Raw genomic sequence first — 72,089 nt, 5'->3', positions numbered from 1 at the left:
TGTCTTGTCCTTAATTTATGTGGTTGAATAAAAGTGTACAGAATGTTCATTAATAAGAATTAACCAGCTACCAATTAATGATGTCGTGATGACCATAACAACGCATTCGGTGCATTCAGATTCAGGCTCAGTTCTTATGGAGAACACGTCCTGTCTCTCTCATTATTTCATATGGTCTGGTGTGAATCTTTTATCAAGCTAAAACAGCATCACTTTCTCCTGTAATGTACAAGAGAAAATATGAAGTGATACAGTTTTAAAAAAGTAATACTCAAAAGAAAAATTGTTAATTAGTTAATTGAGTCCATAATTGCAGTAAGTACTTTATTTTTTTTTTTTTTATTTACTCATCCTATCATCCATTTAGCCAGTGACTAAAATTCTGTACTCCAATGTACTTGCATTTTCTCCTAAAGAGGACATTAAGGGTGAACTCCCTCATCTTGCTAAATGTGATGGTGCCATTTAACAGAGAGGTTTGTTTTCAATTGAGCTTACTTAGGAGATATTACAGATTGTGGCACAGAGGAAAGATGTGTATGAGTACACAGTACATTGAGTGCAGCAATATCAGGAATAAAAGGCTTAAGTGCCCACACAGAGCACAAACAAATGAGAACACTGAATTGCTATCAGAGAGGAGGAGCAATATACAATGGGCCAAAACAGGGATCAGTCGAACCTCAGCCAAAGACGAGCTACACACACTTCTGCTATTAACAAGACTATTTGCAGAATATTTCGACGAATCGGTTGAAGATATGAGTGCTTTTACAAAACTCAATTTTTACCCATTTCTCTAACATGAATTCGATCTAGTCTCAGAACTTTGACTACCGAGCCTGCAGATTGTTACCGTCTCTTATCCAGACCTTTACTGTGCTGAAGCTTGTGATCCATCTTGTAGAGAGGAGTTATTGATGGGACTGCTTAAATTGGGGACAGTACAAATCAAATCACTGCACTCTGATATTGAATTCCAGGAACTAACTATTGCTGTTCAGCAGCTTTCATTTGGCTGTGCACCTGGTATTGATGGCATGCCGACCCAATCTTACAAATGTTTTTGTCAAACACTTGGAATGTATGAGATTTTTTAAATGGTCCTTTAGTGTTGCAAGACTACTTACTGGTTTCACAAGGGCAGTATTGCTTCTTCCATCTAAATAAAGTTTTTGAAGAACCGGAAGGACGATGACATTATTGTTTCTTGTACAGGATACAATTAAAATGCCATTCTATAAAGATATGAATTCGGGTTTATCTTGCTTTGTCTAATGAACAAGCATGTAGAATGTGGTGTGGTTTGTTGGGAGAGGATTTTAAGAGGATTCTGAACATCAGAATATCAGCAGGAGGACCATTATGTGGTCAGGTATATTACTTATATATAATATATTATTTGTTATGTAGCTTGAGGACTGATATGAATTATAAAGGTTGTAATTGTGTTTCACAAACTTTAGGTATATTTCATCCGGAGGAATGAAGGACAGTTTTAGTTCTTGGGCTGTAGGTTGAGGAACCATTGTTCGTGTTTACTCATTTTTATAAAAGTGTTTTGTTAAATAAATAAACATAAATGCAAAAGTAAATGTGTATTTTTTTTTTTTTAGCTGTAAATGTTATCCAGAAATACTTTACATTCACTGTATTTGGCAGACACCTTTATCCAGGTTTTGATCAGTTGAGGGTTAACGGCTTTGCTCAAGGACCCAGGGGTAGCGGCTTGGCAGTTGTTCCAAGCCATAGATCAACCTCCAGTACTGAGCTACTGTACCATTCACACGTTTAGACAAGATGCAGTTGAAGGCCCAACAGCGTCAGCATGCTTATGCTGAGATTTCATCTCATGCCATTGTGATTATTAGACCTACACATTAACCAAAATGCCAACTGCTTATTGAGATTCTGGAACTCCCATACACACTGCTGAATAATCAATACGACTTAATAGCCAATAACACCCCCCTATCAGGACAATATTTTAAACCTCATCCTCATCGAACAGACATTTACTTTGTGAAATCTGAATTAACACAACATGCATAAGGCATAATGTTTCCGTAACGTTTGTTTTGTAAAAAAAAGGCTTTGGATAGTTGAACTTTCTCAGCTTTCTCAGGGAATTTGCAATTTCACCGAAAGGTTTCAAAGTAACCACAGAAGCTAGAGAATGTTACATCATCTTTATATGCAGATGATGTAGAAGTGATTAATGGCTCCTCACAGTTATTAGTTTTGTTGATGGTATCCTCACCTGCGCTAAGTGTTAGTGATTTATCACAGAGCAGGGGTGAGGATTTTGATTTCCCAAATTAATAAGCAATTTACACTGAAAGAGAATACGAGTCAAGAAATTAGAAATGTTTCTCAGAATAACAGAATGTCATTCTAAACAGATGGGTGGACTTTGATTTAGCTTTTATCTATAAGTTTTGCTCCTTGTCATAAACATTTTTGAACCAAGGTCTATATGATAGTGTGGGTTTCTCCTGGGATGTACGTGTGACCCGTGTTTCTGATCTCACTCTACAGACGTCATTGATCTGGTTGACTGAATTAAGGCTTTCCAGCTTGGCACAGAGACTTTTACAGAAAGAAAAGCTGGAATGTGAGTAAAATAAGAATGGACTATGACAAGATGTTGGACTTCAGATCAGGAGAGTCTCTCGGGTACGGTAATAATGAGGAATCATTGTGCTTTAGGATTACACATTGTGCTTTAGAGCACACGATGAATTTACAGTATAATAGTTACATACTGCAATGATGAAGAAAGAGTTATTTTTTTTAATGAATTATGTATGAATTATGCTCCTTTATGTTAATCTATTAACTGTTTTTTTAAATTACTTTATTTGGTGTGTGTGTTTATCCCTTTTGACATCTCATCTGCCTCTCTATCAACACCTGAAGCCCCCACCTCACCCCACACACACACACACACACACCCATCTCCCTCGAAAAATACCCTCTCTCTCCTTCTACCGTATCAGCTGCAATTCAGCTCCATTCTGCTTTTTCACATTCTCTCTCCCTCTCCCAGCATCCTTTTACATATATATATATAGAAATGTATGTGCCACTGGTTGCCATGGTAACCGATTCAGCCCACAGTGCTAGTGTGTGAGTGTGTGTGCGAGAGGGGGAGTGAGAGAGAGGTAATTATTAAGAAAAAGACAGGGTTGAAAACACTCCTCAATCCCCTCTATTTAACTACCTCCTCCTGTGGCATGTCACAGATCTCCCTCCTCCTCAATGTCTCTCTCTCTCTCTCTCTCTTTTATTCACGTGCTTTTTTTCACTCTCCATCTGCATCTTCCAACTGCAGCTACTCTCTCGCATGTTTTTTCTGAGTTTGTGCTCCTTTTCTCTCAGCTTCCTGTGCCTCCTTCTCATCTCACTTTCCCTTCCTCTGCATCTATCTATGCGCCCGGATGATGACTCCAGTGCATGCTTAGGTTCTGCCCTCCTTCTCCCGATCCGCTTTAAAAAAAAAATCTCTTTCTGCAAACTTAAACATGTTGTAATTGCATGTTGAGAAGCTTCCTTTATTTCACACCCCCACAGTTCGCTTCATTTCATAACACCCCCTTCTTCTTTCTTTTCCTTCTCTCTCTCTCTCTCTCTCTCTCTCTCTCTCTCTGAGTGTACAGTGTGCTCCTAATCTACCCATCTCTGTCTCCAGATGGCATGTTTATCCCTCCTCTTTCCCAATCTCCATATTCTCCATCTCTTTTTAGTAGCATTCATATGACTTATTTTAATCTGTAAAAATACATTCAATTAAAACTCAATTGGTTTGTCCTGTTATACTGAAGTAGTGAAAGAATTCAACTGATAAATGTAAAATAAACATATACTGTACGACATAATGAGGAGTAATAGCATATAAGAATATAAAGATTGTAGTTAGACAGATTTATTTTGGGTGTTTTATAATTCATATAGATTTGTGTATATGTTATATAGCTAATATTAATTAGCCTTATATGAAATACATCTATTATTATCAATTTCATTGTGCTGAATTTTTATTAATAAATTATTGTCTAAATCTTTCCGAGGCATTTTTTAAGGCTGAAGCGGTTAAGGCTCTTGGTTGTTGGTCAGAGGACCAGGGTTCAAGCCCCAGCTGCCAATGTGGGGCCCTTGAGCAAGGCCCTTAACCCATACCGCTCCAGCGGTGCTGGATTATGGCTGACCCTGTGCTTGGACCCCAACCTCAAAAAGTTGAGATATGTGAGGAAAGAATTTCACTGTGCAGTAATAAAGGATTTTATTCTATTATAACAACAGGCAAATCCATGGAGCGTCAATTGTTGGTCACTAAAAAGAAGTCATTAATCATTCAACAGAAATATAAATTGAATGATGATTTCATAAAAAATTATGATTGACAGTTTTTTTTGCCCCCAAAAGACAACAGGTCTCTGTCAAGACTTCTATTGGTTCACAAAATTAAGTTTTGCGAATTATCAAGTCACCCATTTGGAGCTGATATGAAGCAAAAGTTTTTTCGCATTGCCTTTCTCATTTTGCAAACAGAGCATAAAAACGTAGCATTCAAGAAGATGTCAGCTCAAAAATCGGAAATGCTACAGCTAAACTGTAGAAAATATACATATATACACATATGGGCAATAAAAAGATAACGATATGTATCGCGATAGACACACGATCGATATCAATAGAAAATGCGTTCGATAAAACGTTCAATATTTTTTACTCTTTTTTTTGTGGAAAAAAAAGAAAATGTCATTTTTATTACCGTTCTTTTAAAGGTAGGGTCTCCGATGTTTGAGAAATGCTTCAGAGTTGGAACAAAAAAATTAAACAAACATCAAAACAAACGTGTAGCCAATGAGCAGAAAGGGGCGGGTCTTGTCAATATGGGCTGAGAGAGTGTTCAGTGCGCATGTGTGACAGCAGAAAGCGGTTTTAACATTGACATGGAGGATAAAAACAAAGAAAGATAATGAAGAAAGGCTTACGATGAGGCAAGAAGTAGGACGTGTTAATATAGGATCAGCTTTTCAGCGCTGGAGAGAACTGAAGGAGCAGGAAGTTCATATTCAGCCGCATGATCACAGATTGGAGTTTCCCGAGTCAATAACTCCTCAGCTTTATGCTGTTACTACACAAATAACACCTCTTTTCTATCGTAGTAATGTAGAGAGGCAGCTACAACTGTGTTTTGTGTAGTAACAGCGTTTAGCTCAGGGGTTATTGACGAGGAAGTTGTAAATAAAAGAGGAAAAGCTCGCCAGTATGGCAGTTTTTTGTATAAGTCAGACCGTAGTCACACCAATGTCATCTGCAAATTATGCAATAGTACTAAACTTGCACTATTCTCAGGTTTCTCTATGTTTATATTTAACACTTTTCACTATTTTATTACACTTTATTAAGCATTTCTTACATTTTCTTTCGTTTTGCACCTTAAATGTTAAGAGATAATTGTTAAGTGTTCATTGTGGCTTTAGACTTATGTTTACATTTTAATTATTTTATTTTTCATGGTTGTTGACATTTCTGTCTTAATAACTGAGGGGATTCTGTTCAGAGGAAGGTTAAGTTTAAAATAAAAATGTTTAAATGTAATATATTTTTCTCCTGGACCTTATTTTAAATGGGTCATAAAAAATATCAATAGTTATCGATATCGACCGATATAAAGCACTGATATCGTGATACAGTTTTCAGCCATATCGCCAGTGAATGTCAGTATGTCAGTGAATGTCAACATACTTTACCCTGATAGAAATAGAAAGAAAAGTGCTTACTGGAAAACCAGCAGTTTATACAGTACAATGTAATTATTCTCCCCTTCTCCCACATATACTGCATACTGTACTGTACATACAGACTATCCTCATTGACATGATACTCACATGCACACCTCTCACATGTCTCTAAGTGGATGATATTTTTAAATGTCACCAAGCAAGTAGTTTTCATTTACAATTCTCGTTAGGAAAAGCAATCAACAAGCGCATAGCATGTGTGGACACTTCGTGAAAGCTGCTGGAAACGTGTCCCAGGTGGAAACATCATGAAACCAGTTGAGAAAATGCCAGCCAGGTATTACAAAGCTGTAATCAAAGCTACTGTGAGGAACCTGGCAGAGAACAATGTTTGAGAGATAATTATGAATGTAGGCAAGAATGGCAAAAAAACAAGGGATTGTAAGGTTTGAAAATATGCTAACTGAACAAATTGGACCTCATTTATCAAGCTGGATATGTAGATTTTATTCATAAAAACAAGTTCATGAACAATTCTGTTCCTAAAAATCTACTCATCTAATCAATATAATGTTAGGAAAATGATCGTATCATGTAAGGAATCATTAAACGATGAATTAAAACGAATGAGGCGTGCAGTTCAATTAGGACAAAAGTGGTGTTACTGTAGAAAAGGAAGTAGAGTTAGTGTGTCTGTGGAAACTGATGTGCTGCAGTGGCTGAGCTACATTACTGGAAGATTTAGTATGTGCTACATTCAAGAGGCACTCGTTCATGGCCTTTTTCCTTGCCCTTTGTGAGCTTTGGCTTTTATGGAGTCTTGTGGCCACCATTTACAGTAAATAAGCTGCATGGAAATTCACAAGTTTCATTCAAGTGAAACATTTACAAAACACACACAATTTGTTTGGCCTCCAAAATATTTACACACAATTTTACTAAAATACTTTTTTATAAGTCCTGTTTATGCTACATGTTATCCTTTTAAAAATAAATGGATGGTAAAAGTCTTAAAATTTCAAAAGATTTTACTCAACTTAACGTGCGATTACTCATCGAAATGAATCTCAAATCCAAATCGAATTAATTAAAGCTTCGTATTCTTTATTAAAGTAGAAAATGATGAGCTTTTAAATTTACTAAAATGAACAAAATGCACAAGAAAGGTACACGAAATTAAACTACGTCTACTTTACATCACACCCTGATTTTAGTTACCGATAATTTAGTGCTTCTTTCACCAAAGAAAGTCTTAAAAGTTTTTTAAAAGTTACATCTTTAAATCCTAATCTCTCAAATGTTATATAGCACGTTCAATTCAAGATTCAACTTCTCCATTGTGCAGAATACAATGAAATGCATTTACCCCAAAGTTATATTTATATAAATAAATAAACAGATAGATAGATAGATAGATAGATAGATAGATAGATAGATAGATAGATAGATAGATAGATAGATAGATAGATAGATAGATAGATAGATAGGTGTACTGTATATACAATATGATTGAGTGCACAGTTACAAGGTAGAGAAACAGAAACAGCTCACTGCAAATGGCTTTATGTACAGTAATGATAAAATTATAGTATTCGGTATTTGGTCTCATTTTTGCTGTCACATTTGATAATGTTACATTTATTAGGAATTGAGTTTGACTTCTTGAAAACGCAGGATGCTAAAAAAAAAAAAAGTCAGCAGATTTTTAAAAATGTAGTCATCAGAAAACTACGATTTTTTTTTTTAATTTTGGTGTATAGTAAGTCTGAAGAATCAGCTGAATGAAAGCTTAATTAACAACAAATGTATACCGTGTTACTTCCCACAGCCAGAAATATCCACAGGGTTTTTTTTAGGAAGATGATAACTATCATCTCACATTAGACCTAAAACAAGCACCAACTTTCCCTGACTAGCATTTCCATGGCGGCCATCTTTGATGCGCCATCTTAATTTACCACTGCACACTGGGTGAGAAGGACCAGGTTTCTCCATGCTCATCAGCACCCTTCAGTAATTTGTTTCACGATTCCTGGGTGATTTCTGCATACGATTTTGCAGATCCCAAATTTAATACTTTATATGTATTTGTCCTGTAGTGTTTTGTATTGTCTGTTTGCTCTGTCTTTTATCTTACACTGTTTGCACACGATACACTTTAAGTCCTTAGCTCTGTGTGGTTTTGTGTAGCTTTACGGCATTTTTTGTAGCACCATGGTCCTGGAGAAATGTTGTCTCATTTCACCGTGTACAACACTATGACAATAAAAGCTTCTTGATTTGAAAAGCAAGGAAGGAGAACAAAAAACAAGACCAAATAAAAAAAAAACAACTAGCTACACAATCAATAAACGTATAACCTACAGTAATTACTGAAACTACAGGACGTGACTGAACAACAACAATATAACAATGGCGTCATTTAGAGGTGTAAGACTTTCATTCTAAGCTAAAGACAACACGACTCCGTGCCACAGAGAATGAATGAATGAGCAGTAATAGCCATCATGTAGCACAGTGGTAGACAAGATAAAGTATGAGTGATTATGTGACTTTCTCCACCAAACAAAACCAAATATTATGCTATATATGTTACAGTATGTTGTATCCTAAATATAGAAATTTTCTATTATATTCAAGGTCGAATTCAATATATGACTGTGTGTAATATTATTATAGGACTTTATTCTTTAATAAGACGTTTTTGTCCTGTATGAGGAGAGCTATAAAACTACTTATAGAATTATAGATTAGATATAAACTGAAAGATTATAGATTGTGATAAAAGAATGAAGTAACATCGCAATTATTACACAATGATATTTATGCCACGGTGATGCTGAACCCTAGGATCTGATTGGTTGGAAGGTAGCTCTAACTGTAAAGCTGGCTATAAAATCAAATCTCAGGTTTATATTGTGCTCATGTTCAGTATCAATCTCGAATTTTATGGCGGATTTGCTACATGATTTAAGTGTGAGATTCGTAATGGATTGGTAATTACACTTTCTAGTTGCTTGACAATTTTTTTTTGTGTTTTATTAACATCAAGCAGAAGAAAAACTTGAAACAAGAAGAGAAAATCGTTTACCGTTGTTATAATACAGCCGTGATAAGAACGTCGATGGTTATAAAGGAAGGATGATGTGTAGTTCATTTATAAATCAAAAACCTTTAATTGTTACTCAGCAAATGTCATTATAAAACTCTTTGGCATGCTTTTATAGAAAAATAAGCAACTTTGAGATGGTAAGAGTGATTCTGCTTTGCTGGTGGTCTCATCACTCACATTACCCTGGTGTTGATTATTATAACATTATTCCAGGTCATGTTTTATTTCGGACTTTGTTATTGGAATACGACGGATCGGTTGGTCCAGTGATGTCTCAGCATCGCGATTAAGACTCACGACTGAGACAACAGTGTTTTTCTTCCATATGGTTGTATTTATTTATTTATCTATCTATCTATCTATCTATCTATCTATCTATCTATCTATCTATCTATCTATCTATCTATCTATCTATCTATCTATCTATCTATCTATCTATCTATTTATTTATTTATTTATTTCACCTGGGTCCCATTCTTTTTCTCCAGAATGACAAAACAACTGTATTTGACTCCCACTCTATCAGTTGGTGGCATTTGCTAAAAGTCTTGCTGACATTTCCTTTCTTTCTGCACTCTTTTCTCTTTCTGTCGCTGCTTTTATTCATTCCCCTGCTTTCTCCAGGGTAATAACAATACCGGTTCCTTTAGTATGGCCTTTCTGTCTCTCTCTCTCTCTCTCTCTCTCTCTCTCTCTCTCTCTCTCTCTCTCTCTCTCTTTTCTCCTCCCTGTTTACCACTTGCACTTTGACTTTTTTCTTTTCTTCATTCTCTTTTGCTGTCGTTCATCAAAGTCTGTTGGTGCAAAAGGCAGCAGTGTACTGGTAATAGCAGAAGTGACAGGAATACTAATACTGAGCCGATGAACCCATCGCATTAGTACCTAACACGGCACATCTTCAGCTTTCGACTTCAAAGTGCTTAGTTCAATCTCCTTTGAGCCATGTTACTCATGATCTCTGCACCAGATAAAAGAGTCCTTGACACATTGGACACTGGGACAGTCTGGATCACTTTATCGCATGACACTCACCAACTGGTGCAATTGAGCAATCACCTTGAATAAAACACACAACATTATTCATGTCTAGAAAGAGACACCAAAGGAGAGAAGAGGTAGGGGGAACAAAAGAGATAAGACAGATGAAAAAATAGAGAGAGACCAAAAGAGCAAGAGAGATCCCCGAGAGTGATGTAGAAATCACAGTGACCCTGAGCAAGATAGAGCAGTGAGTGAAGATGAATGAATGAAAAAGAAGACAAATAGAAAAACAGAGAAACCCGCAGAGACAGTTGAAGTTTGAGGCTGAAGTTAAAAGAGGAGAAGAAGCCAAAAAGGCAACAAAAACAAATAGAATGCAAGAATGACCAAAAGACTGAGAGAGAAAAGAAGAATCAGCACAAAAAAGAAGACAGATAGAAGGAATAAGAGAGACGGAAAGAGGAAGGGGACGCAATCAGATAGAAGAGTATAAAAATGGTGGTCATTCTAAATCTGACCTCATGTCTCCTCTCTGAGAGGTCCATTACTCCAATGCATTTCAAGTAGACTTAATTAATCAAATCAAAGGATCTTTCTTTATTCATTCAGAGGGATTTGCACTTGCACCACATCTGTATTTTCACCACATGACTATTGAGTCTTATCCAGCAACTATGAAGCCGATGCAGTAATGCAATTATTCAGCTATTCATTTTGTACAAAAGAAGAAATCAGATGTTTGACAAACACAATTTGGACCTGTATTTAAATAAGTGTCACTGTGATAAGTGTGTTCTTACCCCACCTTTTCTAAAAACTCCAACGAGGCATTGGACAGAGCCCAAAAAAGTCATGAGACCAAAAGAGGGTGTAAAGTAACACAAATAGACAAAAGAAATTCCCACAGGGAAAACCAGAAAAAGATTTGCCAGATGATGTTTTCTTCACGTTACATGTATATTTTATCAGGAAATTATCAGCATGTGGTTGAGAGATAACAATAGAGAAAAAGACATGCTCGAGATGAGATGTTACCTTGGCAGCCATGATCATGGAGGAGCCTCCACGGATGCCCAGGATTGGGATGTGGGTCTGCGCTGAGATGAAGTCAAGGATCTGGGCGATGGCCTCATGGTCGGTGTCATCTCCAAACACAACACCCTGGAGCCAGTGGCGGGACATGAGCGCACATATGCGCGTGATGATGCTTTTTGGGTCAGTTTCATTCATGGTGACCAGGTCGAGCTTGGGTGCCAGCGGTACATGCAGGAAATCCTCCTTCTCCAGGCCTTCAGCCAGCACCACCTCACTCGAGTTGCCCACAAGCACCACGGCAATGCTAAGGCCCTGCGCCAACTTGGGCACTGATGCCACCGGATTTGGTGGTGAGTAATGGGGAGGCCCAATGATGTTGCCAGTGGCCACACCCCCAGCCATGCCTCCACCGCCCCGTCGTGACTCGCAAGCTGGGAGCAACGTCAGGAGGAGCACAAAAAACAGAAGAGAGAGTCTGGAAGGTGAAGGGAGGACCGAGGGCGTGGAGAGGGTACGGCGGAAGGAGGGAAAGAGGCTGAGGCTGACAAGCATGGCAGTGAAGTGAAGACGCAGTCCCTGGAGAAAAGAAAGACAGGGAGATTTTAGAAAAATGTGTCATATGCTTTTTCTTCTTTAGCTTTCACTACTAATTAATGACACGTTTTGGACAGGGTCCATGGAAACGTCAAATGCTTACAGAGAATTCTGTCATACATGCTGTCAAATTTAGTAACAAGTCAAATTTGGCACATTTCTATATTTAACATTTCCTTTACCATCTGTCCTAACAGTTAATCTTTTTAAAGTTTTATCTAACTTTCCACCATCAGACAGAATCTGGAGCATATCTCTATTAAAACTCCACCGAATCAGTCAGAAATAATACTGCCATAATGAAAGACTTGTTGTTTTCTCTTCAGATTTAGATCGCACGTAACATACGCCTTTCTTTGAAGGATTCATGAAACATGAACTTTCATAAAGAATTTGATAAAATTGTGTTCAACAGCTGGCCTTCGATTTGTTTTCCATTAGAACTGATTTGTGAGCAAATTGCTTGATCTTTCTTCAGTACAGAGAAATACTTGCCTGTTATAATCAAATAAATTACACATGCTGATGATACAAATTAGCCTAAAAATAATAAGAGTATAAATCCTGTAAAGATTTTTTGGATTTGTTTTATACACACACAGAGTTGAAGCATCTACAGATGTACCAGCTCAGGTTCATGAGGAATTCAGACATTACAAGAGAAGATGCCAACTCCATATGGTGTCAAATTGTCAAACTGTATCTGACTGTAGAAAGGACATTACTACTCATAATAACACTCTCCGGTGTTTATTAAAGTTTATAATCACACCCTCCGGTGTCCCCCAAATGAGAATGAGGTTCACTTGTGTCTGGTTCCTCTCAAGGTTTCTTCCTCTTCCATCTAAGGGAGGTTTTCTTCACCACAGTCACCTCAGTTACCTCAGGCTTGTTCATTAGTGATAAATACAAACAAATTTAAATATAAGTCTGATATTAATCTTTAACTGTAGTATCATATTAATCTTTGTATACAAAGTTTCTTATGTTCTGTAAAGCTGCTTTGAGACAGAGTCCGTCGTTAAAAGCGCTACACAGATGAAATAGAATTGAACTGATACAGTATGAACTGAACAAGTAAGCACAGGAACTCAAACAAATCAAGACAGATACCTTGACATAAGCCATCTCTGTAAGCTATTTTTTCTTTTTTAAGGCATTTTGCAAAAACTGCATTATAAAAGAATGATTTTTTACAAGCCATTAGAGTAAAACGCACCTCTAATGAGTCGAAGCAGGATGTCACACATTACCGTTCAAATTCCACAAACGTAATACTTCTACTTTACGGTTTGTCGAACCGCTTCTAAAGGGAGACGTCTGCATTGGTTACTGTTTTTATGGGTTGCTTTGCATTGCGTTGCGAGAAGAAATAAATCCTTTATGTGAAGTGAACCATGAGTTTCAGACTTTGTGCCAGCGTACAGTATTGACAAAAAAAATCAAAGCACACACCGTTAACATAAAAGCTCTAAAAGAAATTGATTGTGAAGCACAATGAGCTTCGTTTTTGAAAGGGCAGTGAGAATGTGACAGACAGATGATACAAGACATCGACAGACACAGAGAAAGGTTGATAGAGAAAGAGAAAGTGAGACAGCATGCGAACGTGTAGCACACACTGAATGTGTTTAGACAGAATGAGACACCAGTTGGTTGATCAGTTGACAGAATGACACACCAGGGGATTATATCACAATATCTTCATGATACGTTGCAGAATATTTCATTTGGACTGCAAAACAGCAGTGACACTTTTTTAAGAAACTGTTAAAAAAAAAAAGGTTTTCGCTTAAATGCACGCTGTATAGTTTCTAGTTTGTTGCTATGAAATGAATGTGGATCGTTTATTTGACCATTTTTCTGGTATGGGAAATTAGTACTTGCCCTAGCCGGAAAACTTTCCTTAAATCTAGTGTCATGTTCACGCTTTGGACACTTTGGCTTGACTCGGGACATTACTGGGGTTTTAAAAGCACTACTGATATTGAAAAGAAAAAAAAAATCCTTACACATGTTGTCTTTATCTCAGTCCCATAGAATATAGATAACATTACTGATTCATGTTTGTAGCTACTAGATCACATTTAACAATGGAAATGACATCGTGTTTTGTGATAATGTTATAAATTCTGAAATAAAATATACTATAATAAAGACCTCGGTCCCATGAAGCTAAAAAAACAAAACAATGTTTATTATTTTGAACTGATTTATTAAATACCAGTGAAGAACAACAATAGAAGCACAAGAAACAAAAGATTTTTGTTACTAGTGGGAGTCGTGTCTCGGAATTTTCATTGCAGTGTGTGTACAAATGTGTGTAAAATCTGTTTTTCGAGGATATTAATGAAAAATAAAGTAGGCGATTCATATTTTTTGCAATTTTTGCAATTTTTAGCATGCTATGAGGAACACACACAATGTCCGTCAGAAACACATTTCTTCTGTACTGTATATATCCTTCGTCTTATCCTGATGGTGAAGAATCCACACCATCTCTTTTTTCTCTCTTTATCTTTTTTCTGTTCCTTTCCAAATGCCTGAAGGAAACTTATTATTGTTTCCTGACATTCTCATTAGCAGCGACGCAGAAGCAAACATTTAGTCACCAACAAATGCACAAACAGGCGTGCAGCTTTTATTTTATAAATCAATACATAGAGAGAGGTTAAGGCTGGGGCAGTTAGCTGGTCATTGGTCTCAGCTGGTCAGGTTTTTGACCCTTTAATGGAGGTTGAAGTTGTTCAGGTTTGATGGATTATAAGTGATGGCATTAATTAGCTGCATTAATAATGATGTCAATAGAAGGTCCTCATATGGATAATGTGGCATGTGTGGGGGGGGCAGTATACCTCTCTTAATGGTTTTAAGGAGAAGCAAGTGAAGCGTCTGGTGTAAACACATCACATGCTACAGGGCCGATGAGGAGAAGAGGGGAGGGAGAAGATAAGTGGGGGGCAAAGAGGTGGGGTTGGGGTAGGAGGTGGGGGGTTTACTCCAAAAGAAAGGCAGATCTTACAGGATAATTATTGGAGGTTTGTCAGCGCTAATTGCAGGTACGTATGCTAATTGTAAATGTGTTCACTTCTGTGGAGACGAACGACTGGAGCGAGGGAAGTGGGGAAGAAGAGAGCGAGTGGGAGGAAAAGAACAGTGAGGAGATACAGAGAGAGAGAGAGAGAGAGAGAGAGAGAGAGAGAGAGAGAGAGAGAGAGAGAGAGAGAGAGAGAGAGAGAGAGAGAGAGAGAGAGAGAGAGAGAGAGAGAGAGAGAGAGAGAGAGAGAGAGAGAGACGTGAAGGCTCATGAAGAATGAAATTAGCACATGTTGTGCCCAAATGAGAGTTTAATTAATAACACAACGAAATGAGAAATAGTCAAAAGGCATAAAAAGATAGAAGTAATAATAAGGATTAGAGGGCTAAATAATAATAATAATAATAATAATAATAATAATAATAATAATAATAAATCAATTCATGACAAAAACACATGTAAAAAAATGACAGATGATTTTTTAGAGAAGAAAATTGTTTAAGAATGAAACAAAAATCAGAAAACGCAGAGATGCACCACTTGCTTTTGCCTTTCAGTTTAGCAGCAGTTTGTAACCATAGCAACCATTCAAATGAGCCTTCCTACACTCTCTCTAACACACACACACACACACACACACACACACACACACACACACACACACACACACACACACACACACACACAGCTCCATATTAATACAGCCATGCAGATTTAACAACCTTGTGTCTCCTAGTAACCAATACATATATGTAGAACAACTGAGAGAGACATCAAAAGCATCATGTGACAGCAATATAGAAAACCTGTGTGTCTGTGAAGTAAACACACACATGCACACACGCCCACACACACAAATCTAGGTTTAAAAGTCGTAGCGTAGATAAAACAAGATGTTCCTTGTTGCATACGGATGATACAGTACATCCGATGTACATTAAATGCATCAAAAAATCAAACAAACACAACATCAGAAAGTCCACTCTTGTGTTCAGAGTAGTCTGATGCTTCAAGTTATGTAAGTGCAGCATCCATTTATCTGTTCCTAAGACCGCTGACGTTCTCACTCAACACCTGCTGAGAGTTATCACTGCTTAAATGTCACTAACAGAGTGGAGAAAACTACCATAAATCACACACACACACACACACACACACACACACACACACACACACACACACACACACACACACACACACACACACACACACACACACACACACACACACACACACACACACACACACACACACACACACACACACACACACACTCTCCCTTGTGGTGGTGTCTTATATCTCATATAGCGTCCCTTCCTGTTCCACTTGATGACACACTCTCAATCATCAGGGATGCATTTGTGCAAAGCCCAAGGCCTAATTTCCCTGATTGGCTGAAGATGAGAGAACGGTTCCAGGACTAAGACCTAATTGGCTGGGGATGAGAGATGGTCTAAACCCTGAGGCTTCACTGGCTTCAGTGCAGAAAAGTTGGCCCTAAGGGGCGGGACTTGTTCTTTAGAGTTTGTTCACCACAAATAGTATTCATCTGACCAGCCGGAAAAACAGACTACAAGACCATACTGGCACATGGACACACACACACACACACACACACACACACACACACACACACACACACACACACACACACACACACACACACACACACACACACACACACACACACACACACACAAACACTATTGGACCAGGCCTGTGATGATGGAATGACATTTTGTCTCCTGTCATCAAACAAATTGCATAATTGTGTTGTTTAATAAATGATTCAAACCTTTTCAGTATGATTTATCATCAAGACAAACAAACACTTTATGTTTACTATTAAATTAAAAATTGCTGTGCTTTTAGTATTTTACGCTTAATCATTTTACTAGCACTAAACAGATCGACACTGTATTTATTCTGGTTTTTATAAAATGGCTGCTGACATCATACACTTTGTTTAAAATACTGTTAGAACTAAAAAGATCTACTGCTTCATCCACTAGAGTCTTTCTGGTGTAGAGCAGTTTAATGGACCAATGGGGAAAAGATTATTTATGCCTTCGGGAAGATTACGTTGATCTGACCTGTTGCCGTTCATCCTTTCTACACTCTGAAGCCCTGGCAGACGTTTAGGTGAAGCTAGCTGTTGTATGTTGTATGTGAAACTCTTTATATAGCCTCAGACATAACACACGCCTGAACATTACTGCACTTCAGCTATCTGACAAGTAAGTGGAACAACAGCCTGGGGTGCAGCAGAGACCTTTTTGGAGCACAGACCTATTTGGAGAAGAGATTTCAATCCGCTTTTACTTAAATGGGGTTTTAATTTGATTGCAACTAAAAAAAAACAGCACTGACTCAGTAAACTAAACAGCAGGTGCAGTTGTAAAGAAAATCAAGGCTTTTTTAGAATTTGTCTTCTTAAACCTTTAGAAAAACAATGTAATGATTCTTTCTTGTTTTATTCTGTTTCTCTTAAGGGATGTTAGAAGAATTATGTGACGCACTTGAAAGCTAAATGCAACAAGAAAGACTTGTTACTGAATCTCCAGTGATAGCAAAGAGAAACCCAGCATATATATATATATATGTATTTTGTAATCGGATCATGATGGTGGTTTAATTTGTTTGGTAAAATTGTGTTTCAGTTCAGTCATTAACTTTTTGGCCAAGATTAATGATGAGTAAAATTCCTAACACTAGAGTCCTAACACTAAAACTAACCTGAAACCAAATGATTGGTGAAATGAAGGCAAAATGAACAAGAGGCCAAAATCTCCTAAGAATAGATCATTGAGTTTGTGTCTGTTAGTTGGTAAAGGTTGACTACATATGCTGGGGTTGTGTTTGATTTGTATATCTGTAAATGTACGCATGCTTACTGCTGCCTTTTGTCTGTGTGTTCAATTATTTCCGGAGCAAACACAAACATTTCTTCAGTAAACCCCGATCTCTAGTCTGTTCTACCTGGCAAATCGATAAATTATGCATCAAACACTTTGTTTAAACGAAAAAAAACCCATCGCGAATTTTATCCGGTCTAAAAATTAATTCAGCTGCAGCTTGGGAGAAAAAGCACAACAAGCAATATTTCTATTTAATGAAAAATTAAATCAGATCAAATTCTTCTGATTGTAAGTGTTAAGTGATGACTTGTACTGTAACATGGGTGATGTAAAGAAATAAACGCATACACACTTAATCAAACATAAATGCACACACACACACACACACACACACACACACACACACACACACACACACACACACACACACACACACACACACACACACACACACACACACACACACAGAGCGTTTTGAAGTGAAGAGGACTGGGTTGGCATGGTAATCCAATCTGACTCTATGAAAATGCTGCTGCATGCATGTGTGCACGCGCGCGCACACACACACACACACACACACACACACACACACACACACACACCCAGTAAGGCAGAAGAATATTTAGGATCAATCACACATACATACGTAATTAGTCCACATAGATGCACATTATTATAATACAGGCTTACTCGTCAGGCTTGAGAAGTAGGTTTTTGGGTGAAGGACCTTTCCTTTCCCTTCCTTTCCCTTCTTTGGTGATGGCCTGCTTCTACCTCCACCAATCAAATGGGATCACACCCGCTCCTGCTTTCCCCAAAGGTCATGGGTAATTAATTAGCAAGCTGTTCTCCTAGTTAAGTCCAAATGAACATCAACACATGGATATCAAGAAATATTTGGTCTATTCCTAATCACACTCTCAAACACTCGCTCAGGTTTAACTGGAGTCTGGTCACTCAGGAGCAGCAGTAAGTCGTTTGGGACATTAATTATTGACTGATTGTAATATTGAGTTGGGATTTTTACAACAAGTGATTATGTTCCCAATCATCTTTACGCATCTTACTTATTGTTCTTTTGATCTGTGGCCACCAATGGAAGTGAATCGTTTTTAATTCTACAAATATTACCATGGGATATAACTATGACTAATTACAATAATAATTACATTCACTTTATTCAGAAGGGCTTTACTTTGAAATGTAAGGCTGTTTAAGCACCTCACTCGTGTGACTGGTTCCAACTCTGGAAACTAATCACTGTCTTCTTAACCAGTGAACCATAAATTCCCCAAAATAAAGCCCAATTTCCCCAGAACAACTAACAATTTTCTCATATCTTATACAACTGAGGGTTAAGGGCCTTGCTGAGGAGCCCAGCAGTGACAGCTTGGTGCATCTGACATTCAAACACGTAACCATCTGATCATAAGCCCTACACCTTAACCACTAGGTGTAACTAACCAATGCTCTAAATGAACAAATAGATAACACAAGCAAATTAAATGTTTTTGAGATTTTGTCCTGGTATACTAGTGCTATATAACCGAACAATGTCAGAACTCATGACGATATGTGCCAAACTCTGTGTCTCACGCAGTCAGAAACTCACTGACACAAAGCAATGGACACTTGGAAAATGAGAGTTAATGAAAAATCAGTGAAACAGAATCTCCAAAATAGTGGCAGAAATCAGATGTGCTTATATTGAATGTAACAGCCTAAACAAAACAGTATGTCATTAACTTACCAAAGGTGACTCATGGCAGGCCTGCAGATACTGCATGACTTATAGCTTCATTATTTAAACACTGTGTCATAATGCAGTGCAGGGTATGGCTTCTGAACATGTTTAGTGGTAATGTTTATATGGTGACAGGATCTACAACGCAACTTCTATTTTTTAAGAATATTTTAACCACATTGAGTTTTATTGTTAGTAAAGTGGTCCCTTTAAGTCCCGATTTTATTTATCAACATGTCCTCCAACATTACATGTTACTTTAAATGGATAAAATGTACATAATTCCTTAAATCTCTCTACTATGAGCTGTTATAAGAACATTATCTTTGGAGTAGAAACAGTAACCCTACTTTGTGTATTGCCCCATCGTACAGTACCATCTCATCATTCATCATTTTATTATAACTTACTGTGTTTCATTCTTTATATATGAATTAACAGATACATTTTTTGTCTTTTCGGACAAGGTGTCATCTTTCCCACTACAGCCTTGTGTAAGGTCCTAATCCAGAGACCGATAGTACATTAACAATTCAAAAGAATAATTTAAATCTGAAATAATCACTGAAACTATTACATTTCGGTGAACTAAAGCCGAATAAAGTCGATAGCCAGCCGCCAAAAGCCTGTGATAGATCTGTTGTTCTTGAACAAATGTCCGATAGCAATTAAAAAACATTACAACAAACCATGCTGAAACATATTTACTAGCATCGTGCACAATGGATTCAGAAGCCATTATAATAAAGCACTGTCAGAAAGACCCTGTGTGAGCTGGACCTCGTCCTTGTACCACAAGAAACGAAGCCAAATGTTCTTCTAATTGTTTTGAAGGTAGAGAGGTGCACACTAATGAAGGGATAAACCATAACACAGGTAAGTGCACTGTGTGAACACATCCATGTGCACGCTAAGTGATTTCACTACAAGCTTTTACTTGTCTATGTTATTAGATTCAGCTTGATTTGATAAGAAAATGCTCTTTTAAAACACACTAGCACAACCTGTACAGAAGCGCACAGACACACACACACACACACACACACACACACACACACACACACACACACACACACACACACACACACACACTCACACACAGTCTAACCTAAATCCCCTTAATAGGTTGGTCAATGTTGTTCTGTTCGCTTGGATGAGCCCAGTTGTTGTGGATAATGACCTTCGTGTCTATCAGTCCATCTCCCCTGCTGACACAGACACATACTCCATCGATCAAGAGAGAACAGGTTATCTCTGTCTCTCACAATCAGGGAAACTAACACACAGACACTTACATGCATCATCACACACCAAACAGTTTAAGCTAATGAGGTAAACACCAGCAATGTCTGCTGTTCAGTCAGCGTTAGAGCAGGACTCATAGGGCAATGACTGGGTGCTACGCATCAGAATAGGGGGCTTCTTAATGAAGACAGAAAGTCAATTTTAGGTACTTAGTACATTTAATGACACGATCATCAGAATGCTTAATAAATTTCATTTGATCGTCAAAACACAAGAAATCCATTTAGCATGCACGCGTACTGTATGTCATCGAGCATACATACAACAAGCCTGAAAATAAGAACGAGCCGAAACTTAAAGAGTTTAAACTGTGACGATGCTCCCGAGGTAAATGGGAAGATTATTCCTAAAGCCTCAGTGTTGCTATTTTAAGAGCATGAACACCGTTAAGCGTTAACACAGACTGAAGGACAAGAGCGAGCTAGAGAAAGTGAATGGACAGAATAAACTGCCAGTATAAAAAAGAATAAGCATCTGGGATAATTTAAAGCATATAATAAAACCTTAGACTGAATCCTGAAATGAAATGAAAAACCAGGAGGGAAGCTAGAACCTGAGTCATATCTTCTCTTTTCTTGGAAAACTGTCAATAGTCACACAGTGGCATTTTGGACTAATTGTAGGTGGGATGGAAATGACTAACTAGCACCGAGGTATAATAATATAATCCAGTTAATAAGCAAACAAAGAACATTGTGAAAACTAAATAACAAAAGTAACGTTCGATTTTAGATCTAAATCAAAAATCTCTAATTCCTTGAACAAATTTTATCAGAAAATGTACAAATATCAAACAAAAGCATTGCTTGTTTTGTTTTAATAGAAAGAAAACATGATTAACCATCCAGATATTAATGTTCTCAATATAGTCAATGAGAGTTTTTAATAAGGTTCTCAAAACATTTCAGGGTGAGTGTGCTTCAAAATAATAAGGCTTAATGGAAACATATTAGTAACATATTAAAGGAAATTGGCCTGAAATAAAATCTACATACAACAAAGGCAGAAATGTAGAAATGAAATAAACCGAGTAGTAAATTTGAAGATACAAAACACGTTTTTTTAATAGTTCTTTCTAAAAGATTATGTGGAAATTATCACAAGGAGGACGGCCGATGATTCGAATAAACGATCGTTTTATTCTTTCTGTTTTTACATCTCGGTGAACTAAAGCCGAATAAAGTCGATAGCCAGCCGCCAAAAGCCTGTGATAGATCTGTTGTTCTCGAACAAATGTCCGATAGCAATTAAAAAACATTACAACAAACCATGCTGAAACATATTTACTAGCATCGTGCACAATGGATTCAGAAGCCATTATAATAAAGCACTGTCAGAAAGACCCTGTGTGAGCTGGACCTCGTCCTTGTACCACAAGAAACGAAGCCAAATGTTTTGAAGGTAGAGAGGTGCACACTAATGAAGGGATAAACCATAACACAGGTAAGTGCACTGTGTGAACACATCCATGTGCACGCTAAGTGCTTTCACTACAAGCTTTTACTTGTCTACGTTATTAGATTCAGCTTGATTTAATAAGAATAAAATGCTCTTTTAAAACACACTAGCACAACCTGTACAATTGTTGAATTTTGGTTTAAATTATTTGTATATATATTTTACAAACAAAACAAAGCAGGTGTTATATTTCTTGATGAAGTGTAAACTGGAGCTTTATATTGACCCTATATGAGCCCTGAGTAATGCCACCAATGTGGACTGAAGTCAGAAGAGGGAAAAAAAATCGACAGGCTAGGAAATAATCAATTCAAGTGCCATACAACAAATGCCAATGCAAATCCTTAATTCAGCTTGATTGCATTGCAGAAAATGTCGGCATTAATCGAGTGCTGTGTCACTTGGTTTTTCTACGTTGCACAAAAATTCATCCTCATAACCGCAACAAAATGTCTGACAAATTTCACCAAAACAGTTAAGAACCAGAAACGGTTATGTCACGCAAGGTCTCTGTGGTGTCCCAGTGTTCAGTTGCCATGCCAACTGCACCTTCGTTGCCACGCCACCAGATTCTCAGAGTAATGCAGTGAAAGATTTGAAAGACATTTTCACTCTCTTTTCCTTAATCCCTCTGGTATTGTCAATCAAGGACGGTTGTGACTGGCAGTTTTTCTGACCCTTTAGAACAAGGGCAAAACAAATCCGTCACCTTACGTTAATAAGTAAAGACGAGTCCGAAGACAGAGACACACACGTTATCAAACGTTTAAGGCTGGCTGATGAGTCGTTACTCACCTCTCTCACTATACATGAGTTTTATTAGTACTGAAAAAAAGAAAACAAGGAAGAAAATCCAGCGTGTGTTTCGCTCATTTATTACATCCCTCTTTCTCTTTCATTTTCTTCTTGTTAACCTACTTTGTTAAAATATCTGGACAAGACTCTAGATTCATTACTCAAACCTGGAAAAAGGCAGCAAGACAAAGTGTAGTTTGGGGAGCATGAGGTTTGGGAGATTTCTATTCTTCTGCACACACACACACACACACACACACACACACACACACACACACACACACACACACACACACACACACACACATCAACGTATACAACAAACAATTACAGCAATGAAACAGTGAAAGTGGTGGTGGTGTTTTTAGAATTATTTTAAGTATTTAACACACACACAAATCACACACCACTATCAGCAACCTAAAAAAACTTCTGATGAAACTTTTGATGTTCCTCTTTTTTTAATACAAAATTCAGTTTGTTTGTCTCAAACACACACACACACACACACACACACACACACACACACACACACACACACACACACACACACATCTGTCAAACATTTGCAAAATTTGGTAAAGAAAGAAAGAAAGAAAGAAAGAAAGAAAGAAAGAAAGAAAGAAAGAAAGAAAGAAAGAAAGAATTCCTACCTTGAACATTGCCAGCCCAACTGCCATCCTCTCTGCTCAACTCTGGCATGATGGTTTGAGCTGGGTCTCCTCTCTTCCTCTCATAGCCTCAGATGGAGGGATGACAAATGGATAAAGCAGCACAAGGGTGACCACAGAAAGGAAGGAAGGAAGGATTGGTGTAAAAGGAAAATGGTTCTGGATGGACCCTAGATTGATCTGTAGATCCAGATTATTTGAGTCCAATGACCAAAGAAAAAAGCTGCTCTGTCTAACTCACAAATCAGATCAGTAAATGATAAATAAAATATTTAACTACAAATGTTTGTCTTGTTTAGTAAAAATGGACATACAAAAATGCATTTAAATGCTCTGGATAGCACTCCTGAGGCTTATGTCTCTGGTGGCATCATCTTCTTAAAAACAAAAACAAAAAAGAAAGAAAAAAAAATGACGGGTCAACACTCTAGTGAGCCGATAAATGAAAGTTTGCGAGCAGCTGACGGTGAATTCTGTCCTTTTGGTTTCTTTCTTTGTATCTTAGAATGATACTCTTTTTGAAGAAGAACAGATATGTATTTAGATCTTCACCGGAGAAGGTCTCTGGCTGTCGGTCAGATCTCTCTGAAGATCCCCACCTGCATCCTCCACTGCTTCTTATTGCATCACTACAAGAAAGAATGAAGAAAAGAAAGAAAGAAAAAAAAAGAGTCATTTGTCATCTCTGGTGTACATTAAGGGTTCGTGCTCTGAGCTGTGAATGTGAGCGAAGCTTTAACACAAAATGGTTAATTTTTCTTCTGACACCCATTTTAGGTTGTTCTGCTGGGATGAACACATTTGCCACTTTCGCACTGAGTCATAAAACAAGTCAGACGACTCGACTGAACGCAGTGTTAATGATGTGACGTTGCACGATATATGCAATAACTACAATAAACAGCAGGTTAGAAAGCTTCAATCTGCAATAGTCTGTTTTATACCACAGCTCTGGTAAATTCTTTATTAGGAACGTGAGGATTCGTGAGCTGTAACATGGTTATAATTCAAATCCCAGGTTTATATTAACACACTCTGTTCTATGATGTTGTTTCTATAGTAACGACTCAGTCACAGGGACTGTGTATGGTGGATGATGCACATGATTTAAATCTAATGATAAATAGATTAAAACGTAAAAATTTGTTGTCGTTATTTAAAAAAAAGAGAGTGAGAAAGAGAGAGAGAGAGAGAGAGAGAGAGAGAGAGAGAGAGAGAGAGAGAGAGAGAGAGAGAGAGAAAGAAAGAAAGCCGTATAACCCTTGAAATGGGGAAGCTGTCCATCGTTTAACATTTATAGATCGAGGTTTTCTGTGTCCACACTTTGTAAAGGTCAGTAAGAGTCTTCACAACAGAGGCCTTTGCTTGCGCTGGCTGCTAACATGACAAGCTGCATGTTTTTTCTTAAGTTAAAAAAAAAAGAAATGAAAAGAAGAGAAAAGAAAAGAAATAAAAGGCTGGTTAGGGAAAATGTTCACTTATAGTGCATCACTATATGCATTTTGTTTTTTAATACATTTTTAAAAAGGTAAGGATTGAGATACTGCTGTGGTATAAGAGCAATAAAACACGTAAGGACGTGCTGTTTCTGGAAAATAATCGTCTTTGGGGTGCAAAGAACAATTCCGCTTCGTATCAGATTGTCTCACGCCACCCTGTTGATGATTATTTCCCTATAACAACACACACCATTGTGTTTTATTCTATACACACACCAACTCACTGCTTCACTTGGCTTCACTTTAAGTTCATACAGTAGGTGACACTAGCAGCCTACATTGTTTTCTTGCACGTAATCTTTTAGTCAAGCTGAAGCTGAAGTAGGCCAGATGTTTTGAATGAATGATATGTAGACAAAATGGGATGCATTTTCATTTTTGGATGCTTTAGTTGGATTCTGTAGGATGGTAGATGAACAAAATTTGAGCTGGCTTGTCTTGGCTAGGGGTATTTAAAAATAGCATGGTGATAAATTATATTCCTTAATAACTTCTCTCCACATTCAAAGCATTCCTTAAAACTTTGACAAATTCTCTGCACATGCTGAGAGATGTCCATATCCATGCCCACATGCAGTGTAATCTGTGTGCATCCAAGTATTTTTTTTTGCATCCTCACAGAGTAGTGCTAAGGAAAATATTCACTGCTACGAAGCCACCCTCAAGAATATTAAAAACAATTGTTGGGTTGTTGACCATACAACTGGGTGGGTGAAATTGATGCAACAGGCTACTGACGGCCAGTTTTATATTTTAAACGATTAACTTTAACTTTCCTATTAAATTGAAGGATTAGATGATTCTTTTTTTTTTAGCCTGTAAGGACCCAGATGTTTCACCTGACCAATATCCACAAAGGCCACAAGTGGAGACAAAATAAAAGAGTATGTAGCACCATGTCTTCCTGTGTTACTCACCATTGCAACCTTTTCTGAAGTGTCTCACTGATATCTGGGTGATGGACAAATGGGACAGAGAAAACACAAGAGAATCTCCACTGACATGTCCATAGAGCCAAATCATGGGTTTTCCAACGATGTCCTTGAAATTCAAGAAAAATGTGAAGTACTGTAGGAAGAAGGAGCTGCAATGTGACTATATAAGAATCTTGGGTAAATTTGGGTAAATTCAACTGGCTTGTAATGCTTGAACATGCCCAAAATGGCAAAAAACTACCTATAAACCAGAAAATAGACAGAAATGTGGGAGTACAAGCAAGAAATGGATGAAAGGGAGGGATCTTTACAATTTTATTATGCTCTCCATTTGGAATAATTCACGTTTTTTTTTTTTGCATTAAATTTAAGATATAATTTGTTTGACGCCGTTCTAAAGACTTCCATTTATTTTCTATTAAAAGGTTTCTATATATTTTCCCTCCCTGTTTTAATCAATTTCAAGAAATTAGTAGTATGTTTTACAGTCTTGTGCTGAGATGTTACTAATCAACTTATTAATGTTCACAATAAAGTTTTGAAAGGATATAAGTTCTTGGAAATCTCCAACTGAGTGAATTTGTGAATGAGTCAGAAATCTGCCTTTAATTCTCTAATGGGTTTGTTCCTGTGCCATCTGGGAGTGTGGCGCTTTGGCTTGTCAGCTGATTTCTGATGGTTGAGGGGTTGGGGAAGGGGAAGGGGGGTTCAGTTGTGAGCGAAAGTACGAAGGAGATGGTGAGAAAGAGCAAGGGTGAGAAAGAGAGATAGAAAATGACGAGGCCAGAGAAGTGCGAGCTCGTCCCTCAGGTGGTAGACTGGCCCGAGATGTAGGAGTGAGAGAAAATAAAGACGAAGAAGTGACACATGAAAATTAAACACTCGATAAATAGAGATCTATAATGTGGTAGGTTAAATCCGGGAAGGAAAAAGGCCGTGAAAGAGGAGGAAGGTGTAAAATAAAAACCAGTGGGCAAGAAGAACTTTAAATCATTTCAAAAAAGGGGGGGTGAGATAGCAGTTAAGGAAATCTTAAATAAGTCTGGTGTTGACATGTAAATGCTGAGGATATTTCCTACTGTGGCTCGTTCAGTTGTTAATGTATTCAGTATTTTGAAAATAGTGTTGTCTACTTTATGAAGCAGAGAACCGCAACAAGCAGAGAAAAACCAAAAAACACCTTAAACATCTAAATCACTGACTGTTAACTGTCGGTTAGTGCTAATGGAAAGTGGGATTAGCGCATATCATATGATTTCACACACCATGACATCCCTATTTCAAATATTCCGATGGGATTACGCAACATAAACATGGAAACTGGTTCAAACCATAAACATTCCCAAGTCTAAGTGTGCACTTTATTCATTGTGAGTGATGATAAAATAAATATATCAACGCAGATTTTTGTGTCTCTGAGTAAATGACTGCACAGTAAATAAGAAGTCGAGCCTTGTTTTGTCTTCTAAAAGGTCTGCTGAATTAATGAATAAACTGCTTCACATTGCACCAACATCAAACGCTTTTACTTCATGGGTGTGGTGTTATCCATTCAGGTCCAACACATATACTTAAGATGCGTACTGAAAATGGTAGAAATTAACATGTGGTGACTTTTTTTTTATGTCTGCATGTGTAGTTCAGGAGGGACAGAATGGCAAGGGACTGGAGAGCCTTGACTTAACAGATGACAGAAAAAACGGTGGGAGTTTGGAGATGGGCAAGCAAACAGGATGGAAGGATGGCATGAGACAAGCGCAGAGATACTGGTCGCCTTCGTCTGTTTGTTTAGTGTGTGCATGTGCAAGTGTATGTACGTGTGTGTGTCAATGTGTGTTTCATGTACACGTAAAATAGAGGACACACAGGTACACACACAGACAAACAGGTCAGACAGACACTAAACAAGTTCGTTAAACCTACCTAGAGGAACTTTAAAGCATCCGGAAAAAAAGGAGTGATGTGAAAGGACAGGTAGTGGAGGACCAAGGGAAGGAAAAACGGAAAAGAGGGGAAAAAGAAGGGATGGTACAACTAAAAGAAGAGGAATGTGGTAGACTGTAGTTGCTCTTTTTTTAAGAATTCTGTCCAACTTTCATTCATTGAATGCCAGAGTTTTTTTGTTGGAGGGGGCAGGATGGATGGAAAGAGGGATGGTCCGACCGGAGATGGGAAGGAGGGACTGATGGAGAAGTGAAGTCGGAGCAAAGTCAGAACCAAGGACCACAGGAAAGCGAATGAAAGGGAAGAACGGAAAAAAGCCCCTCTCCCCTTCTTTCCCTGCTCCAGTGTGTGTCATAAGTAGACAAAATTGTACACCATGTAGATGGAGAAATAAATCAGGAGGCATATGATAGAGAGCGCAAACAGTTGAAAAGAAGATGTGCCTCCAAGAACCACAATGAGAAAAAAGAAAAAAACAAAACGAAAGAAAAAAACGAATATCCCAGCGGCTTCCGTCTTTCCCTCCTGTCCTCTCTTTCTCTCTCTCCTTTAACTGAGGGGTAGATCGCAAGAGGTGATGTCTGTCTCTCAGTTCCTTCCTCCTGTCCTCCTTGTTGCAATTCCTTCTTGCTCTCTTTTTTTGTGCTTTTCTTGCTCTCCCACTCTCTGATGACTTGTTGAATCGGAATCTTGACGGAATCCTTCGCTTAAAATATGAATTAGCCCTTTTCCATGGACAGTGATTGGAGCGCACAGGGGAAACTCGATGCAGAGGTGCTAGCGGTTGCACTGTCTGCCTATGAATGCCACAATGCGAGTTCTCTCTCTCTCTCTCTCTTTCTCTCTCTCTCTCTCCATTTACTGGTACAACAGTGAAGGAGTGGGAGAGAGTGAGGTGGGAAGAGAGAGCCCTCTACAGGATTATAATTCAACTGATTGGGAATTGTGCTGTTGGATGTATTATTTTGGGGTTGTTTGCTCAGGCCCGTGTTTCTCAATGGTTCTTTGGATTATTAAGAGTTCTCTCTAGGGTCTACATGGAACTATCTCTGAATTGCTTGATTGTAGCTTAGTTTTCCCAATGAAGCACAGTTGAATTAAAGTTTTCAATGACTTGATAATTATACCCACATTTTAGCTTTAAACTGATGGATGCCTCTACATTCTCTTTCTCAGAAAAAACATATTAGTTCTACTTTATCCAAATAAATAGATAGATAGATAGATAGATAGATAGATAGATAGATAGATAGATAGATAGATAGATAGATAGATAGATAAAATTTCTAAAAGGGGGCCATCGTGGCTTAGTGGTTAGCACGTTCGCCTCACACCTCCAGGGTTGGGGGTTCGCATGTTCTCCCTGTGCCTCAGGGGTTTCCTCCGGGTACTCCAGGTTTCCTCCCCCGGTCCAAAGACATGCATGGTAGGTTGATTGGCATCTCTGGAAAATTGTCCGTAGTGTGTGATTGTGTGAGTGAATGAGAGTGTGTGTGCCCTGCGATGGGTTGGCACTCCGTCCAGGGTGTATCCTGCCTTGATGCCCGTTGAAGCCTGAGATAGGCACAGGCTCCCCGTGACCCGAGAAGTTCAGATAAGCGGTAGAAGATGAATGAATGAATGAAAATTTCTAAAAAAATTTCTGTTATTGTATTCACTGCTCTCCTCAGCCTGTCTTGTCAGGCCCACTCTCAATCTTTTGATTTCTGACCTGATCTTGTCCTTTACTATCTTCTTTTGAACCTTTGGCTCTATCTGTCTTCCTCTTGTCTCTGGTTGGACATTTTGTCTCTTCCACTTATCTGCTCCTACTGTCAGAAAGGCAAAGAGACTGGAAATGGGATGTCGTGGATAAGAAGAGATGAAGGATAAGGTCTTTTTCAGTCTGGGAGATACACAAGGTTGACAAAAGACATGACCATTAGCTATATCCTTCTCACAGGGTCAAGATAAGCAGTTGTTACACTGTGCGTTAAATATAAAGATTATGCAGAGTCAAAGTGCACTTCTGTACTCCTACATAGTATAACTCATGCTGATTCATGTTGTATCGGCTCTGACTACAACCAGAGGCAAAGCAAGAAGACAAGCAAACTAAGCGATTACCTATGGCATATAATCAAAACTTTCCAAAATCCATTCCTTGTGGACAGAGTTCACTACCATTTGGTGATTTCCCTGCTCTAACCTTCTAGAGTCTGGTAATTAACTGCTTAGTTCAATCAGGTGTGAGCAGTGAAATCACCAAGCTGTGCTGAACTTTAACCTGTAAGCACTGATGCAGTCACATTGAAATACACCTTTGTGACTAACATCCTCCTTAGCGGAAACCCATCATGCTTTTTTAGCCATGTGTGTGAACATTGGAATTAAGCTAGCAGCTTATTAGTTTGCTAATGTAAGAGCGATTGTTTTAAATAATGAGCCAAACGGGTGCCACACAGAACCTGAAACACAGGAAAGTTCAGAAGAAAGACATTACAGGCCTGTGTGAGATCCAGGTGCAACATCTGGCAACATCTGAATCATTGCCAGGGAGCAGGTCACCTTCTCAAAATCCCAACTCTAAGCAATGCCACTCTTCCATTGAGCAAAGTCATAGTGTAGCTAACACTTTATGTTCAGCCCAGGAAACCAACCAACGTCCAAAAAAAAATCACACATTAATACTAATCAGTGTGGTAATTATATGACCCAAGAAACTGACTCAGATTATCTTAATTAATCTCATTCCATGCAATGTAAGAAGAATGCCTATGGATGGATCATTATCACATGACGAATTGTTATATAATAAGAACATCTACTGAAAAGGTTGGTTTGTAGGATTCGTTAGCACACAGTAGGAATATTGTGCTAATGAATAATGGGAATGGTGGAGCTTGGTGGAGCTTCAGTGAACAGCCATGACATGAAAAGGTGTAGACAAAACACAATTCCTGTTACTAGTAATCAGATTGAGGAACGTGAACGTCATCATTTAAGGGTTTACTGACACCATGTGGTAGAATGTGAGTATTACACAGTGCAATTCAATGCAAAATACGCCCCCCCCCCCCAAAAAACAAACAAACAAACAAAAAAAAACAGATCTTTGTGGACACCTAATGGCCAAAAGCATTTATGCAAAAAAAAAAAAAAAAAAATCAGATGATGAGCATGTTGAGTATGAACATGTCCACAATGAACTAATGCCTCCTGCTTTAGTTTCCTTTTTCATAAGAATATAGAGTCATTAAGTGATTTAACTTTTTATTCATGATGCCCATGTAATTGATAAGCACATCTGCTTCAGTAAAAAAAAAATGGACATAGCTGATGACAAGTTGACAATTAGTTTAATAATTCTGGAATTGAAATTTTTTTTAAAATTAACTTTTCACCAGGATCAATGGGAACACTGACGTGATGAATTGGACATTTTTTATTTATTTATATTCTGATATTCTGGGGGGGGGGGGTTTCTCTAGAAACTATGAGCATTGTCTAACTTCCACTAAATTACCCTGACATTGAAGGCTTACCTGAGACCCTTACAAAGAGGAGAGGTTTCATTCATCATTTAATGACCATTTAAATGCAATATAACAATAATTCTGACAATATATAATTACCACTCTATCATAACTACAGCAGTATATAAGAAACTATAGAAAATACCCTGGCTGCCATCCTTCAGTTTATATCAAGTGGCCTTGACTTTGTGCATTATTCTGCTTTCTATATAGGCTATATTGACTAAATAAAAATTTGCAAGTTGTCACATATCTTTTTAGCATTAAACTCCCAAAAAAATTGTGCAGCAGATGAGAAGCAACTCAAACTAAACCCCTTTCTCATGTGGTTGTTGTTTTGATGCCAGCGCACAAAGTTTGTTTTGTGCACCAGTGTTTTTCATCCATTCTTGAGGCACAAACACTGAAATCACAAAATTACATCTTTCTTTAAACAGAAAGCCTACTTCTTAAAAATTGCAATCTATAAATCGATCTTGATTGTGCAAGCTGTTCTTTCATAGCAAAGTGCATATTTACTGCTCCTTTGTCTTATGCCACATTTTTATTTTTGGCATATTGTAAATTCACATGGTCTAATTTTTGGCCAGGAGTTTTCTTAAGAGCATGTGTAGATTTAGTCTAAATCAGAGCTCATTAATAGCTCTGTATGTAACCGATTGCTAGTTTGGACAAGTACTGTGCATAGGTTAAACAACACTTTGCATTCGCTGCCCTTGTTTTTGTATAACGCTCTCGGAAATACAAATGTCTATCTGCCCTCTTCCACATACGTTAGGCTCTCAGAAGCCCACAAGTGGCTGATGTGACTGTGCTCGACTGTGTGAGTATTTGGACTTCTTTGCAATACAAGGAAGCATGTATGTAATGGAGTAACATGATTTACCTTGCAAAACTGAAACCAAGATTAAATTACAATGATGAGGAATCCTGATAATCTAAAGCTTGCTGCATCTCAATTAAGTTGTAAAACATTTCATCTAGGTCTTAAATCGTGTAAACCATTCAGTGATACATAAATCCTCACTGCTACAGAGAAAACTTATGCTTTTTTTGATCGGTGAATTTCTCTAAGACCCGTGTTGGTTTATTCTATCAATGGAAAGATTTCAAACATACGGTCTAGCGACCCCGGTCTAGTCTCACACATACTGGATATACATTTTCTTTAATACTTTCACATATTAATCCTTCGAATTAAAATGATAAAATCAAACTCGGGTAACAGGAGGGTTTGTTGTATTTTTAAACATTTTAAACACCTTTATTTGAAGGTTGTTCTTTAGGCGTCTGGTTACCAGACAGAACATTACAAAAGCATTAATGCCACCATTGTCTTTCCATGTTGCTTGATACCATGCTGTTTTATGGAGCATATGTGCAATGGGTTGAAAGTATTTTTTATTAAAAAAAAAAAACATTCTTTAAAAAAAAAAAGAAGAAGAAGAAATGAAAAATTTGGAACGGACCAAACACAATGTATAAATATCTGACCTATTGTTTAACACTTAACTGTACAGTCATTTTACAAATGGAAAATACCGTTTGTGGCACGATTCAGACCAGTGCCGTTTCCCCCATTTTCCTTAAAATAGCGTCAAATTATTGACTAGTGTGCATGTCTCTTTCTTCAGGGTATTGTGTATCTTTTTCACCATCCTACCCAATTTTGTGGACATTTCCTAACTAAACAAGTAGTCTGATGCATTATTAGCAGTTCAGTTTCTCCCACAGTTTGGATATTTCTGCAGAGTGCTCTGCTTTTTTCCTTTGCTAACTAACAGAATTCATTACATCAACTTAGGTCTGTGGGTTTATGACATCGGTACACTGTGGCTCGCAGAACGGCCCAAAGCGGCCGTACACGTCTTTAGCCCTGACTGCGAAGTAATACGTTGATCCAGACACAAACTGGGTGAGTGTGCATGCCATGGGTAGTGGCAGTGCCTTCACTTCACCAATCTTCTTCCACAGCGAGTGTGCGGCCGACTGTGTGGATGATCCTGCTGATGCACTCTGCTGGTCCTGGTGGTAAGCATAGAGGTGGTAGCTGTCCACAGGAGCACAGTTTCGCTCAGTCTCAGATACGCACCATGACAGCACAATGCCATTCTGACTCTGCACACGTGCAAGCTTTAGCTGAGGCTGTTGAGGAGGAGATGTGTGCACCGCATCTGGGGGCAGACGTGCTGGTGCGGCTGGGGCTATTGGCAACGGAGGAAGAGAAGTCGAGGAGCTTGTGCGTGATTTAGTAGGGGAGTCCTGAAAGAATGAGAAACATTACATTAATGGTAAATGATCATTTTGATAAATGACTGATCCCTTTTCCTTTCACCCATGTTCTCAATAGCCACATCTGTAATTGCCAGTCATTTCAAACACGGCTCGCTAGTACAGATGTGGCCCTTAACCCTCCGGGGTCTGACCATTTTGGGACACTGGCAGAGGTTCTGCCATGCTCTTACATTTGGTCTTTTTTCAGTTACTTCAAAACATATTAATGGCTAAGATCACACAACACCGTATTCAGCACAAACTGGGCTACAATATTATGTAAGTATAATGTATGTACATGTTTGTATTTTTAGGTAAATGATTTTTATGCGTGGTTAGTTAGATGTTTATGCGTATTAGTAATAGTGTACAATAAAGTACAAAAGACTTAAGATTTTATTTATAACTGTACAAATACCAATGTTAAAAAAAAAATAAACATGAACAATACAACAGAGTCAAGAAACTTTATTGTATGGAATGATTCTAAATGTCAGTTGTAAATGTACAGTTTGGTGTGCATCTAAAAATACTTTACAATATAAAAAAAAAAAGATAAATTTGTAAGCCATCACACACTGAATCTTTGAAATTAAATGTCGTCATGCCATTGTTTAAAACAGTTCCTATTTAACTGAACACACAAGGGAACATTACATGTTTTGCATTTCCAAGGTGTGTCCTGTCTTTTACCATGCACTCTCTTGCAGCGCACACATTTCTGGCGACCAACAGTGGCAACATTGCTTACATCTGAGGTCAGCCGAGCTACTGGAACTGGCACATGGGTACTCCTGGTCGGTTTTGGTTCTGCTTTATGCCTTATGCCACAGAGCTCTACAACGAGCTGTTCCATGAACTGTTTATGGGTCATGTTACCATATAGCTCCTTGTGCATAATGAAGGCATTGGTGGCAGCAATGTCCAAGAAGTGTAAAAAGATCTTTCTGTACCACTTCATTGTCTTGTGCTGTGCAGTGTAGTACTGCATCAGCTGATCAGAAAGGTCAACACCCCCCATGTGTTGATTGTAGGCAGTCACAGGTGCAGGACATGGAAATGTTTTTGTGCTCCATGTGTCTTGTGATTTTACCCTCCTCTGCACTGTCTCTCCTGTATAAGCAGGGTGTACTGTTGAACAGACAGATACCTCTCGTGTGTCCATCCACTTCACAAACAGTAGAGGTCCAATCCTAATCCATCTGATTGAGCCCCTGGAAGATTGCTTGGAGAGTGAATTTGCTGCATCCCGTGGGCATTCCTTCCTAAAGTCTCTGTAAGTCCCACAAGCACCAAACTTCATGGCAAACAAGTCTGTCAGGAGCTTTGGGCTTGTGTAAAAATTGTCCATGTACACATGGTACCCAGAGCCTAAAGTTTTACAGTCCAAAAGAGACATCACGGCATCATATGAAAGTCCATGGCCTGTGGGAAAGTTATTTTTCCCGGTGTACACTGAAAAGTTCACAGTATATCCATTGGAAGAATCTGCAAGCACAAACAACTTGAAGTCCCCCTTGGTTGGTTTAGCTTTCATGTACTGTGTCACAGCCACGTTTCTTTTAGGATGATAGAGGTTTAAACAAGCTTGACGGATAGTGTCCATAAGAGGTTTGACCCTGAAAAGACGGTCATGTTCGGCTGTGCCCCTTTTCCTGTCATTTACCTTGTCTTCTTCTGGGTGACTCATGTGCACATTCCATGAAATAGTGCGGTATCTATCTCTTGACATTACTTTGGCAGGAAAAGGCACCGAGAAAACATTGTCCTGTCTCCAGTAGTCCCTGATGGAGATCAACTTTACCATGGCCATATAAAATACAAGTCCGATGTAGCGGTACATCTCAGTGGTGCTGACATCTTTCCATTTGTACTTGCAACCCTTTGCTGTTGCCCTGGCAGCCTGAGCATTGGTGTTATGGCTAAGAGTTGACACTGCATTCTCATGAAAAAACATTTTGAAGAGACTCAGGGGTGTGTGTGCATCTGCAGGACTCAGCTGTGGTCCAGGTTCCCGTGCAGGAAAGAAACTCAAAGTGTGTGGAACCACATCAATATCAGTCTCTGTTTTCCATGACATGTTGGTCTTGAGTCTCTTTGCAACAGGTGTATTATCACTGTCAGTGTTAAATCTGTAAATAAATTAATAAATGGTTAGGGTTAGAAAATTTTAATTAAAAATAAAATATAAAATAAAAATATAGCTGCAAGCAGCGATGGCGGGCCCTCGCAAATTTTTCTTTATCGCTATACGGTGCCTCCCAGAAAACAATGCACAGTGGGCAAGTGCATGAAGTGGCTAAATATCAGTGGACTATTTTATGTTGTTACTGAACCATCTGGGGACTGTAGGTAAATGAATCCCCACATTTTAGACAAACGGGGGTGCTAATGAGCCACTTGAGACACACCTTTGTCTGACCTTTGTCCACACTTAACAGCCGACAAACGTGATGTGTCAAATTTCAAGATAATCTAAGCACGCCAAAAGCCTTAAATATGCCTGAAATAAAAGTAAACTTTGACATGATGCCATGGCAACGGTGCTTGAGATATCACAAATCCGTTCGCAATTTCGCATTAGATTCACTCGCATGAATCCTCTAGAAGGAGTATTTAAAAGTTCATTGCATGCAATTGTGAAAAAAAAAATCCAGCTTTGTGACTGACACTTCCTGGGGCCTGTTGGTGGTGCTATGTCCGAGATTCGCAATAGGCACTTCGATGCGATCGGAATCCTTGGCCAAACATACACACCACGTGTACTCACAATAAGACATTTTTTTGCCTTAGATAGAAGACACTTCCTGTATCTCTGAATTCGCCATAACTTAGTCGCCTTGCCATGGCAGCACCGTTCGAGATATCAAAAATCACCACGTTTGATGTCAATCGCATGAATTCACTAGGATTCAATTCAAGTTTATTTGTATAGCGCTTTTTACAATAGACATCGTCTCAAAGCACCTTTACAGAACATAAACATAGGAGTATTTAAAAGTTCACCGCATGCACCCACTTATAAAACAATCCAAAATGGCTGCCTTCCTGTTGGACGGAGCTCATAGTTTAGAGCGCAAAAGTTGTTCGGGTCTATGAGAACTATATGCGTACCAACTCTCGTACATGTGCGTACATAATTGCCTGATCTTTGCACAAATGTTTGTTTTTGCATTACAGGGGGTGCTACAGAGCCCCTCTGCCACGCCCGTATTCCAGCCTTTGCCCGAGCCTAGCGTCGCCCGACTCTGACATGTGTGCCAAATTTCAAGAGTTTTCAAGCATGTTAAGGGACCCCAATGTTAATGGCCAATGTGTGCAAAAATAGGGCTTCGCACCATTCGGTGCTCGGGCCCTAAATATAATGTATTCTCCACAGTCACAAACTTATAAAGCAATAACTAAGGCAGTTAAGCATAGCTGAGAAGATAATTGGGTACAGAGATGCGCTGTATATGTTTGTTAACGGGCCATTACCGGACATATTTATGGCTACACATTAACAGCTCATCGACACCACATCGATACATTTACACCCGAACAGTCACGCAAACAAGACTAGTTGAGGCATAAACACTAGTCAAAATATATTCTAAATAGTGATATTACTATATAAACATATTGTATATTCACATTACATTAATCAGCATGCAGCTTAATAAGAACTAACATTTAAAGGTAAATAAATAAAAGTCACGAGACGTTTCTATAAAGTCGCTCTTAATATCTGCTTGCAAATAGTCTGTATACAGTACAGTATATATAATTTTACATCACACAAGATTTCAACAAATGTAAATAAAACTTACTCTTCAGAAATTATATCCTCAGCTGGATCAAGTCGCTCAAAATACAAACGTTCGTCGTCGGAGTCCTGCTCTTCATCTGAGGAAACTGTGAACTCTTCCTCGCTGTCCTGGAGCATATGTAAAGCTTCCTCAGCTTTAAAGAGTTTCATCTTCCGAGCGTGTCGATAAGTGAATGAATCTGTTAAAACTTTGCGCTTCTTATACAGTAGCACTGTTTGCTGGTGTTGATCTTGTTTGCATAGCCCGGCCAGGTAATATTCAAATAAATGGTTCGCACGCGGTAGGTGGGATCACATTAGTGCTAATGAGGTCGAGCCAGGAAAACTGTACTTCTCTTTGCTTACATACAGATTACACAAAAAGACAATATTTGCTTTCGATTTTAATTACCACATTTAAAAGTAGACAATTCAGGCTTCCATTAGAAATATGTATCATGTTCGTGTGATAAGTATTGGCGGAGTTATCAGTTCATGTTTGTAGCGTGTTTCAGGAAGATGGTCAAGGACACGGATGTCTGAATGCACACCCTGGTTATTTTCTTTATTTGCCAAAAGCACAGCGTTTTGTTGTTATTGTGAAGGCACTCAAAAGTAGACACTTCACAGATTCGAATGATATATTACATTTATGTGTATGACTATGAATGACTGAGTATTTTAAGTGGACTTCACGTTGAAGAGGAAAAAATGTGCCAAAGGCGCACCGGCGCGCCTTTGGACCCCAGAGGGTTAAGAATGATTTAAGCATTTGTCATGTGAATCATCCTGAAAGCTTGCTTGTAAGAATTTCAATCCATTTGTTGTGCTTCAGACAATATCCACAGGGTGGCACATGGAACACACTGTAACGCAATACACAGTAGCTAAATCACATCAGATGCTTTTTTGTGACTACAGTATTTTCTGCACCATAAGGCGCACCGTATTATAAGGCGCATGCTAAAACATACGGTCTACAAAAAAAAGGTAACAGAAGCAAAACAGTGAGTTTAGTTGAACTTTATTCTACTATTTAACAATACACACACTATTTTTTAATCAATCTTCTCCCACAAATCCATCAAAGTCCTCATCTACTGTGACTTCTTAACTTGGCGCAGTACATTTTCTTGCTTCCTCCACTTTCGAACCACAGATACATTGATGTTGAATTCTTTTGTATTGTGCCTCGTAAGCATCTGGTTTTTATTGGCGGATGGCAAACCAACTTGAGGTACATTTACCGCCACCTACTGGACTGGAGTGTGGAGCGCATAATGGTTAGGAAGAAACAAATGTTTTGCAACATACCGGTAGTATACCTCCCGGAGGCGTGGCAGAGGTAAGCGTAAGTACTGTACGTATTACGTAATGTTCTCTGATTGGTTTATCGCTGCCAGCGTACGTAGTGTATGCATTACGTCCCTTTGTCAGTGGGTCAGTCTAGCGGAGCGCTTACCAAAGTTGCACAACATTTTTACAGATTTTGGAACTCTGTGCACACACAATGCACACCGGGTTATTAGGCGCACGGCCGATTTTTGAGAAAATTTAAGGCTTTTAGGTGCGCCTTATAGTGTGGAAAATACTGTAATCATTGAACAAGATCTACACTGACCTAGCTACAGTATGTTGTTCCTTGTGCCACCTGGTGGATATTGTCTGAAGCACAACAAATGGATTAATATTCTAAAAAGCAAGCCTGCAGGATGATGTGCACATTTTTTGCAACTCGGTACAAATAATACCACAAAGCATCAAATAATTCAAGTGTTTTCCATAAAAATTGTACAAAAGGTTTTAGTAACATCCACTTACCACTGGGGTACGATGTTGTGCTGCAGAGCGACCAACTGACAAAAAAAAAAGAAACAAACAGGTTTAACTACAGACCTCACAATAGGGCCATAATATTTACAAAGCTAAAAGCCAGAATGAAATATGCACAAATTACAAGAAAAAAAAGTTCAGACAAATCAAACAGAAATTGGACCGAGTAAAATCTGAGTAAAAATGACTTTAGGCCAAAATAAACAACGCAATTAAAGTAGAGAAAGAGAGAAACTCACCAACAGTGGTGGAGTTCACTAGTGATGGGGGAGGCCCAGGGGGTCGCTGGGTATTAGTGGGATTGGCAGGAGTTGTAGCCTTCTGCACACCAGTAACTATAGCATAGTCGATGAGAAAAAAGGGCATGTAGGACCATATGGATAAGTGAGCATGAGAAAGGATAAGAGCAAAAAGTGCTAAATATTCATGGTGGTAATCTACCTTGAACATCATCATCATCCTCAGTAAGGTCGATCACTGAGCCCTTGGGACGAGCAGTCTGCGGAGAAGCAGGAAGTAATAAATATTTACTTGAAATTACAATGAAAAAGTATAAAATGGATAAAGCTGGTTTCTCTACCAAAGGAAAATCAGAAACCGTTATTATAGCTGTGCTACACACATCACAGAAAATTCATGTTTTACATTTTTAATGGATTTAACATAAAAAATGGCAAATCATACCATAATGGTCTTAATGCTCATAATGTCTGGTTTTACAAAATTCTTAGTGTTACCCTGTATATGTACAACATGAGGTTTAAACACAATAAGGTATCAGACTACTACACTTACCTGAGCAGGTGATTTGACTGAAGCAGAATGAATGGCTTGATTATCTGAATAGAAGAGAGCAACATGGAGTAAAATAAGGACAATGTGACACGTGTAAGGAAAATATACATTTTGTTCAGACAAAATGAGAGATTTCTGGTTAAAGAACACACCTGTTTTAGACGCCATTTCGGATGCTGATGGTGGACCAGCTGAGGCTGCTGCTGAGCCTGTTGCAGCAGGCCCTGTGGTAGCTGGAGATGATGAAGCAGTGGCCATTCCAACCACAGTGGCACACTGTGCTGGGGCCCGAGCCGTCGTCACAGAGATGCCAGCATTAGGTGAATTTGCTGTGACTGCGCTACCCTGGTACACTGGTCTACTTGGTGGCATTTGTGTCACTGCCGAAGACGCTGATGAAGCCAAGGACGTGGGAGCAGTCGAGGAGGAAGTCGTAACACTTCCTGCCGTTTTCTGCAAGATAAAAGTGGTGGCCGTTGTGGTCTTGGCCTTGCTAAGGCTGGTAACTGTGGCCAAGGAGGACACAGGGATCAGGCCAACTCCTCCAGCTATGGCCCCACCCTGGCCATTAGCCATAGCCAGTGGGAGCTGAATCAGCAAAGGCTGTATAGACATTGGTTGGCCAGCTGATGTGGCTGTGCTAGTCGTCATGGCACCTGTGTTTGGGCGGGACTGCAGCAGTAGAGTGCCTGCCTGGGCCTGGACACTCAGAGAAGAGCTGGAGGAGGAGGGTGTGGAGTTTGTTGTTGTGGTTATGAGCTGGAGGATGGGTGCAGGGGCAGCCAGTGCTGAGGAGGTGGGTGTACTTGGAGTGGAGTGAGGTTTGGGCTGTGTCGGGGTAGCTAAAGGACATGAGAAAAGTTTTAAGTTTTGTTTAATAAATTAAACCTAGCTTGAACAACATCTGACACGATAAAGGAGTTCTTTTTATGAATTCAAATACACTCACCACTAGAACTGGATGATACTGCAGAAGGATTAGGCTTAGGGTCCAGCATGGTCCTTACAGTGCTGTAATAAAACATGTAGGAATTAAATAGACGAAAATAACATGAAATGTATACAAGTTGAATTTGGGTATAAATACACCCTGTTAAATTGGAAGTCATAGTTATATGTTGGATATAAATGACATTCACTTTCCTCTGTTGCACTTATGCAGTAGCCATTACAGCAATGGCCATAAATTAGAAAATAAACTGCTGGACCTCAATTGCCTACTAGTTGACATTTCTGAAGACACCAGGAATTTGTCAGCGGTCATTAACTAGCAAAAACAAAAATGCTCACCGTTGTGTTGTTGGGGTGGTCATGGGTGTGGGAGTAGGCTTAGCAGCAGTGTTAGCAGCAGTCTATTAAAGGGGAGAAAAAAAACTTACTTTTCAAAGCAAGCTGTTCATGTCATCGGTTTCTAACTGTGTATAATGTTTTCAGAATGAAAAATACAGAACAGTAGTGATCAACTGTTGAGCTTGCAATCTTTCTGCTCACCACTTGAGCTTTTTTGGAATTCTCTGATGCCTGGTTAGCAGCTCCGAACTTCTTGGTAAGTCGTGCAATCTTACTCTAAAACAAAAACAAAAAAAGAGTTTGTTACTGATAATGTTTCAATCTCCTTTATAATCGCTCAGTTATTTTAACAAATCACCTCATAACTAGCCACCAGTTTACATGCAAAATCTGTAAATTAGTTTTCATATTTTTCCTATTACAGAAATGAGTTTCCTGCTGGATGCTTCAGTGCTGCTCAACTAAAGATTTTTGCTTTGATCAAATAGCCAAATTCAAAACCTATACTACTTTGTAGGGAGATCTCATACCTTTGGAAGTTTATAGCAAGTGTCACTGAAATGAGAACATATAGCCTGGTCCTCTAGGAGCCTCACCTGTAGGGTATGTTGAACTGTTTTCTGCTGTTTGGTGGCAACATCAATCTTCTCCATTCGGTCCTTCAGTTCTTGTAGACTGTGGTCAAACACAGTTAGCTGCAGAACACGCAAGCGTTCCTCCACCAACTGCTGCACCACCTTGAGAGAAGGAGAAAACGGAAAATGTTGGAGTTTAAACATATGGCTGACTTGACCACTTAAAAAAAAAAGTACACTTTTCTAAATGCTGGCTCATGAAGCTAAACCTGTACATTTAAGGAACCGAACAAACCTTTTCCAGTTTCAGACGGCTCCCTGCATTGGCTGTGATCTTCAGCTCCAGTTGAGCCTCCAGCTGCACTCCCTCTACTCTTGCTCTCTTTCCATCTCGCTCCTCCTTGATCTCCTCATCTTTCCATTCATCTTTCACCTCAACTGGCGACAAGGATCTCTTTTTCCCGGAAGTAGTGCTGGTTCCTGTTTATAAAAGATGGCAGAGCAGTGCATTTGGCTGAAGCAAGATATAAATGCACTCTTATTATGTATAGATATGCATTATGATACTGTTTTTCAAATAAGCATGCAGTGCAACAATACAGAAGCATGGAAGCTTTTCAGTACAGCTGTATAAGCACAGCTGGTCAGCTTTGACAGTAGTTTTGGCATAAATTTCTACCTGCAGCTAAAACAGCAAGGGACTTTTCCCCCCTGTTCTCAACACAAGCAAATTCACAGAGAATCAAATGTTCATCACCACATATCATCTCTCTCGACATTTCCCTGGAATTACAATTGAAGCCCTGCCTCAGTAGGATACCCCAGTGGTACTCGTGAACACGTATTGATTTTAAAACTCAAATTTCAAAAGAAAGTCTCCCTCAAACTCTCAGTATCTAAGTCAAAATGCCAGCAATGACAACTTCTCCTGACTGGATGAAATTTGAACTTCAGATTTACTGAGCCTAGCACAACATTTGCTTCAGCTAATCCACTAAACAGTGCTCTGACCTCAACTTGAAGCCCTGTCTATACTGAGCTTTCAACTCGATCCCAAATCTTGGTAGCAAAATAAGCAACCACAACTTGCAGGTGTGAAATAAACAACTCCTACTTAAGCAAAAGGGTTTTGCGTCAGAGCATCCTACATGCAAGTTTGAGTCTTTTAAGTGTTCAGCTGAGCAATTTAACAACCAGAGATGATATTTCCTGATGGTTGATTGATGGTGTATCACAGAACAGTGTGGCTGCACATGCAAAAGCATCTTCTCCTGCCTAAAAGCTGCTGCATACAATTGCCAAAAAACAAAAACAAAAAAATAAATAAATACTTCCAAAGTATTTAGCCTTGCAGGCTGAACTATCTGCAGTTTACATCGATTTGTCGTTCCTAAGTGATGGCATTATTTCAGCAGCACCTGGAGGTACTCCAAATCTAAAAATGATTACTTCTATATTGGCATCACGAATAGGCACTAATTACCTGTGCCATCTGCCACATTACACCCTCTCTCTCCCTCTTTCTTCTCCTCTTTCTCAGGTTCCACATCCATCTTCTCCTGGTTTCTGTCTTTTGCCTCATCTTGCTCTCCCTGACCCTCATCTTCCTCACTGAGGCAGAGAAAGCCCTCTTTCACTTCCGGGTCACACTCCAGGCTGGCGGCTGGAGAGCCTGAAGGAGACGAGGAGGAGATGCTCTTACTGCTTTTCTCCTCCGCTGAACCGTTGTCAAGGGATGTGCTGTCTGTATCCATGGGCAGCTCACCGTTCAACACTTGACCTGTGGATGTCTTGTTCTGCTCGGTCTTCTTGTCAGACACTGACGAAGAACTGCTGCGTGTAGATTTGGTGGTCTAGAATAAAACAAGGTGAGAAAGTGTGACTGAACTATCAGAATACTCTGTAAAACGAGTCCTGAGATGCAGGATTCAGAAAGAGCTGATAGTGTTTACATTAGCAAAATCTTAAGTTGTGTAATGACCAAGAAAATAAGCTCCATTTTCTTATGAAAAAATAAAATAAAAATTGTATTTATGGAGTTTTGCAGGATTCCCTGGGCTTCACTCACTTCTGTTTTGTCAGCTTTGTCTTCTTCTGCCTTCTTATCATCCCTTCTGTCTTTCTCTCCCTTTTTCTCTTCACCTTTGCCCTTCTCCGAGCCTCTCTTCAGAGAAGGTGAAGGGTTTCGATTTTCACTATCAGCTGGAGAAGGCGATCGAGAGAGTGTGCGTGATGGTACAGGGGAAGAACCTGCCAAGGGTGAGGTAGGAGACTTTGTCCCAGTCTCCTTGTCCTTCTCTTTCCCCTTCTGTCCATCCTCCCCGTGCGTTCCATTCACCAGTGGTGTCTGGGGCTGTGACGAGGAGTTTGGATGTGCAGTCACCAAGGTGTTGTGCAGCACCTCCAGCTGCTGACGGTCACTCATCTTCATGGTTTTTCGAGCACGGAAAATCTTCTTTTGAGGCTCTTCTGGAACAGCAACTTCCATTTTCTCACCTGGTTAAACTAGAGAGAGTCAGGCAATTAGTTCAAATTGAGAAAAACGTTAGATATTTAGTCTAGTCATGTCCTGAACGGCCGCATCATTTATGGGCAGAGACAATTATCTTTAAAAACACTAGGTGGCAGTCTATACCCTAGATGACACTAAGTCTGGATACCACTTAGGTCCTTTAACACAATAAATCTATAGCTGCCTTTGTCCTAATGCCACTGATCAGCAGTTCAACATTAAATCATCTTTTAAAAGCAATTTAACAACAAATTTTAAAAAAGCAAAAACCTACACAGAATTCTACACCTAAACAAGTCTGCTTACACTGCCATCTTCAGTAAATCTCCTCAGAGATCAAACTAGTCTGAAGACAACACTTAGATTTAGCCTAAACCCTAAACGAAAACTAATCCACTTCCTCTATCAAATTAGGATAACTCATACACTTCCTCTTCGGAGGCAGAGCAAAATGCTTCTGTTAGGAAAAACGGGAGGGGTGAAAACCCAGCACTGTGTCTCCTCCCCCTTCAACCTCACTGGTCAGAGGCACAGCCAATGAGGACAACAGGATACAGAGTCTGCTAGCGACAACGGTGGCTGATTAGGTAATGCTCTGATCTTTTATCAAGTTTGATTTCGTGCTCCTATTTAAGATAGTGTTTAAATTTGTCTGTCCAAAGTGATCCAAGTTGAACCAGGTGATCCAAAGCCACAGAGTAAGTTCAAACAGGGTTTCAGCACGTCTCTTTCGGAATTTGGTCAAAAGTATGTGTATAAACTAAATTTCCTCACTTTAAATGAAACGCCACAAAGCAGAAGGAAGCTCAGAGAGCAGAGCTCGTCTCACCTTATCGCTGTGCTCCTCTGTACGTCCCTGTTCATGGAAGGATTTGCCCACACAATTTTACAGGAACCTGAAGGAAAAAAAAAAATCCACATTAGCAACAGTGACCTTACCGGTGTACAACAGTTTAACGATATTACACAAGATATTTTTTAATCAGGTACCAGGACTGGCTACTTCTGACGTACGTCTCTAGTCCCCAGCCCTCGTGATCCAAGACAGGCTTAACATCGAGAGCTCAGTCATGGCACTAATATTCCTGACTGTAATCACCATAATGTTGTGAGTGTTGTACGTACAGTGGACCTACAGCTAACTAGCATTAAGATACAGAATATCTTCTGCTCCATTTAAGCTTAGACGCCATAATAAATGTATAAATCATGAGGTATAACCATTTTAATACATGGTGACCAGAACTGAATTACAAAATCCTTTGTCACAGGAGATTCACAATTATTGAGGTCTGAATTTTTGCACAAGTAGGGATTTGATCAATTAAAATGGCTTTTTATGTCTGAGCATGACAATTTTTTTCTTTAAAAGACTAGCTGTTTCTGTATCAGCCATTTTAAATCCTGTCAGTGCTGCTTACTTCTATTAGTTCTTAACACGCACAGGGAGCTAAAATCACGAGAACCCTATGAGCGCATCATTACTGTAGCTCATGCAGTTTTTCCACTGTCTGCATGCTTGGACTAGCCGTTGCATTGCTGCTGCAGTTCTGCTATTGCGCATATTCTACTCCCTAAATATAGAAACAATTCCTCATAAGCCACATGCACAGCACATCTCACTTCCAGACAAACTGTTCAGATTTCACCAACATGATGAAATCGCTAGTGACCATGACAACAGGTATGAACGTTTTCCCACATATACCATTTAAGCAGAGTGGCTGTCAGACTAATTATTTCCCCACCCATTTACAGACATGGGATTTCTGGAATGAACAGCCTGAACTACAAATATTGGTACACAATTGTCATGATAGGCATTTGCTATTTTGTGCAAGCAGAACCATACATTTGCATAGAGGGCTTTCTGAACGATACTGAACGTTGTAACCCAAGGTAGATCAGTTACCACAAGCAAGAGGGGTTAATCTGCAAATTCGCACAAATTTTGAATACCAAATAACACATTTTCTTAAATCACTGATCTAAAAATCACAGAGAAATAGTCCCTGAATCTCCCATTTATTCTGAGGCGCACAAGGCACCAAAAAAAAAGGGAACAGGGTTTGTTACAAAAGAGGAATTAAAACTAAGTGTACTAGATCTGCCCCTTAATCTGAACCCCAAAATTTGTATGGAGAAAAATAAAAACAAAGGCTGCTAGCTTTTAGCATAGTCCCCATTACAAGGTTGTTCATTGTGCTTAATGTTTGCACTCCACCTCTCTACGAGTACAGCTAGACTCGCTCTGCTGTACAGGCTCAAAATGGCTGCCAGAGCATTGCTCTCCACACCCTTTTTCTTTGTTCATTACTTGCTTATTTTATGATAATCAGGTAAATTGTGTATTCTGAGTAAGAATGACTTACTGGTCAGAGTTAAAATACTTAAAGACAAAGGAAAAGAAAATGTTATTTTTGTTCAAGGAGTTAGCTGAAGTCTAAAAAAAAGGCACATTATTCATCTTTTGCTTCCACCAGCAGAATAACCAAATAGCTAGCAAAATCCATCACTTAACCTAACCTGACTATCTGTCATTAGTTAAATAAATAAAGCCAAATTTTTACAAGCAAGTACAAGCAAACCCTCTGGCAAGAGACCTGACAATTAATGAGGAGGAAAACCATTTGGATGGACAAAAAAATTTTTTAAATTTACTTATGAATACATATGATTCCATAAGCCTCTTTTTCAGTAGCATACCACACCCAAGCTAGTAACACTATAGAATGTATGTGTACAAGTTAATCATGTGATCCTCAGACAATGGTGAGAGACACTTGTGCGAGAAATCACAGGACGAAACTTGAACTTGGCTAACGTCTTGCACCTATAAAAGAAAACACCACAAACACTGCTGCTAGTGTCTCTGGCTCGGAGCAGGATGTATAGTTAAGAAAAGCACTAGATAGTATAAGGTGTAGTGTTTGTTTATAGATCAGGAAGCTTGGACTCTCAAATTTGTTGTTTCCCCCCTTCAGGTATAATTAAAATTGGGTGGCCAAGGTCATAGACTTAAACGGTCAGAAATACAGATGTAAATTTCTAACTGACTCCATTCTTCAAAGTTCACATTAGACTGAAGAATTTTTATTTTTTAAAATAAGACAGCATAATTTTACAATAAAAATAAAAAGCTTACAAAGCTACAGCCCCTCCCCCCAATGCTACAACAGTGCACAAACAGCAGCTGCAGAAGGTTCCAGTAACATGCAGACTGTACCATTTTGCCAATTAAGAGAGGTGATGAAAGACAACTCAAATACATAGCAAGAGGGAGCACAGAAACATTGTCCGGTCATTCTTTAACCAGCTATAAGCCTGTAAAAATTTGACACTAACAATGAACCATTGATTAAAAACAAAACAGATTAAATAATAATGAAAAAAATTTGCCCTGTTTAATAGCTAGCCAGTATAAGCACAAATAGTGTGACCAAACCAGTGATCCAATTTCTCTTAGACATGAAGTCAGACACAAAAGGAGTACCAAAGCACATTCTTCTGCATGACAGGGAAAGTATTAAGTTCCCAGCAAACACTACAGCATTTAGAAACATCAAGTAAACAAAATTACATTCGAATACCTACAAGAAATTATTAAATTCTTTTTTTAATTGCAAGACCAATTAGTCTCTGTGTAAAGGTTTTGTAAAATATCATATATAGCAAGAAATACTCAAAGATCTCATAGTTTAAAGGTGGAAATCGATCCCCTCCCCCACCACTGCGCAAACAGAGTGGAAAATTACAGCCGGGTGTGGATCATACCACTTTGACAAAGAAAAGGGTGTTCTTCCTAAACACCAGTGGAAAGCAGGTTAATCACAAAGCACAATTTAGCTAGTATGTAGCTATGTAGTCGACGTGCCGTTTATGCGTAGGTTGTCACTGCAGTCGTGTGTGCGTGTGTGTGCGCACGCGCGCATGTGTGCATGCTGGCAAAGTTTAACGTGGTACAGCACAAACTCCCACTGGTGAGCACAAGGGTATCTGAGGTTTTCAAGCCCTCGTGTGAAAAGCAAGTTATGCTAACAGTACTGGGTATCTAAAAATATCCCAATAAATCACAAAAGGACATTAATAATACAGAACCACAATCAAAACTGTCACAGCAATTTAATTAAAATAGAAATTATACAGAAGCTAGTTAGGACATTATCAAAAAAAAAAAACAATAACCTCTTACTTTGTAGTTATGATTAATGTATGTATAAACACAAGCTAACTTTTGCCAGAACTGAATCTCTCCACACTCACACACACACACGGGAGGGAACCTAAAACAAACACAACACTATACGTTACTAGGTAGAGCATATTGTGTTCAGGAGTCCATTAGGACCACTTGTAGACATATCACAGCTATAGCACATACTCGACTGCACTAGATAAAGAATACTGCTTATGAAAATTAAAACTTTGTACTATGAATAAACAAAGCTTGAGTCTTTATAAATGCCAAAGCCATCATGGTGAAAATGTATCCCCTCCCCCACTGCAACTAGAAGAGAGTGGAAAAGTACAGCTACAAATGGAATGTGCCACTTTCACAAAGACGAGGGGAGTGCAACTGCATGGCACGGTTTCAACACAAGAGGGAGCATTGACAGATGTAGACTACGTTTACATTATTTAGCAGACACTCTTACCCAGAGTGACAAAATTTGAGCAATTGAGGGTTAAGGGCCTTGCTCAGGGGCCCTGCAGAGGCAACTTGGTGGACCTGGGATTCGAACCAATGACTTTCCGATCAGTAGTCGGACACCTTAACCACCGAGCTACCACATCCCTTCAGACAGACACAGACTACAGGATCATAGCTTCTAATTAAGAAATTAAAATCATAAACAGCCCTCAAAAAAAGCCTCCAAACATGCTGTGTGGAAATAAATAAAGGGGCGGAGCATGTCTAAACAAGCAAACGCCATATTACTGGGTGGAGTCAGGTTTTGAACACAGTGTTGAGGGAACAACAGTTGCACCAAAAATACCACACAAGTTACATCACTGCAGGGAAAATGACTCGTTTTACAAAAGCGTTCTATGGAGACAAGATCATATATTCTAAAGTACAAAGCAAACAAGGCTTGGTACAAATGAACTAAAATGTAAATGATCATGTAATGTAGAAAAGAAAGGAAATAAATAAATAAAAACCCACATGGTGAAATGGATCCCCTTCCCCCACTGCTCCACATGAGAGTGAAAAATTACAGCTAGCCACAGATCATACCATTTACAACAGTGAACAGGGGTGTTCTGCTCTCCCTCAACACAAGAGGGAGCATGAGGGGAATATGCATTCCAGTTTATAGTTAAATTATTAACTCAAAAGATGTCTTTATTATACATGTTAGCTGTCTGTTTATCCCGTGTGCGGTATTGTAGCACAGCACAAGAGAACTCTCTTCTCCCTTCATGTGGATGACTTTGTGGACTTCGTGTGGATTTCCTGGGAGCAACTGTGACTGACCAGCCAAAACAAGCTGATTTCGCAATCAAAATATTTAAAAAATAATAATAATAATAATAAAAGAAAAAGCTAGATGAAAGTCTGAAACATTTGTTAATCACTCTTTAGCTGTGCACAGTGTAGTCAGTAAAAGGCTCAGAACTGATCGCTCCTAATACATGCGGACGTGAGTATTAGTTAAGAAAGGGAGCTAAACACAATGTCGCTGTGAGGACCAGACTGACAATTGCGCCGTCACTACATGTAGCAGTGTTTATGTAAATATACTATACCAGGTAAAACAGTAAGTATTTGTTCTAAAACACCAGGCAAACAAAAGATGACAAATGTCTCTAAACAGAAATTGTAAACAGTGATCCATGACAAGGTGGTGAGAAGCAGAACTCGATCCCCTCCCCCAATGCTGTACACAGTGGAAAATTACAGCCAAGCACAGCTTGTACCACTTTCACAATGCAGAGGGGTGTTCTGCTGCACAGTTCTGCATCAACACAAGAGGGAGCATGACAATTCCCTTTCCAGATTAAATTTATTATATGTAATAAGTATTCAATCGCCAAAACAAACTTTCCAGCTCCGATCACACCTGTTCTTATGAGAGTTGAAACCGCAGGCAGCTAACTTAAAATATATATTTTTTAAAATCCATCATTTTCGTTTCTGAAAACACTATTCTGAATATATTTCGTAACATGTTTGAGGCAAATGATTCATCTTGTGACTTCAATCTGAGCGTGCATTAGCTAATAACAAGCCAACGTGTTAAACCATGCCGTTATGCAAATCACACCATGCTAGTAGAAAAACGTAAAACGTTCTCAGTGCAATTATGGAACCAAAATTTCCCCACAATAAAAATATACCTTTATATTCAATTTCCACTTGCGCAAAAAAGTTAGTCAAGAAAAACAAAATTCGAAAGATACACCTGTTAATTGTCAATCACTAGATTACGCTAATCAGCTGTAGAGCAAGCACTAGTTACCAGTGAGATAACACATCGGCCCTGAAGAGCTCTCTCTCTCTCTCTCTCTCTCTCTCTCTCTCTCTCTCTCTCACACACACACTCTCACACACACACACGGGGACTAAACAAGCAACCAACACCGCATGCTTCTGGGTGTAGCACATTGTGTTCGGTTGTTGCCATGAATACAACACCATGTTGTAGGAATATCAACACCACATAGCTACAAGTCTGTGAATCATTTTAAATTAGATCAAATTAAAACAAATTAGACTGCTCCCTATACAAAAAAAGCCAACACCCTTGAATATGCATATTCAAGAGTACAAAAGAAAAATAATGAATCTTGTAAAAGATATTTAAGCAAAATAGTCAAAAACTACATGTTAAAAACTTAAAATGAATCCCCTCCCCCACATTTGCACAAAGAGAATGGAAAATTACAGCTATTCACATTCAGATCATACCATTTTCACAATGAGGGGTGTTTAGCTTTTCAGCTCAGTTTCCACACAAGAGGGAACACGGCAGAAATATATCCCATTATAGTCTAAAATGTATCATTTTTGTTTTCAGAAGGAAAAAAAAAAGTTAATCAACTTTGCCAAGCTGGTACAGTAAATCAACACTCCCTACTAAACCTTGAATCACCATCTTAAAGGCACTTTTAAACAGTCTGTGCCAAAAGGACTAAGGACACATTTCTATTTATATACACAACCCCAGATTTAGTGATTTTTAAAGACAAAAGTAGAGCAAATTCCTGCCACAAGCTTTTCCTATGGTGCCACAGGTGAAGCCAGACAGATGAAAGAAAGAGAGCCATATGCTTACAGGTATGCTAAAATTCAGACGCTATAAATGACCAACCAAAACAGAAACCATGATTCTGTTGATTTCATTGTAGAAAACAGGACTTTAATTCTCTCTCTGAAGTTATGGACAAAGGATCTGTTGCTACCAGAAAACCACGTTATCTGGACCAGTACAAGCTTCACATGGTATGTACAGCTGTAAAATATTACATACATTAAAAAGTCTATCAGTAGTCAATATCCACAGTTGACTAAACAGTTGAAATAATTCCCTTCCTCCACTGCTGCACAAAGAGTGGAAAATTACAGCTACGCATGGATCGTACCACTTTTGCCAAGGACATGGTTGAAAAGCTACACAGCTCTGCATCAACGTTAGAGGGATTATGACAAAAAGTCCTACACAAGCTTACTTGTAAGAAAACAATTTTGCTGATTTCCACATTATTGAAATAAGTGCGCCATTGTACTCAAAGTACGAGATTACAAGAGTACGAGACCTGCTGCTATCTTTCTCAAGTTATAACTTTAACCTGCATTCATCAGAGCCTGCTGGATTGTCAACAGAAGTAAGCCTGTGGTTTAGATGTAGGGCTTCCTTGGGTGTGTGTGTGTGTGTGTTCTTCACTCACTCCAGACTTCCATGTGGCTGCATCTATCTGCAATCTGTAATGCTCGGATTTCCCATGACATGTGGCACAGTCATGTGACTTTCCTGCATCACTGTCCCCCAGTGCAAAATGTAAACTTCCATGATGGTTACGTTTACAAAGTGCTTAAACTAGCCAATTTCAATTCTCTCTTTGGTATTGACATCCCATGGACAAACATTAAACGATACCCATTTTGAAATTCTCTCAGCCAAGTGTCTGGTTTATGCTGACAGAACATGACAAGGGAACTTCGTAAGATAACCTCTATACGTCTCCTTAATAAGGCACTAAAGAATTACAAACCACCATCTCCTATACATCATAAAAATAAATTCTCAATGTTATTCCCAGATAACGGTTTGGTTCATAAAACTAAACCACCTCAACGCTGTGTTAATGGTCTGAAGTTTGGTATTCTAAATTCTGGGACTGACAAAGTTGGATCCTTGAGCATGACCCTCTGCTTTGCATTCAGATTCAAGCCTCATTTGAAAGTGACATCTGCCAAATGAATAAATACAAACTTAAAGTAAACAAATAATGTACACTGTCAAAACCTAAAACTAACTACCATGCCAAAAGATATTTAGCTAAATTAGATTTCCCTCATGTTGAGAAAACAACTGAATTTCTGCACCTCCATAGACTTCTTCCTTCTAGATTTATTAGTTAATGACAGTGAGGAATTAGTTATTTATTCAGGAATTAAATTTAATATTACTTAGTATTTATAAAAATTCTCATTCATTTCCCTCATTTAAATAAATAAATAAATAAATAAATAAATAACACTGACTAGCTAAGGTACTCGAGGTTTCAAGATGCTAAAGCAAAATATAAAAAAAATCTTTTGTGCCATTATACAAATTGCACAGATCCAACTTGGGGATGTATTGATTTGATACAGTCTTGAAGTAAATGGTGGCTTGACAATTTGAATTGATATTTTTTGATTTCATACACTGGCAGAATAATCAGAATCCCAGATTACATGCTCCTGATCCCATGTAGATGTGTGAACAATAAGTGACAGAGGCAAGGTGACAACAATGAAGACACTGACTTAAAATGAAGCTGTATCTTTTAATCCCAGGATCTCAATTAATTTGTAAAAATCCCACCGTCTCAAACTGCAGCTTTAGAAGGTTAAATATTTTGTAAATTTACATCCCCCTCCAGAAATCTAGAAACTGCCCATTTCCTTTAGGGGTGCTTTCTGCATAAACCAAAGACATAATCTATGAATCAGATCCATCAATCAGCATAAAGCATGTGACCTAGATGTCTAAGAACATGCATTTGTTTCAATGCAAGGCCAAGAAAGGAAGAATATTTAGGGCATCTTAGAAAAACTCCTTTTGTCTTTACTAGTACACATCATACATACTGCTGGTAAATATTTGGTGGCTTTTTTGAGGAAACAAAGTAAAATGACCATCAACTAATCAATTAGGAGCATAATTGATAAAGACTTGCTTTAAACAGCCACAGTAACTATGAGCTCAGTCAACTTCAGAGATTTCATAGCTGCAGCCATGCAAGCTTATTAACAGTAGGACTTTTTGTTCTGGCTACAGGTGTGTACCATGATCACATCCGAGACTGAAAATTCTTTGAAGGCCAATGTTCAGAAAAACAGATTGGTCATGTGTGCACATACTCCATTTTGGTAGTGCTCTCAATAAAAAGGTTTTGCGGGTTATACTAATTCCAGCTGAATATATCTGGTAGCATCTATTGAGCACCTGATACTTTTCAGGACTTCTCCGGTATTCCTTTGCAGACTAAAGTATTTCCTTCATTAGGAAAAATATTAATAAATAAAACTGGTGTACCCCAGTGAAAGCAAGAGGTGATCCAATCCTGTGCACTCGTCTTTGAGCCTCATCATGTTTCCCAGGCAAATAAATCAATTAAGGCAGATTGTAGACCAAGGCAGAGATATGAATAATGAATAAACAAAGTCTTTTTTAAAAGATAAAAACTGAATTTAACTGCAATGTCTATGTTTATAGTAGAATCATAGAGAGAGTAAAAAAAAAAACATTCCAGATGAAAACCATTAATGCGAACTTCATCGGCAGATTTCTGTGGTGATAAGTCATCCAGAGCCCAAAGACACTCCAGACTTTCACATATTGGTGTACCTATGGGTGGGCCAGGCTGCGTCTGCACGCCCTAGAAATGTAGCAGACACCCACGTGTGGCTGTCCATTCCATTTTCAAACAAAAGTCCGTTGTTACACCAAAGGCAGCAGAAGTGGAACAAATCTCTAAAGACTACCTACCCAAGTATATAGTCTTAAGCATGAATGCTTGTCAATTACCTGCTGAGGAAGACAGCAATTCTCTTTTTATTCGATCCTTTTTAATACTTCTGTACAGTCCTGGACCAAGTATGAGATTGCAATAAATCTAACTTGGTTGTTTTAATGCTGCCTCGAATCTGGTCCATCTTTTTCTATAGTTTCATCTAAATCTGTGCTTTCAGTTTCATCATTTAATGGGTGTTAATCTCACACACACGGGATTAACTTAACCGAACACTTAACTTAGCAAACAGGATGGAAACCGCTCTCAAAAGTGAAAGGTTAAATGCACAAATTCTAACATTTTGTATAAAGAAAAACATGGGACAAAATAATAGTATAGGCCAAGTGCAAAATTGTTCAAGGATTGTTGAAAAACAGCCAGTATCTTTTCACGCGTTAGTTGACGAGAAAAGGAAAAAAAAATTGTGAGCAAGACAGGGAACATAGTCTCTCGGTCCAAAGAGCAAACACCGTGTAGACAGGAACTAGGGAGCAAAAGAGCAATACAGACCAAGAGAAAGAGGAGGGGGAGGGGTGCAACGCTAGGACTCTACAATGTGCTTCAGGGTGTTGTGCAGCAACACCAGGCGCTGGTGTTGCTAACAACCACACTACCCTAAGCCAAAGGCAAGAAACAATTCAAGTTCTCAATTCAGAAGCTCCAAATGAACATTATACTACAATGACAGATGTATTCATAAACCAAACAGGCTAATTCATAAAATCGCAATACATATCCAAATTCTAAAAAGAGCGTTTTTAAAGAACATTTAGCCTTACGCTAACCCATTGACCAATACCAGCATCAACCCACAGCATGTACCAATAAACAATAGTTGGATACACACAAGACTAAAATCTTCTTTAAGAAAAGATCACACCGAAAAGAAATCCTCAATAATTTTTTTAAGAACCCAAAGTGACAATCCAAACCATGCGAACACGCTGCATTCATGCTAACAACTTCGCAGCACACAACCCAAGACGCGCAGAAAGAATATTACTATAGAATGCAGATTTTTTCTTCAATTTTTCAATATCAATTATAGTAGTGACAAAAGTGAACAAGAAGATCCTGTACTAGAAGAAACATGAAAAATGATAAACCTGCGTGAGCTTCGGATGAAGGCCATGAACAAGAATACAAGTGCAACTAGCCTTCCTCTCACTCACCCTATATATAGGCGAGACAGTGTGAGTGAGGGAGAGACCTTCAGCTGGGACTGTACCACATGCACAAAGGGGTGGAGCATATTCTTTGTGATCTTCCCAGCAACACCAGGACACAATGTAAAAACACATGTCACAATCACAATCACAATCATCAGATAAACAATAAAGTAATCATCTGGACAGTGGTTTTGTATATGTAAGATATGTCTCTACATAAATCTTTAACATGTCAAAAATACAAAAAAATACTAAATACACAGTTTTAAAATAACAATTAAGTAATTGGTGAATGTGAATAAAACAACTTCTAAATAAATTAGAAAAAAGAACAAAATCCATGAAAGACAAACAATTTCCCCTCCCCCACTGCAGCACTGAGCAAACAGGATGGAAAATTACTGCTAGTCCCAGGCTATACCATTTTCACAAAGTGAAGGGGTGACGGGATGTGCAACTCTGACTCAACACAAGAGGGAGCACGACAAAGCCATCTGTTTAATAACTTAAACACTGTATATGCTTAAATTACAAAATCAAGCCCTCTAATCGTGAGCCTGTGAGATTCATTACCATAAAGCCTGTAGTAAACAAAACACTACTTACCACTTTCACATTCAGTGAAGGCAAATGTTGATTATCACGCCAGGTAAGCAAACTTGACTACGCTTTTACCAAATTCTTCGTAAGGTACACAGAGGCTGAGTTTTGTTTAACAGGTTTTTAAAGATAGAAGGATAATGAGAAATGTAACTTGGTGTGAGTACCACATGTCCTTGAGAGCTGGAAGGTTGTAGACCTAATATCTGAGAACAAGAAATCCGTCAACTCTGACTTGTCTAAAACCAGCATGTGTTCACACTGTTTTTCAGTGTACGGAAAGTACAGAAATCGGAAGCAAATACATGTTCAGTTTTGTGGAAACTCTTATTCAAAACATGGATGAATCAGGATCACATAAGCATGGCTCGGTTCATGGGTTATATTTAAAGCCACCATTATACTTTTCACAATAAGCTAAATTCAGCACTTTCAGGTGCCAAGTAGGGACATTGTCTCCCTGCAACAGTTAGCCCCCAATGCCAAGAACACTTTTGTCCCTCAAAATAGCAAGAGAAGCAAGCTTTTACAAACATTTAAACAAAGTAATACAGTAAATACAAATCTCATTTCGGTCTATTGATCAGAACTTGCTAGGGGGATCGGATTATTTAATTCAATATTACCATTTTCATATGGAAGGGTGTCGTATTCCATTACGGTTCAAAGTTCAAGGGGAATCAGCTTTATACCACTGATTATAGGGCAGGTATACAGTTCATGCCTTGTGTCTTGATTATCAGGGATCGCACACAAATGAATACGTAAATACACCCAAGACACATATGCAACACATTTAAATCTGGAGGTCTTAAAAGCACCAATCTCTCCAGGCCACATTTGAAAGTCAATCCTCTTCCATACAGACATTAGGCATGCTCGTTTAAAGTGTTGGTTAGATTCCAAAACCACATCCTGTATGATGTCCATATTATTCTTTCAAGAAACAAAAGCAAAGGACAATAGAATTTAATGATGAATATAGTAATAAGCGGATTTGCATAATAACATGCAATATAGATGACAGACTTCAGTATGGCTGATCAGACATGCACTTGACTACAGGTAAAAACGCACACAGTTTATACACAGGATGAAATCTGTTCAGGATCCAATCGAGGCATGAGATGATACTGCACATGTGTGCCTTTAAAAAATTAAGACAGATCCACAAATAAATAAATCCTCCTACTCAGTCAAGTGAAAGATTGCTTTAAAGAGCCTGGGTAAGTTGTTAAATCTGTTAAATAATTTTAAGAAACTCTGCTGATTCAGCCAAGTTCAAGATCTGGTGATCCAAACAAAACGTTTACGTACGCACATGCTGATATTAACATTAAGTGTAACAGAACAAAACCTGATGCAATTCTTAATACATTTCTATATTCTTTCCACGAACGGAGTTAATTGATCTTGTACAGTCTTGGTTATTTAAATACGAAATTGGTAACAATTAATGTTCAGAATGAACTGACAAATAAATTTCATTGGTAATAGATTAGCCAGGGTGTGTTTGGAGAGACGAAATAGTCGGTTGAAGAAGAGTAAGTGAGAAGGCTATACAGGGTACAGGGTTATACCAAATGTTACCAGTACAAGGGGGTGTCTTTGAATGCCATTTTTTAAACCCATAATTAAAATGTAATATTGGATTCAATATAGACTATTCTTCACATTGAGAAAAAAAAAATATTCAACAGTATAATCACAAGACGCAAGTTTGAAAAGACTTAGCATTTTATTAATTTTATACCTCCTGGTTACCACACTCCATCCCTGACACACACAAAGTACAGAGCTATACTAAAAACTGGGAGTGAGACATCCTGCAAAAGATTCTGCAGGCAATCTATAGCAGATGTAAGTAAGAAACGTAATGCATGAAAAATAAAAGCTCAGTGCACAAATGTTTCCTATAATACAGTGCACAGTCAGGTACTACAGAACTAACAGACCTAGACCTTAGTGAGGGAGCAAGCTTAAAATACCAAGCCTTGTAAAAGAGTAAAACATACTTAAAAGAGCACTGGTATACGATTTCTTTAGCAAAGAGTGGTGTTAGAAGAAAGATATTAACAATGCTGGCCAATCAGAGGCATGCAGCAGAAGCCAGTTTGAACCAGCTGAAACCTGTTCTGTCTAAACAAAACCCTCCCCCAACAAATGTCCTTTACACAAGATCCTCCTATTACAAAATCACTTAACTGAAGAGTTTAGGAAATACAATTTTCTATAAAAATATATCTTTTTTAAAAATACAGAGAATAAACCAAACATTGGCGAGATGCATTTAATTCATTAAACATTTAATGTTTACCACAGACTGGCTTAAAAATACGTCATGCTCCTTTTTTGCTACAATACATTTCCAAAGAGAAAAAACAAACAAGAGAGAGAACACTGAAACCTGTGAAGCACAGAACATCTATGAACCTGACAAAAGCATCAGCATTAGTTTGAGCAGAATGCAATGTGGCATATTTCTGACCAGATTCCTTTAAAATCCCCTCCTACGTACAACCATTTCATAGGAGCAGCTTGACAGTGCAGTAACACAAAATGGCCACCATCTTAGCAAGAGCCTTTGCATTTGCTCAGTAAATGAGGACAAGCAGACAAGTTGCAGGCATTCCCAATGCTCTGATTTTTACATGCGTAGTATATCTGATGCTTATTACTCAAAGTATTACCTATCTTCTAATACTTCAAAGCTATACTTGTTTTATAGTTGGTTTTTATATTAAGTGTTTGGCTTTCTTTGCAAGAACACTTTCATTTCAGAAGTTTTTCAACCATCTGGTCTTAAAATATTGTCTTCTGGTGAATCAGATATAAGGGATGGGCAAGAGAAGCACAAGCATGGAAATGTCTCTGCTGTACCTCTGTAATCAGATTCAAGTGCCTTGGGTTCAGTGAGTCAGTCTGGAGTTTCTTGAATTTTAGTGAAACACTTGTATATGCTTCACCACATATAGACATCGTTACGTCCCAGAGAGCTGATGGTGACTGGATGACAACTCTGCTGATCCACCTTTAGTGTATTCTTAATTCCTCCACCCCATCACTCTGGTTGATCCTTCACATGTTTTAAGAAACTATACCATTTTTTCACATTCCCCTCCATGAGGATACTGAACAACAACATTCTGCACTGGTTGACTGGCATTCCCCGAAGTTGCCATTTACGATTTCACACTCACTATTTAGATCGCCGCTGGGCAAACCTTAACTGACTTGCAAAACAACCACCATGACTTAATTTAGTCTCTCTTATTTAACTTATATCTAGCATTCTAAAGTTCATAATCAGGATAATTCATTAAAGTGCGGTATAGGTCACTTTTTGAAAGTAAGAGATGAGAAAGCCATCGTTTTCAAAAGCAGGCAGTCGTTTATGTAATGATGTAAAGTTCTGTCTGAACTCATCGTAATGTTTTTCATCTTTCAGTATTGCAAGTTGCATTACTAGTGTTTCTTTAAGGTATGCCTAATGTTGAGATTACCTAAAACAAGCAATTTAAAAATGACCCACATTTCATGTGTTTGTTGTATTTGCAAAATGTTAAAAGTTTTCATAAGAAATATTTAACTTAACTTCCAGTTTGCAAGTTTGTTTACCCTGTTTTTTTATCCTAGATAGTAAGCAAACAGCAAACTCTACATGTCCTCTTAATGTGGAACACAAATGATATACTACTAAAAGGTTTCTTAAAAAATGTTCTGCATTCCAGTGCTGCATCTGACAATCATAAATGGCACTATTACTATGAAAGTAAAAAAAAAAAGATTGATTAAACAACTGCAAAACACTAATGTTTCAAAATAATAAATGGGTCATATTTTTTGAATGTAGAAGTTTGTGTTAGGTGCATGTGGGTAGTGAAAAGCATAACCTTTGTCCATGAAAGTAAGACTTACCACAAGTTGATTTGGTTTGGCAATTGTTAGTACTGGTTAAGACGTGCTGTCAAGAAGAAAAGATGATCAAATTGTGTGAATTCCTGTGAAAAAATATATAAATATTAATAACATATTCTACATGTTAAACACAGGAAACATGACCTTTTATTTTTACTTCTGCAAAGAACAGAACCTGTCTCCTGAGAGTTCCATTTTTCTTTACACGTTCAAACAAGAAACAAATAAGGAATTTTAGATGGTTTTTAAAGCCTTTTGACCTACGGCTTTTAAATCGCTAGGTGCTAAGTGTTTCCAGGTGATCTCCTTAATTAATAAAAATGAAAATAAGCCAGAGCTAAAAAAGAAATGATGAATTGATCATGCCTTTGACTTTCAGAATACCAAACAAAAGATTGTTTGACATTAACAAACGAACACCCTGAATCACATGGCTATATTTCCATTTATTTCCCTCAATTATTAAGAGAAGTTCCCCTCCCCCGGCAGACATTTTGCGCCACAGTTTCATGTAGTAACTCAAAATGGCCACCAGCCTGGCACAAGGAGAGAGGAACTGTTCCACAAAGCCATGCCTGCAGCAGCACTGTAACATGAGGTGGGAGAGAAGCTGAATGATTAGCATTTGCTCTATCGTTCCACACAGCAAAAAAAAAAAAATCCTAAAACATTAGTGAGTTTTTAATATTTCAGCAGTCACTCTTTTTTGCTATCCTTAAACCAGCCCAATCTAACAGTTCTGCTTAATTTTTTTCTGAAAGAAGAAAATCTAATGGCTAATCCTGCTTGTGCAAATTTGCGATGTATCAGTATCTCATTTCGATTCTGCTATCTATGCTATCTAATTCTTAAATTGCACAGTAGCTAGTTAGCATGCTGGTTCATCTGCTAGGATCGCAATAGATTACTGATCTCCTGAATTTTGAATATTTCAATTATTTAAAGAACTGAAAAAAAAAGTAAGTTGCAACCAATGTAATAAACCCATAAAGAATCTTCTGATTTGAAATACAAAACACGCAAACATACATACATAGAATGACAGCTATCTTTTCAAAAGAAACCAGAGGGGGAGGGGCAAGGAAGTTCGGAACGTACTATATACCAGAAGGGTACCAAACATATGCCTATAAAGTCTCACCTTATCCTATTTCTACTTGGCTCTCTATCCCCTATACATTACAAACTGCAGAGTTCACTGTGGCTGTCCTTCATTCCCCTGGCTATTCCTTTCATCCCTCAGCAGGATACTACGGGATTTTCTTCAGCATGCTATCGAACATATATGAACTATAAAACAGCAAACGTCCCTAGCTAGTTCAAAATATATGGAAACGGATGTGGTTCAAACATAGGAATTAGTAAACCACCATCTGAATAGACACACAAAAAAAGCTAACCAAGTGGAAAAATACAGACAACCATAGACTACAGTACGTTATTTTAACACTGCATACAGCATTTTAAAAAAGCAATGACTATGACCTTAACATAAATTATTCAAAAGTAAGATTATAGATAAAATGATGATTTGTAGTTTCCTATTTCCTTCTTTCATGTGTTTTAGAGTTTGATGACTGATACGGGAAACCTGTTGTCACAATATTATTCCAAACATTCTGTTTACATTCCTCTAATAAGCACCAGGAATTTTATCTATGTTAAATATTAATGGTAAAGTTTCTTAGCAACAGCGGTGAAGAAAAATGTGTATATTTAATTCAGCTTGAATGGTCGTTCTCTCTTATCATGATCCTGAAAATATAATGAGAGGGGGAAAAAAGTGGAGTGGGGGATGGGCAGTTATACTGGACTGTACCATTTTCTTCTAGAAACAGTGACAACCATACACAAGGAGCTAAACTGCTTCGAGACTTTGTGTGCAATTATAACCTAGAGATATTTCTGTGCGAAATTTATGTTATAAGCATAATTGTGTTATATATAAAATATATGAAAACCATTTCCTCTAACAAAGAAAGCTCTATAATATTGCCTACAAAAATTTGCAAAGGTCCATTCTATAAAACAATATCAATTCTATTAATATATAATGAAACCAAAGTAAACTATTGATTTTCAAAAATTGTGAAAAAACGTTAAATCTATCTGCTTGATATTGTGTAGGTTCCACTTGTTCTACGAAAGCAGCTCTGACCTGTCGAGGCACGAGTCCTCAAAGATCTCAGAAGGTATAAATTGATAACTGGCACCAAGTCATTGGCAGCAGATCCTGTATGTGAGATGAGGCCTCTCATGATCATTCTTGTTTGTCTAGCACATCCCATAGATGCTCGATCAGATTTGGATTTGGGGAATTCATTTGGGGAAGTCAAAACCTTGAACACTTTTTCATAAGCTATAAGCCATTCCTGAACAATTTCTGCAGTGTGGCAGGATTGATTAACCTGATAAAAACGGGACACTGTTATTAATCAATGCTTTTCCCATGAAAGGGAGTATGTGGTCTGCAACAATGATTAAGTAGGGGTTATGTGCCTAAATGAATGCCAAGAACCAATGTTTCCCAGCAGAGCACTGACCAGGGCATCACACTGCCTCCACCAGCGGCTATCTATCCAAAGTGCATCCTAGTGCCATCTCTTCCCCAGTAAAGTGATGCACATGTACACGACTGTGCCAATGTGATTTATAAAACATCACCTTTTTCCACTGCTCTGTGATCCAGTTCTGATTCTCATGCCCATGAAGCTAGGCACTTTCGTTGGTGGAGAGGGGTCAGTATGGGCACAGTTAAGGGGCTACAGTGACCCACATATAGCAAGCTGAAATGCACTCTTTGTTTTGACATGTTTTTAGCATTTCCCTTTCATTTGTTCTATAGTAGTTCTTCTGTGGGATCAAACCAGATGGGCTATCTTCGCTCTCCATGCATATCATGGAGCCTTGGGCACCCATGACCCTTTTGTTGGTTCACTGGTTGTCCTTTCTTGGGATCACTCTTGGTAAATACTATCCACTGCCTAACAGGAACACCTTACAAGGCCTGTGGTCCTTGGAGGAGCTTGGACCCAGTTATCTACTGTAGCTATCACCATTTGGCCCTTGTCAAAGTCGCTCAAACGCTTACACTTGCCCATTATTACCTGCTTCAAAACACATAAACTTCAAGAACTGGCAGTTCACATGCTGCCTAATATAACCCACCCCATGACAGATGCCATTGATGTTATTGGTGTCACCTGTCTGTGGTTTTGAACAGCTAATCTGTGTATCTCTAATAGTCTCATCCTGTTTGTTATTTTAATAATAAACAACTGACCAAATTCCTCAGACCAAGTCTATATAATGGATAATACAATAAAACATAAAGGATTCATCTTTTTACATACTCTAAACACAGTGATAATTACACAGCAAACTATGTATATACTGGCTATGTTTCTTCTTTGAAATGCCCACAAGAAACACAGAAAACTTTTCATTTGTTAGTCTGAAAGCAGGGTTAGTCAGGAATGCTGCTATAATGCTCTGACCTGGTACCCGTCCTCTGTTTTCCAAAAACATAAGCACCACCACAAACATTTATAATTTCTGCCCGACTGGGAATAGGTCGCAGTGGAAATATTTTTGCTAAAAAATGTCAGCTTTGCACAATGTTCACCAAAATTTCATCTTGTAATCAAAAAAGGTGAAGTTACTAGTTGTAGTTTGTGTAAAAACATAACAGTAAATGTACTGCATGTAACATGGCCCTGACATAAATGAGAAAAAATCCCTAGGAGCAGTCTGTTATTGTACTATATTAAATGTTCATTCTTTCCGAGATGTAAATAACAGCACACTTTTACTGTTAAACCTTTTACATGATTTATGCAATAGTCAGCTACACATAAAATGTTGTTGCTAAGAGAAGTTCCCCTCTTCCCAGGCAGACATTTTACTCTACAATTTCCTGTAACACAAAAATGGCCACCAGCTTGGCTCAGTGGCAGAGGAACTGTTTCAGTGAGCCATTCCTGCTCCAGTGCGGTAGCATCAAATTTTTTGTCTTTTCTGTTCTCTGATTTTACGTTGCCACCCACAGCAGGACAAATCTCTTTACTTGAAAAGTCTGTTTTAATTTTTTAGTTTATATTATAATATATCTTATATCACAAATACATATCCTTTGCTAAGCAAATAATGTTCACAGAATCCCCTAAAATGTCTACTCTGTCACATGAGCATTGTGAAACAAAATCTGGCCATGATGGCTTTATGGTTCAAACGGCCATAGTTGGGTTGAATTTGTGCAAAAAACTGAGCTATATGCTATAAGAAAATCCTTATTACAGCACAAATAGTGATGTTTGGGGTTACAAAGACTGGAGAAGAATACAGCATTCCTTAAAATGAATCCTGTTATGGTAGATTCTGATGTCACTGAGCTGCTTATATACAGTTTTCTTGTTCTATACAATCCATATAAACAACAGTATCTGTAGCTATTTTTACTGATATTACTACTAGATTTCAACATGCTATAAAGGGTACCACTATGCGATCATTTCTGGTTACCTAGAATGTTATCCATGGTTTTTAGAGGACCACAACACAGCACAGAATCACTGAAAGAATTGAATAGCTAGGAAACTGGAATAGCTATAAGCCTAACCTCACTTTCCCCCTCTTCACACAGAGAAATATGCTTTACATGTATTCAGTGATTTATTACTTTTATACTGTGATTAATGGTATAAATAAAAGTATACACACTTTTCTTGTTTTATTTCTTGAAATTTTGAGAAGCTCTTTTTATACTGAGGGCCTTTTAAAATTTGTACAAGCTCAAATATGCAAATGTAATCTATTTCTAAACTGAATTTTTTTCAATAACGTGAATAAAATAATTAAAGGACTGTCATCCAGTAACACCAAGATGATTTATCCAGTAATCTATTTGATTCAGTAAGACTACATCTGTGAAGTAAGTGTTGGATAGGAATAACACTGTCAAAGTCTATCGTAATCTTAAATAACGTACAGCTTTCATAGCAACAAAGACCAGAAGACCCTTGCTCTAATTTAACCATAGCTACAGTTGGATTGAGAGAGCAAGAATATGATAAAGTGTTGTGATCCTTAGCTGGCCGGCATGCTAGGCAGAAGTGAAAAACATGTGGGTACTGAAGTAACATAGTCTTTATCTTAAACTGACTAGTATCTGTTTAAAAATCTAGTCAGATCATCATTGGCTGTGAAGCTATGCACATGTGTGACATGGCTGGTACAAGCCTAGTTCCAGTCCTTAAAATTCTATTTCTGTGCTCCATTTGTGAAAATGTTAATTCACCATAAACAACTAAAACAAATCCACAGACTTATATAGAGATCAAGAGGTGCACAGGAAAATGCAGCACAGTCAACCTGTGAACCAAGGCCATGCACAGTTATGCCCCTCCCCTTAGTGAACACAGTGAATACAGACGAGCGAGTGGAAAATTACTGGAGGATAGACTGTACCATTATATACAGACTAGGGGTGCTTTTTTTAATAAGATACACAACATAAAAAACTCTGCTAAATGATAAATACTACATAACAAATATAATATCATATTATAACGAACTAATAGGCTTACAAAATGTAGCAAAAAAAGTACATTTTGAAAAATTACTGAAAACTGACCAAGGAGTCAAACAATGAAATCTGAGCTCTGGTATGTAACTTTCAAAGCAAAAACAATGAGAGAACAAGGCATAGTGCCCAGTCAATGTGCTACTGGAATACACAAGCAGAAACCTTGTGAAGGCAGGATAACAGGATTGAAGGACTGAGAGCACTGTGAGGTTGTGGGGCAATGTGACATGCAAGGCTCAAAAAATACTTGATACACTGTACAAATCACACACATGTTTATTTAATTAACTGGCACTGTGTGAAATATTTCTAATAAAGAGTACCATAATCATGCTAAACTCGAATAGCTTAGGCATTCAGAACCGATCTACATGTATCATCATGCATTGTATGGATATTCATGCTCTCGGTACTTTAATTGATTAAATTACCCATGTTATTTTTATGTTATTTTTTTCCATCTAAGTACCACAAGTGATCACTTTGTGACCATCAACTCATGTGGGATGAGTACAAAACTGTTTATTGGTTTAGCCAAGCTAACTATGCAAACCTCATTTAAGGGCAGGATGCCATGCCCAATAGACTTGAATGATGTACACAATTGGCAACAATTGTGAACCAGTTTGATAAGCACCTTCGCAGTCTTGACCTAACTGCACCATAACGATACCACGATATGAAATATGATATGGCACCATATGAGAAACACCTCTGTATGGAAACAGAATATGTAAATACCCATTACCCTCCTTCCATGTTGGAGTTTGCCATAGCGAGTGAAGCAAATAGCAGAAAATAAGCTGCTTTCTTGCAGTGCTGCAACAAAAACTGGGGCTTACCTGTTCAGCCCCAATAGAAATGTAAGGGTTAAATTCAATGAAGCTGCCAAAATACATTGGCCCAATGCAAGTGCTGTTAGTGGTAATGCAGCAGCACAAGAAAGAGAGAGTTTGGACAAACTTAGCAGAGCTGCCTCACCTACAGTGACAAAGTCTGATGCCATTCCGGTGAATTTGATAGCTTGATTCTCTAAAATAGATGGCCACCTTGGCTGATGCACTCATAACACATTCTTGGAGTTGGTTGCAGCTCAGCAGCAGTGAATGAGATGCAGGATTGGAATTAGGGCCAATTGACACATCTGAGATCCTGATAAATTCTGCTGACTTAATGGACCTGTTTCATTAAAAAGCTCTGTGCATGTTTAAGAGCATACTGAATGAGTGGTCTGATAACAAGACATGCATACTGGGTACAGTGGCAAATGCAGAAACCCTGGGGCTGAGCTCAATGTCATAGAGAGAGCAGGGGCCTCACCACTGGTACAGGCTGATGAACCTTTGTACAAAGTTTCGAGCCTTTGGGTGCTGTGTAATGCCAGCAGTTCCTGCCTATAATGGGAAAATGGCAACAGAGATCCTTGGGTCAGTGCTCCCATCCATGAAAGTGTAAATCACTGGGTCAGTTAATGACAAGAAGGCCAACTTAAAACACCTTGAGTACAGCCTTCTAGTACCTATAAAGATCTTCGGCACACAAAAGATGATTGTGTAAACGTAAACAGCAGGTCATGGATAGGTGCCCTTGTACAAGCCACCCTCCTCCTACTAAGTTGTGTTTCAGAAACAGAAGATAGAGACAGTTGCACAGGATATCACACACACCAATATTGGTGCTACTGCAACAATCAAAAAAATAAGTGTGATTACATGGTGGTGCATGTTATGACCAAACTTCCATTGAAGATTCCAGAGGACATTTCTGAAAAATACATGGTTGAACTAGACTGGTTTTCCCAACTGCAAAGTTGATGGTATCTTGATAACATCAAGTCAGTGGCTCCAGACCACACTGCCCATTGTCCAAAAACCATATTTCCACATCCCAAATGCTGTGGCATCTTATCACAGGAGTGGAGTGACATACCAGTAAAGTTCTTTGGGTTTGCTGTTGCATCCAAAGTGTTCACAAACTGAAGAAGAGTTTCCTCGATGCCCCTGCAATGCCTGGGTCTTTATGTGATCTCTTCTCATAGGTGACAAGCCAAAAAGAGCTCCTAATCTCACATGTGATCGTTATGGTACAATCACAAGAAGAGTGTGCAGTGCCATATGCCAGCTGTCAGGATTATGGACGTAGTCCATAAATTGCAGGAAATCTGCCAAATTTCTACTCTTGGCAAGGCTGTTGGAAGCAACAAACCAAGCACCATCAAGCCACTACAGTGCTGGTTACCGTGCTGGTTTCACTGCTCACTGACCGAGCCAGAGGTGTTGGGCCACTGCAAATTTTGAGGCACTCAAAAAATAGAAAGGAGAAATCACAACAATTGCATAGCAGCACATGTTGCTAAGGTGAATGAACAAGCTCTCAAAGTGGACGGATGCACAACTTCTGCATCAAGAGCTTGCTGGAAGAATGTACCTGAGGACTGGCAGAAGGTGATCTAGCTCATTTAGAACATATACAGCAAAACCACAGTTTGTGGACAGAGTCAATAATCATTGTGGTCCACAGACATGGCAGAGGTAGGGGCTTTTGGGGCCAGAATGCGGCATGCCTGGCCAAATTTACAGGAAACTACCGACAGACTATGAAATCAACAATAGTCCCAACCTGGCTGAACAGGCCATGGTTTTACCTGTTGTTCATCTGCTACCCATCAGACAAAACATGGGGTCACAGTGGCACAAGAGACCACATACCGAGTCTGGAGTCTTGGAGCTATTTCAGCATAGTGGCATGATCTAAAATGGTAAAATACTTGTGTCCAAATTCCAACTAAATGCCAGTTGTACCACATTTAAATTCTAGGGACCCCCCCCCCCCCCAAAAAAAAAAAAAAAAACATGTCACAGTGTGGCTGAACCTGGACTTGCTGTCATGTTAACTTGCTGCCATGAATCTTTTTATCTTCTCTTGTAGATGAGTATGCACCCATGACAGTCAGGTATCCTGTGATGGTTCTCAAGCAATACATGGCGACAAGGGGACAGTTGGCTTGCAGGTGTCTTCTCAGTGTTTGTGTGCTTTAGAGAGCACCATTAAGGGGATCCATGGTCTCTTTTTTCATGCAATCCTGACCATAAGGCAACAGGGTCCTTCTTCCATTCAATAAGGGGCAATCAATATTGCTACCTTTCTCGCTACCTGCAGGGCAGCACCCAAAGTGTGGCATGCAAAGTGGCAACATGCACATCATGTCTACCTTCACCACATTTCACAGGTTTAATGTTGCTTCATCACACCCTATGTATTATATGGTGAACATAAGTGATTCTCCTCCTCAATAAAGTACAGTATCATAGCTGTTTCTGAGGGTGCCCTATCAGTATGTGTTAGGAACTTTTGGAATTACTAAAATATGGCCTCCAGTAGACCCACGAGAAACTGCCCTGGAAGTCTTGAAGATGAGTAGAAAGGAAGGTCACAAATGTGACTGTGTTTTTACTGTGGTTTTACTACTAAGTAGATTGCCAGGCCATAGCCAAATGATAATCAAAAACATTTTATTAAATACAATAGAGGGTCATGGCCACCAGGCAACAAGCCTTGCAGGCACCCAGCTTGCTAGAACATGTAACTTGTAAGTGACTGTTTTTCCATCACAGTTTATTCCAAATTTCCAAAAGCCACACACCCAATGATATAAGTATATGGTACAACCCCTAAAAAATATTTATAAAAGAAAACATTATACCTTACCATCTTGATACCAATATTCACTGACAGACATTGCCATTCCAAAAGGGACAGTAGACACACCAAAGTAGAACAGATTCAAGGTAATAGAAAATCTAATGTTAATAACGATAGTTATGAATGTTATATTAAAGCCTACCATTTATTAACCACCAGGGCCATTGGGAAACATATAGGTACCACCTTGAGCATACGTTTCTACATGCCGAGATTTTCTCAAAAGCTCATCGCAGCATTTAATGCAGATTTGCAACAGATTCCACCTCACAGTTATATTATTCCATTTTTCTTATCTGTGAACATGTTGAATGTGTGCATTTGAGAAATTAGAGGAACCTGAGAACATTGAAAATTATTTTAATCCCCTTGAAGATACAGACATTAGAAATAATACAAAAATTATTAAAATACTCAAAATTGTTCACATTTATTTGGGGGTGTGTTTTACATATCTGAAACATTCTGTTGTTTTCAGCACAGACCACATGCTAAACATGTATTGTACCCAAAGTATTGTATTTAAGCAGTTTATGGTCCACCTTTAAACTAGGGTCTTGTTGGGTTTTTGTCTGCATTAGTCAAAATGCAAATATCTTGTATCAAGCACTGCACACACCAAACGGTGTGACAAATTGTAAACTACATTCAAATGTGGCTTGAAAAATTCAAGATTTAAAGAGTGTTTTTTGAACAAACACCAGACAATTAAATAAAATTATTCAAGCTAAAATCTAGATTTTAAGTAGTTCTTCATAAATTTGACCTATATCTAAATTTAGATTTTAACAAGTTCTGCATGAACTTGACCTGGCGTATGCTAATTCATTTTTGGTTCTCATTTGCTTCCAGTGGGCCACTGGAAAATAATTCACTTTCTGCCAGGAAAATTGTATTCACCATTAAAGTACCATAACTACCTACATGTCTAAAGGACTCAATATGATGGCAACTTGTTGCAAGGGGCACAGTAATTATATGCCATTGCACAATCACATCCATGTTAAGGTTAACTCATTACAGTGTCATTACATTTCAGTGTCTTAAATAATTGTGCTCTAAAATGATAACTTGCAATAACTTAAAAATGATTGGTTGTTGGTTGATTCCATTTAGCAGCTAATGCATATCTAACAAAAATATATAAACGTCAGGGTTACTGTTGGATTAAGTAATGCAATATCAGAATATCAGGACCTTCACAAGTAACAGGGTTAACAGTTGTATTCAAAAGACGTGTAAAATGGCTGAAACAATTAAAACTAACGAATGGGACTGAAATGTTGATAAACAGTCAAAAATGCAGTAGTGTTAAAAATGCATTTTAGAAAACAGCGAACGAAGTTGGTTAAGTGCAAAAACTCACCGTGTTTAGACCGGCGATGCGCGTGTACTTTTTACCGGTACGTCCAGAAAGCATGAGCAAATATCTGGTCTTTGCTTTTGTTATTGTTTACATGCACTGATTCAGTTCCTGATTTGCAAGTACCAGGCTTACAGCGCGACTCGTCAACGCGTAAGGGTGACGGAATTGCATACAGTCACACAAACACACAAGTGGACTGACTGTAGACAGTAGGAGTGAGTGTGTGTGTGTGTGTGTGTGTGTGTGTGTGTGTGTGTGTGTGTGTGTGAGTGTGCGTGTGCGTGTGACCGCGGTCTGGGTGAAACAGTGTATAGTCTCGAGCGCTCTTCCTCTCTCGCGCGCTCGAGAGCAGTTCCGAAAGGAGGGGGGAAGGTCTGTGCGAGAGCAAAGCGATTGAGAGAAAACGACTACCTCCTACCTGCTGGAGAGAGTTTAGCAGAAAAAACAAAATAAATGACGCTATATGAGCTAAAATGAACAAACAAATTGTTATAAATTGTGAATGGTGTAACAACGTGCACGAGTTACTATGAAATTATCTATCGTTTGTGTTATATATATTTATATATTTATATATATATATGTTTCCATATATTGTAGTTTGATATCGTTTTAACCGCGATATCGTATTGAAATGTTTTAGAATTCATACAGAGACATTATTAACATGCAATACTGGTAATAATGCTTGTAATTGTCTGTAACGATATGCATATATAAGCAGTGTTATGTGTATATACATGTTATGTTAGAGTCAACTGTATTGACGCTTCTCAGATGTGTCATATATCAACTAAACCCATGCAAGAACGACTTTATGGGGATCGTTTCACTGTGCCCGACCCTCCCACCACTTTCACCCTCCTCCTACCATTTTCACCTTCCTCCTTTCGCACAATCCCCATACGACCACGTGCGCGTGGGGTGTGTGTGCGTGTGTGTGTATGGGGGATGGGGGGAATTAGGATACCGAATTCACGATACATGTGGTCATCGTGATATATTTAAAGAGATGTGTAACGCATATGAAAAGGAGAGCTAATGTTGTCAAAATGCACATGCAATAACAATAAAAAAATAAAAGAATTAGGATTGTGGTGAGGAAAGTGGGGGAAGGGGAAACACGAGATGTGCGCGGGAGGGGGGAAGGGTGGGTGGGTGGAGCCTGTGCGTGCACAATGTCAATGCAATATGTTCAGCTCTGTCTGAAATATACAGCAGAAC

General features: G+C 38.6%; 2 protein-coding genes and 1 long non-coding RNA gene across 20 annotated transcripts in view; 1 reads left to right on the top strand and 2 right to left on the bottom strand.

Moving 5' to 3' along the window:
• Window positions 1-28,543, bottom strand: part of grin2bb (glutamate receptor, ionotropic, N-methyl D-aspartate 2B, genome duplicate b) — a 99,612-nt gene extending 71,069 nt beyond the window's left edge. For 2 of the 4 annotated variants that reach the window (XM_047803466.1, XM_047803467.1), the window contains exons 1-3: window positions 27,698-28,542; window positions 23,323-23,969; window positions 10,879-11,454 (exon numbers count right to left, since the gene is read on the bottom strand). In XM_047803466.1, coding sequence (XP_047659422.1) covers window positions 10,879-11,454; window positions 23,323-23,349 — 603 coding nt within the window. In that variant the 5' untranslated portion in view covers window positions 23,350-23,969; window positions 27,698-28,542. Of the gene's footprint in view, window positions 1-10,878; window positions 11,455-23,322; window positions 23,970-25,756; window positions 25,881-27,697 lie in introns of all 4 variants that reach the window. The other 2 variants (XM_047803465.1, XM_027156635.2) reach the window with 2 other exon arrangements.
• A 2,636-nt stretch (window positions 28,544-31,179) lies between these two features.
• LOC113648734 (activating transcription factor 7 interacting protein) lies at window positions 31,180-71,133 on the bottom strand. Of its 15 annotated transcripts, none has more exons than XM_027156052.2 (16): window positions 70,866-71,133; window positions 60,214-60,296; window positions 45,129-45,195; window positions 43,856-44,292; window positions 43,271-43,640; window positions 42,083-42,267; window positions 41,809-41,949; window positions 41,414-41,488; window positions 41,213-41,274; window positions 40,872-40,933; window positions 40,075-40,764; window positions 39,923-39,966; window positions 39,569-39,626; window positions 39,367-39,462; window positions 39,116-39,150; window positions 31,180-33,495 (listed from the first exon to the last, which is right to left on the bottom strand). In XM_027156052.2, the coding sequence occupies exons 4-16, from the start codon at window positions 44,273-44,275 to the stop codon at window positions 33,034-33,036; spliced, it is 2,700 nt and encodes an 899-aa protein (XP_027011853.1). In that variant the 5' UTR covers window positions 44,276-44,292; window positions 45,129-45,195; window positions 60,214-60,296; window positions 70,866-71,133; the 3' UTR covers window positions 31,180-33,033. The 15 variants fall into 15 exon arrangements, with proteins under 15 accessions (XP_027011853.1, XP_047658910.1, XP_027011867.1 ...); XM_047802954.1 differs by having other exon boundaries at window positions 43,490-43,640; XM_027156066.2 differs by having other exon boundaries at window positions 43,553-43,640.
• On the top strand, window positions 51,242-52,412 carry LOC113648737. Its single transcript, XR_003442011.2, has 3 exons — window positions 51,242-51,581; window positions 51,653-51,746; window positions 51,855-52,412. It is a non-coding gene; the product is annotated as an uncharacterized LOC113648737 (long non-coding RNA).
• Window positions 71,134-72,089: the final 956 nt, after the last annotated feature.

This window comes from Tachysurus fulvidraco, chromosome 18 (genome assembly GCF_022655615.1).
Source record: "Tachysurus fulvidraco isolate hzauxx_2018 chromosome 18, HZAU_PFXX_2.0, whole genome shotgun sequence".
In the NCBI taxonomy this organism is placed as follows: domain Eukaryota; kingdom Metazoa; phylum Chordata; class Actinopteri; order Siluriformes; family Bagridae; genus Tachysurus; species Tachysurus fulvidraco.
Note: the sequence above shows the minus strand (reverse complement) of the source record. Positions and strands in the feature narration are given on the sequence as shown.

Bases quoted from the DNA above. Each gene is read 5' to 3' on its own strand.
- LOC113648734 (XM_027156052.2), bottom strand. From the start codon at position 44,275: ATGGAAGTTGCTGTTCCAGAAGAGCCTCAAAAGAAGATTTTCCGTGCT. The intron at 41,950-42,082 runs GTTTGTTCGGTT...CCTTCTCTCAAG, and splicing joins GCCGTCTGAAACTGGAAAAG to GTGGTGCAGCAGTTGGTGGA. The intron at 39,463-39,568 runs GTAGATTACCAC...ACTATGCTATAG, and splicing joins GGATGATGATGATGTTCAAG to TTACTGGTGTGCAGAAGGCT.